Genomic DNA, 61,462 nt, shown 5'->3' on the forward strand with positions numbered 1-61,462 from the left:
GACGTTTAAATTTTAATAGAACATTTTAATTGCTGTATTGTCAAAGGCTTTCATGTCCGGAATCACTGGGTTGTTGTAGGTTTTCGGCCTCTATGGCCATGTTCTAGAAGCATTCTCTCCTAGGAGAGAATGCTTCTAGAACATGGCCATACAGCCCGAAAAACCAACAACACCCCATTTTAATTGCTCTCCCTTATATTAAGTTACCTAAAAGTTAGGAAGAGAATTTCTATTCCATCCTGTGCCATACTGTACTAACAATTCAATAGTGTTTTCGCACTGAAAATAGGTATTCCTCTTTCTGGAACAGTACAGTCTACCGTGACTTTAGAAAGTCCTTCACCTCAGGATCATGTCATTCTAGGCTGTGCCTGGCTTTGGTTTTAACTGGTACAGGATATCCCTTGTGGAAGAACAAAGATGTTCTAACACACTGGGAATTCTTGGGAACTTTCAGTCCTATTTGGTTTCATGTTTAATCACACCTAGAACAGGACAATTTTAATCCACAGGATTTGTTAGTCAGCATAGCTAATTCAAACCTCATTGCTTTCAGAGAGCCTGCTCTAGCAACATAGGTACAACCAGGGGTGGCTCAACCCATTACGCAAAGTAAGCATTTGCAGTATAGTTGATTTTGCCCAGGGGCACTCTTGAGGCACTCTTGGGGGAAAATAGACCTTGACATATGCGAGTTGTAGTTACTGGGATGTATAGTTCACTTACAATCAAAGAGCATTCTGAACTCCACCAATGATGGAATTGAATCAAATATGGCACACAGAACTCCCACGATGAACAGAAAATATATATCAGTGATTGGTTGGCGGGGGGGAAATACTGTTTTGCTTACGGTTGAAAATTACCTAGGGCTGCCTCTGGGTACAACCAAATCAGAATTTATTTACTTTATTTACTTTGCTTATATACCGCTGTTCTCAGCCCAGGGGCGACTCCAAGCCCTTTCTCACTACATTGTTTACTCAACATCTGTGCACCAGTTTGCACTGACAACCTTATTGCATGAGATAGGTGGGCCAAATGAAGCCATTGATGGATTTGGAATTTATCACATAAGCCAGGCAAATTGCAATTACAGCAGGACAATAGTGTCCATGGCTGGAACTTATCACATGACATTGCTACTCTGCTGGTTTCTCTTCGTTTCCAGACTGTCTCCTGGTGGGAGTCAATCTGGAAAGCATTTCTTGCACAAACACAAACAATTGGTTAATAATTTTGTAATAAGAACCACTTTCCAATGACCTCCACACAAACACACTCATTCCCCAAGAACAATAAAAGAGGATGACTCCATGGAACAAGTCCTGCTGTTATGCTGCTGTAATTGTGCTTCGCCTGCCTTGTTTGATAACCTCCAAATGATCTGTCAATAGTCTCCTATCATATGTATAAAAGAAATGCTTTCGAGGCTATTTCTCACTGGGTGAGTGGTGAGAGGTGCAATGTCATGTGATAAGTCTCAACCTGTTGTAGTCTGGCAAGCATCAGATAATTTTTCTGGTGTTCAGGCGATGAGGGAGTCGAAAATGAGGCATCTGTGAGTGTTCTGAGGGAATTGCAGGCAGACAAGGCTATTGTTTTGGATTCTTCAGGTCATTCCCAGGCAACAGCGGAAAATGAAAGTATCAGTTCTCTTGAGAAAAGGCCTTGGGAAGATGAGTTTTCAAGGGAGAATAGATTAGACCTGAGAACACAGGGTGTGAAAAGCCAGCAAACTAGATATTATGAGGATTTGAGATAAGACTATGAGGTCCAGATGTGTTAGGCATAATGTCATGGGCGTCTTGGAGGGCTTAAATTAAGTTTGCTTTCAGGCCTTTCAAAGGAGACAACATTGCTAAAGGAGATCTTGGTTCATGTATTGTTAAGGTTCCTGTTTCATGTTCCTGTTTCATGCTCCTGTTCATGCCTATGTATTTTTGGAAAAGTTCCTATCTTCATGTTTATGGATAAATATTATGCTTTTGGATTCCTGGTTTTGTGTTTTAACCTGGCATTTTTGGATTACTGTTACTGAACTCTGGCTTCTTTTGAGAAGTGCATTTTATATCTCTGAAGAACTCTTTTTTGGCCCTTTTCCTTTTTATATATTTCTTTAATAAACATTCTTCTATTGGAGTACTGGGGAGCTGGAGCTGACAGAGGGAGCTCATTCATGCTCTCACCGGGATCTAACCTCTGACCTGTCAGCCAATCCTGCCGGCACAAGGGTTTAACCCATTGTGCCGCCAGGGGCTCCTGGTCAAGATAACGAAGATAACAAAGGGACACATTAACAAATACATGGGATACCTGAACAAATTCAAGTCAGCAGGCTAGATGGCACACATCCAAAGGATCCCAAAGGAGACAGCTGGGTAAACCTTAGTGGTATTAACTATTATATTTGAGAACTCATGGAGAACTGGCAAGGGACCACAAAGAGAGAGGGGAGGGAGGGAGCAGAAGCAGGCATAGTTGTGGATGTACAACTTGGGAGAGGAAAATGTTTTCAAATAAATAGCTATATAGCATAAAGGTTTTGAGAAAGATGCATTGGTTTCTTGCAATGTCACACCTGCAATGTTTTGGGGACCTAAAACCGTGAATGTAAGCCCCGAGCCCAATAGCAGCCACTGCAAGTTGCCTACAGCCATGCCGGTCTGTAGACGATTCTCCAAAACAGGCAGAGATATCAGCAGGAGGGATGAACTCTGCGGGTGAAAACATAACATGGTTATGGAACAGGTGTGAGAAGATGATGAATAGGACAGTGCGATGATCCTGAATGATGTACGGAAGCTGGAGCGATATCAAAGGGGTTAAAGTGGACTGGAAGGCGGAAGCAACGCCACTTTCCTCTCTCCAGGACACCGTAGCCCCTGCCCCACGGCATCCCACCCCTCAGCTGGCTGCCCCTGCATGAACTCCTGATGATGATTTCCTGTGGATATTTCTGGCCTTCGGTTTTGGGGAAAGCCCATGGGCGGGGTGGCGCTTCTGTTTTGCTAGATATGTTACACCTGCCAGAACTGTTGTGAATGAGTGTCTGGTAGGAAATCACTTTTGTTTAACTAGAACGTGCATGCCTTCCAATGCTGCACAGATGAGAACCAGGATGCATGTGGCCAAACAACATCAGAAAGTGGTTAAGATGGAGATATATATATATATAGATATAGATTTATTTATTTATATTTAATATATATTATATATAGATATAATTAGATATAGATATATAGATAAAATATATGGGTAATAACACACAAGCCAGGAGTGGCTGCAGCAGTTTGCTTTTGCTTGAGCCTACAGGGAAGGGTAAGACTCTACATCCTTCTCTCTTCTCCCTTTTTTTGCTGAATTAACTAGTTCTAAACTACTTTTGCACTTTTAACTCAGTTTGTTAAAACTGAAGTAAGCTGAGCAAAAGCATGAAAACTTAGGGTACTGTTCCATTATCTGGGTGGAGGCCAGAAGGCGGCGCTAGAGAGAGAGAAGGATAGTCCATTTTATGGGGGGAGGGGTAATAATGATGATAATAATAATGCTTTATTTATATCCCACCCCCTGTTTTCCTGTAATTCCCTCCACTCGTGTTGCCATCGTCGAAGCAACCATCGTTTATGATATCTAGGAGGTTAAGATTGTCCAAGGAAGCCCTGCTCTCGGTCCCACCTCCTTTGCAGGTGCGACTGGTGGGGACGAGAGACAGGACCTTCTCAGTGGTGGCCCCTCATCTGTGGAACTCCCTCCCTAATGAAATTAGATCAGCGCCCTCCTTCTTTGTCTTCAGAAAGAAAGTAAAGACATAGATGTGGGACCCAGCCTTTGGGCAGTAAGCAGTGCAAGAATCGAACAGGAAGGCCTCGGACTATGGTCTCTGGATTATATGATTTTACTGTTTATATTAATATGTTTTTAATTCCATGTTTTAAATGTCAAAACGTTGTTTGTTGTTTTTCTGTTTAATATGGTTTAATAGTTTAATTTATAGTTATATGTTACTATTGCTTTTATGCTAGGTTTTTATATGTATGCTAGGCATTAAATTTTGCCCTGAATATGTTGGAAATTGTTTTGAGTCCCTCCCTGTCCCCCTGTCCCCCCACGGTGAGAAAAGTAAAGTAAATAAATAAAATAAATAAATATGGGAAAAGGTTGGAGGGAATAACCAGTGAAAATGGGGGAAATGGTTTTCCTCCTTCAACACCCCCTCCTCTTAAAATGGACTATCCTCTGTGTAGACCCCCTTTTGGGGTCTGCTTGGATAATGGAACAGTACTAGACTGAGTTTCTTTTTCCAATTAAGGCTCCATCCACATTGCCGAATTGTATCAGTCTGACACCACAAAATCCCAATATGTGCCCAGTATGTCATATGATGGCCATTCTTCTAAGGATGAGCATTTCCATACAAAGCTAAGATGGTAGAAATTCAACTTAACTATCAAGGTTTTTGAGGAGGCTGATTCCCACATGGGATTTTTTAAAAAGAAACTGCAAGCCGCTTCTGGTGTGAGAGAATTGGCCGTCTGCAAGGATGTTGCCCAGAGGATGCCCGGATGCTTTGATCTTTTTACCATCCTTGTGGGAGGCTTTTCTCATGTCCCCGCATGAGGAGCTGGAGATGATAGAGGGAGCTCATCCACGGTCTCGCCGGATTCAAACCCGCGACCTGTCAGTCTTCAGTCTTGCCGGCACAGGGGTTTAACCCACATGGATGGTGCCACCAAATGAGTATACCCGGTTTTGCCCAGTTCTTATTCACAGGCAGTAACGTGTAAAACAAAATGGCACATGAATCTATATGTTGTTGAAGGCTTTCAAGACCGGAATCATTGGGTTGTTGTGTGTTTTCTGGCCTATATGGCCATGTTCCAGAAGCATTCCCTCCTGACGTTTCGTCTGCATCTATGGCAGGCATCCTCAGAGGTTGTAAGGTCTGTTGGAAACACCCTGAACATTCCACAGATATACCATTTTCCTCGTTTCCCACAGACCGCACAACCCCTGAGGATGCCTGCCATAGATGTAGGCAAAATGTCAGGAGAGAATGCTTTTGGAACATGAAACACACAACAACCCACATGAATCTGGTTACATATCATTCCTTCTGCCACATTCATGACAATTGCATGTGTGTATGTGTGTGTATATACCCAATCAACACAGATAATAGCAGGAAAATGAGATAGGGCAGGATGGTGAAATCACTACTAGATTAACAGTGATACTAGTTATTCAAGAGTGCAGATCACCAGTCACATGAGTCTGTAGTTTGTCTTGTGTTTTCTAATGAGGCAATGTCCTGGCTAGCTCTTGGTAGACAGTTTCTTGGAAGATCTTTACCATTCAGAATAGTGTTTATTATTATGGGAAGGTGGAAATGCAGTCATCAGGTTGCCGACTGAATGATATTTGCATGACTGGCACGAAGAGGTAAACATGTTCTGTTTGTGAAGAGAAAAAGCAAGCTATAAATAAACATAACAAGAATTCTGTATTGCCAAATATTAGACAGCATGAAAAAACCCCAATAAAAATGTTTTCTTGGTATCTTGGCTTTTTCGGCCTCTTCTTGGGGTTATCTGTGTGTGTGTGTGTGTGTGTGTGTGTGTGTGTATGATTCAGAAAATTGCATTGAATAGACTGCATTGGCTCTAGTTTCTTAGATATGACTATCTAAGACTTAGACATATCTTAGATATATTGTCGAAGGCTTTCATGGCCGGAATCACTGGGTTGTTGTAGGTCTTTTCGGGCTATATGGCCATGGTTTAGAGGCATTGTCTCCTGACGTTTCGCCTGCATCTTGCCATAGATGCTTGCCATAGATGCAGGCAAAACGTCAGGAGACAATGCCTCTAGACCATGGCCATATAGCCCGAAAAAACCTACAACAAACCATACCTTAGGGCCCTTCCATACAGCCCTATATCCCAGGATGTTAAGGCAGAACATCCCACATTATCTGAGTGTGGACTCAGATAACCCAGTTCAAAACAGATATTGTGAGATTTTCTGCCTTGATATCCTGGGATAAAGGGCTGTGTGGAAGGGCCCTTTATCGAAGACTACCTAGTTTTCTATGGATAAGCAGCTGGTCATTAGTAGATAGTATATGTTCTGTATCTCAAAAACTAGCAAATAGGGGAAATCTGGTGCCATTTTTGGAATCAGTAGGGCAAATATTTCCAGAAATCGGGCTAACATTTGATGCACCAACCTATGTGTTGTGCATTGTTATAAAAATGGAAATATTTTAAAAAATTAAAAAACCCAAATGTTTCTGGCACCAAGCATTTTGGATAAGAGATATTGAACCTATATTGGGTGCCTGCGTAAGGACATGAGATCTGGGGTGTTCAGAGGCAAAGGGCATGGGGAGATCCAGGAGCTGAGCTGACTGCTAGCAGGGCAAGAAGGATGCAGGGAGGGTTCAGCCTCAGGTTAACGCAAAGAATGTCACCGCAGCAGCCGTCAAGTAACCTTATCTTCCTCTCAACTGCCCCGAAACCACCGCACACACAAGGATTTGGTGTCCGTGGGCCAGAGAGGATTTAATGTTCCCATCGGGGAGAGTCCTGAGGAATCACATGTCTTTTTTGGGTGCAGAGGAGGCAGCAGCAAAGACAGGGTGAGGGGGTGAAGGCTGGGGTGGAGCGACAAGAAAGCTTATGATGGGACAAAAACCCACTCGATACAGATGGGGACCTGACAGCCAGAAGGGTCTCCCTCACACCAAGTGCTTTGCAGATACAAGTTCTGTCTGCAACTGTAAGGGTAGATGCCTTCATTGTTAGCCAACCCTCTGGTAAAGTTGTGCATTCGGGGCCCCCCTTGTGTCCTGGCTTTCAATGGGGGCCCCAATACACAAAATCAGGAGGATGGATAACTGTTTTTGCTCTGGGGTGCCGAAAGATCTGTTTTCTATTGGACCATTATAGAGGGCATGCTTCTCAGGCTTTCCTTTCAATCATTTTAGGCATTTAAGCTCTACTCCTCTATGGCCCCCCGACTCTGGAACTCATTGCCCAGTGAGATTAGGAAGCCCCCACCTTAGAAACCTTCAAAAGGGATCTCAAAACCTGGTTTTTCTGTTGCGCTTTTGGAGAGTAATTGCCATACAACCATACATAGTTGCTCCCCCTCATCGTTTTGTCCCCAGAGTATATTTCCCCGTTTGTATAAAGGTCTATTTTTATGATCCCGTTCCTGTATGAGTTCCTCCCTCAAAAACAATCTGTTACAAGCATCCACATTTTCTTCTTGTTTGTTTTTTGTTTATTTGTTTTTTGTTTTGATTTTGTTGGACTTTGTACTTTTTGTTTGTTTGTTTTTCTTTTTTTATCTCTTTCTTTTCTTTCTATATTTTCTCAAATTTAAAACTTCTGATTTTATCATTGTACTTTTGAAAATTTAATAAAACTATTTAAAAGAAAAACAATCTGCTCCATTCCCATCTCATCCTGAATTTTTAGTATTTTATCTGGCACATGTGGCCCGCTCATTGTCACTGTGATAGTGGATTATTCTGTTTTCCATTTTATACAGTAAAGTACATAACATTTTATGTACTTTACTGTGTTGTTGTTGTGTTTTGGTTTTATTTTTTTGTAATATGCTGTTGGGCTTGGCCTCATGTAAGCTGCCCCAAGTCCCTGTTGGGGAGATGGTGGCGGGATATTAAATAAAGATTATTATTATTATTATTATTATTATTATTATTATTATAAAACTCTAGAGGAGAGGCACTTAACTGCAGACAGATGTGCACTTTGAGGAGGCTTCTTACCTGTTTCTTACTCTAGAGGAGGCACTTGGCTGCAGGCAGGCACGCACACTTTCTGGACCTCCATGCCACATGCATTTTCCAAGGCAAGGAGGCAAGTTTACTCCAGAGGAGACACTCGATTGCAGGCAGGCGCACACACTTTCTGGGACTGCATGCCACACACACACTCTTTCCAAGGCAAGGAGGCTGCTCATGAAAAGCAGTTAAGGAGTCAGAATTGGTCCCCACTTGCTTTCGTGTTGAGCTGATTTTCGTACCAGGAGGGGTCTTCCCGTTAAGTGCTCCTGAAAGTAATGAAAGAATGGCTGAAACGAAGGAAAACAGTTCTGCGCACAACCCTACTCTCTGGTGGTCATTGGCTACATTAGTATTGTGTAAATACCATTTTCATATCCCTTAAACAGAGCTTGGATAAATTAGATTGGTGAACAGCAGGCTCTACAACTTGTAAAATCCCCCCGTCATTCTGAGGATTCTGGTAATTGTAGGTCAAAAAATGTAAGTTTTCCAGGCTCTGCCCACAATGTCCCAGAGTGACACGGTGTTGAGAAACCTTGTCCGAAAATTAAATGGCAGCTGCCAGGTGCTGAACAGAATGTGAGATCTAAAGGGCACTCCGGGGCATGCATCGGGGCAGACCCTGCTGATGTGATAGGGTCTGTAGCAGGGCCAGGCTTGGGGAGGGATACAAGTTTTAAAACAAATGTACAGTCCCTGCAATTAAACTAAAATAGCAAATTGAAAAAAGGGATGATTATCAGCCTCTCCCTATTATGTTACTTTTCTGTTTGCAGGAAGATGTCAGTTTTGACTTGTTATCAAGGAAATGTGGGGACATTTGATAATGTGTTCTTCCAAGTTCAGAGAAATAATACACTCCATTGGATCACTTCTGGATTTTGGCAATTCTCATTACAATTTGTGTCTACTATCTGTTTATGTGTTTTAATGACACTGTCATTTGCTGTTTTGTAAGCTGCCCCAAGTTTCTTTTGGGAAATGGTGGCAGAATATAAATAAAGTAGTTATTATAATTATTATTATAATAATTATTATAATTTTACTGACACAAAAACACAGTATGTCACAACAAATGAGATATGTATTTGCTGGATTTTGTATCACAAAATCACAAGTTGAACACTTCCCAAGTTTTATTGAATATTTAATTTAAATTAGTAGGGGTTTTTGTGTACTGCTTTTATGTATATTTGTTTTATGGGAATTGACACTGTTGTTGTTTTATACATGCCTATGTATTTTATTGTACTTGTATGTTTACAGCACTAATACATGTTTTTGTAAGCTGCCCCGAGTCCCTTTCGGGAGATGGTGGCAGGATATTATTATTATTATTATTATTATTATTATTATTATTATTATTTTACTGACACAAAAACACAGTATGTCACAGCAAACGAGATCTATATGCTGGATTTCATATCACAAAATCACAAGTCAAACACTTCCCAAGCGTCTAGGACTGTGTGATGTATTTTCGAATGATGCGCGCCAAATCAAGTAAGGTAGCCTTTTGCAATTGACAGATTGTGATTTTGTCGATGTTTATTGTTTCCAAATGCTGACTGAGATCTTTTGGCATGGCACCCAGTGTGCCGATTACCACTGGGACCACCTCTACTGGTTTATGCCAGAGCTTTTGCAGTTCGATTTTGAGGTCCTGATAATGGCTGAGATGATGATGATGATGATGATGATGATGATGATGATGATTATTATTATTATTACAAAACAGATTTGAAATAATAAATATGATGGCACAAAGCCCTGCTGACAAATCCCATTCTTCTACTTCTGGGTAAAGCGAGGAAGATGTCGGCAAAGGGACTGTAAATGCCAGAATCAATGTAGTAGTAATAGTAATTTTCAACAGCCTTTTAAATACCTCTCACAATTTTGAAAAATGACAATTTGACAGACTCTTTAGATCTCCCATCCAGTAAACATGCTGTCTAGGGAAACTCAAAGTGGAAGACTTTTTTTTAAAAAAAGACTTATTTCATACGGCAATGGGGTGGTGAAGCAACTTTATCTCTGGACGAATGCAAGATCAAATGCTGCCCTTTCCCTAGCACATATTATCCGCTTCATGCTCTTGGCTCCAGGGCTGTCCCAAAGGAAAAGTTTCATTCTTCACTGCTGCACACATGCAACAGCTGCCATGCAAAAATCTAGTCTTATTTGATAGGGAATCCTTTCCCCAGATAGCAACCGGGTTTTTTTTAAAAAAAACCTCACACCATACTGACCTGTGATATGAGATTTCAGCTCCCCCATTTATTCCACTGCCTCGGGAGCCCCTTTCTTGCTCCTCAGTCCCCTCCCCTCCCCACAAGAGGTCCTTAGAAATCTCCGGACGCATTCATCACCTCTTCACTTGATGAGTTAAGGGAGTTCCCACTATCCATCACACTTGTGTCCAGGTATTTCTTGGAAAGAAGCCGATGACTTTCACACAACGGTCGAAGAAAGAGGAGGTGGGAAAAAAATAAAATAAAAATGCTTATAGTTCTCAAGGAATCTACTTCTACCCCTCCATGTACTTTCACGAGCACACAGAAGACTGGGCGACTTGGAAGGCGCTGAACAGACTGCACTCTGACACCACAAGATGCAGAGCCAACCTTAAGAAATGGGGCCACAAAGTGGACTCCATGACATGCAAATATGGAGAAGAGCAAACCACAGACCACCTATTACAATGCAGTCTGAGCCCTGCCACATGCACAATGGAGGATCTCCTTATGGTAACACCAGAGGCACCCCAAGTGGCCAGCTACTGGTCAAAGGACATTTAATATAATGCCAAGTTTTTAAACTTTGTGTTTTTTGAATACATTACAATTGTACCCTTGGTTAGCTTCTGATACAATAAATAAATAAATAAACCTTCATCTATCCCATAGCTTTGCTAGAAATTGGATCACAATTGAGGAATTCATTTTCAGGCTCTTCCCAAAATTGCTTAAGCACTTGCTTCCTCACAAAAAGATATATATGCATCCAAAAAAAAAACAAGGGATGCATTTCTCAAAAGAGGTATGCAGCTGGCCATCAACATTTGTGGGTTTCCCTTTTGCAGATTTGAATATTTATAGATTTGATTATTATATTCTTTCTAGGAATTTCAAGGTTCTTCAGTATGACTGTATGGCCAATTTCTGCCAGAAGATGACTATAAAAATGCACCAGAGAACCTAGAGATTACTAGAGAGAACCCTTCCTTAGGCATTCGTAGGTCCTTCAGTGCGATTGAATGGTCAATGTCCATCAGAAATTGAACAAAGTTGTTTTGGAAGACCTAGAGATCCCTAGAATGGTGTTCTCTCAGGTTAATATTTGTGGTTTTTATTTGAAGTTTTCCACTCTTGGGAGGGCCGTATCTTTCAATCCCAGTGAGTGCAGAAGGCTAATCGTAGATCGCATATGGTAATATATAAATGAACCACCTTGAAGACTAAGATCTTCTGGGGAGGCCCTGCAGTTGGTGGGGACGAGATACAGGGATACAGGGCCTTCTCAGTGGTGGCCCCTCAGTTGCAGACCTTCCTCCCTAGTGAAACAAGATCAGCCCCCTCCATCCCGACCTTCAGAAAAAAAAACGTGGATGTGGGACCATGCTTTCAGATAGTGCAATAAGTGAATAGGGAATTATGCAATGACAACTGGAACAGCCTCGGACTATGATAATGCATTTTGTGGTTTCAATAATTGATTTTAATGTTTGATATGTTTTTAGCAGTTGGTTGTATATATTTATTTGTTGGATGTATGTTTGTATATGCATTGAATTGTTGCCTATATATATGTGAGCAGCTCTGAGTCTCCTTCAGGGTGAGAAGGGCAGGTTACAAATATAGTAAGTAAGTAAGTAAGTAATAAATAAATAAATAAATAAATAAATAAATGCAAATATAGAAATAATTATTACATTCAAACATAAAATGGATGTTTCACCATGGTGCTATCTGATTGATCCCTATTAACTAGTGGCTTAAACTCCCTGCTTCTTCCCTTCTTACAGTTCTTGATCTTTCAGATTGACCTGGTCTGAACTCAAAGAAAGGATGTCTTCAAATTAAAGACTGTCTTCTGAGATGTAAGACAGATAGCCACTTTATCCCACCAGATACACTATCCTTGACATCCAGCTTCACATCAGGCATCTCACCACAGTGCTAAAGATTTCCAGAAAGTTGTTCAACATTGTGTATGGTTCTTGGAAAGTTGGTGCCCACATGACACCCAAAGAAAATCAGACCTTGTTCCCATTTCTTGGTCAGGATTAAATCATGGACATGTGTCTTCTAAAATCTCTAAAAAATACAACAATTTAAAAAATGTTAATTATATTCATTTGGAGTTTTCGATTTGTTTCCAGTTTTTAAATGCCTCATTTAAGATTTCAGTAGTTATCAACACATTATTTGCTATCTTTAACCAGACCAGCAGTTTATTCAGACAACTTGTTATCGACACAAGAAGTGATACTCTCACCACATGGATGGAGCTTTCTTTCAGGTGAAGGTTCATGCTCTTAGGAAATGTATTGATAAACTATTTTAAGCAATGTGTGTGTTAAGCTAACATTTGTTGAAAGCTTCAAACAACTAGTGATCCTTTGACTGATGGGGCAGTCTGGATTCATGCATGGACAAGGAAGGGAAATGGGCCAAATGAACCACACATGGATGAGGAGGCCAAAAACAGTTTAAACCATTTTAGAAAGAAAAACTGGGAAAGGTTGCCATAATCTATAACTCAAGATCAGTGGTTCCCAACCTTCTTTGGACAAGGGACCATTTGACCAGTGACCACTTTGACCAGGGACCACATGAACAGGGACCACTTTGATCAGGGACCACTTGATCAGTGACCACTTTGACCAGGGACCACTTTGATCAGGGACTACATGAACAGGGACCACTTTGACCAGGGACCACTTGACCAGTGACTACTTTGACCAGGGACCACATGAACAGGGACCACTTTGATCAGGGACCACATGACCAGTAACCCCTTTGACCAGGCACCACTTTGATCAGGGACCACTTGACCAGGGATCACTTTGACCAGGGACCACTCTCCAACATTAGTACCAAAAGGGTTATGAATCAGTTTTTTGTCAACTTTAGATTTGGTTTAATTATTTGGGGTGCTGATTCAGAAAATTACATTGTACAGACCACATCAGCTCTAGCTTCTGATACAGAACATATGCCATCCAGTAGTCATCATCTGTTCATCCACAGAAAACCATATTTTATAATCTAGAGCTAATGTGGTAGTAGTAATCTTTTGTAGGTAGTCAGCTTCTCCCCTTGCAACATCCCCGTTACCTCACCGTTGTCGTGTGGTTTTGAAGCCGTGCACCATATTTTCGTTCTTGCGGACCACAGGTTGGGAACCACTGCTCAAGATGATAATGAATCAAGTCAATGCCAGGCAGCTCAATACATTCTATCTAGATTCTTTATAGCCATTGTATAGCAATATATTCCTTAAATGTCATCATCTTTATATTCTGTTACTGACACGGAAAGAGTAACAAAACATAATGCAGTTCTGACTGAAATCTGCTCCAGAGATTTATTTTAATCACAGAAAATTCTTTCAATTGTCAGCTAATGTTATGGTTGTATTCCAACTTTACTCAGAATAAGTTTTATTGAACCCAGGGAAAGTACATGAATAGTCATGTATAGTATTGTATCATGGGCTGGGGAAGAGTAGTGAATCGGACATAGATTTGGCAATCACGACAGTAAATCATTTTAAGCAAATGAAATCTACATATGTTTTAATGCAAAATCCATTAATTTAACTGTATGTGTGCAATTGCTTTCAGGTAACCTTTTGACTTGGATGGATGGATGGTATCCTTGAAGTAACTGGCTTGACTCTGAAGGAGCTGGGGGAGGTGACGGCCGACAGGGAGCTCTGGCATGGGTTGGTCCATGAGGTCACGAAGAATTGGAAGTGACTGAACGAATGAACATCACAACCTTTTGACTTATGGAAATCTTACGAATTTTAATAGGGTTTTCTTGACAAGTTACAAATTGAATCTACTCAAAATGTGACCAATAAGGACTTCATCCTAACATTAACTCTATGTAGGATTTTTGATTATCACTCTTAACAGCCTAAGGTACATTAATCTTGTTCAGATGCCACCTTTCCTCCCAAATCAGAAGTTGACAATAGTAATAGGGCCAATCCAAATTGGGATTATCCTTGGGCCTTCTGAAGTGGTCCCCACGAGAGACTAAGGTAGGTGGAGGGACACAGTACCCATGGCGTATGCATGTTTGAAGTGCTTTGTCAGTCATCACCTACGAACTTGCATCTTGTACTGATAGTAATATAGTATTATATAGTATTTCCCATTTACACAGAATGGCACGCAAAGTGGCATATATGGGAATAAGGGCAACTCTATGCATCTTCGTTATAGACAACAAGTGACAGAAATAAACCCTAAATCTGCTACAGGCAGGAGGCAGAGGCTAGAGTGAGATCTCTTGCAAGGAACAGGCGAGTGTTTGAGTGACACATGGGTCTGTGGACTCCAGGCTTCCTCTCCCCTACTCCCCCCTCCCTCAAGCCAACCATCCTCCTGGCTTCTCCCTCTCAAGTCAGCAAAAATACCTTCTCTCCGCAGAAGGCAATATGCGAGTTGGTGGCTGAGGTGATGTCAGCGCCAGTCACCCAATGGGGACCCACCGACAATGTCCGAGGATCTGGACCCCAGGCTGCCTCATAAGGACGTGTGCCAGCCTCAGAGCTCGGTGAAGGCTTCTGTACGAGGACGGGTCGTGTGGGCTTTCCCTCCATCGTTGGATACTGTGTGCCAAGGACCATGGTCTGCTGAGAAGGAGGAGGAACTCAAAGGGGGCACGAGTGACACTCCGTTGACCATACTGTTGGGGAGCAGCAGAAGCAGGCCAAGGCAAAGAGGGGAGAACATCTTTCAACACAGCAACGGGGCAGCTGTGTTAGGGCAACAATGGAGAACGCCCACGCCAAAACAGGGGAAGAGTGCCTGGCTTACTTTGGAGTGAATGAGCATTCAGGGCTCTCTCCTGAGCAGGTGAAGAAGAACCTGGAAAAATATGGACACAATGGTAAGTGCCCTTCGAAGCCACTGTCCTCTTGGTACCCAAATGGCCAGGTGCCAGGGTGCAGAAAAGGGCAGAGGGAGGTACGGAAGGGAGGGAGGCAGATGGACAGCTGGCAGAAAGGATGGATGGATGTGGAAAGATGGACCCAAAGGAAAGCAGGGATGATCACCCAGGAGCTGATGAACACAAATGCATGGATTATAGACGCAAAAGATGGATGAACAGAAGGAGAGAAGATGGGAGGGAAAGTTCCAATGCATCTCAAAGAATGATCATTACATAGTCACTAGAAGAAATGAAAGAAGGACAGAGAGAAAGAGTTGGACAAGACTTTGGAGTTGACCATAGAAAGTGAACTGGGTTAGAGACAGAAGCAATAGCAAAGAAAGGGCGCACTGAAGATCGCAAGCTTCGGGGAGCAGGGGGGAGGAAGCCGGCCGGGGACAGGGCAGCTGCTGCTTTGCTAAGAATAACCCAGTAATTCCCTTTGGTATGAACTAGATATCAAAATTGCTGATGGGCAACTTATAGGAGCAGCCGGGAGATCGAGGGGAGGGAGAGGGCAATGTTGATAGTCCATAACTACAAGAGAAGCTGTTTCAAGGCAAGGTAGATCCAAGAAAAGGATTTCCTTGGGGAACGTGGGCTTAGTTACAAAGGTCATGGTTGTGGCATATGTAGGGGTCATTATGGGCATGAAAGTCTTCCTTTGAGGTGTATAGCATCCTACCAAAGATGCAAGGAATGGAATATCAAGGGCTGTGTAGATTCTCTATTTTCCCATGTACAACACCTTATTGAAGGAAATGATGGGCCGAAGTGCTGGACACACCAGTAGGAATGTGGTTAGAATATGACGGGATTGTGTGCACCTATGCCCTTGCCATTATACTTCTGTTCTGAGTGTGAGAGACCTGCTTATGTTCTACACCTTGTGGAGTCCTTTCCACAAAACCCTTCTGCCCTAAACTTGATTCTTCAACAGTAGTGTGGGCCCAACTGCATCTTTCAAAATTATGTCCCATAAACGACCCCTCAGCGCTACAGTTCTGTCCCATGCTTCCTTTATAACCAATCCTAGGAACCTAAAATGAGCCCATGCTTTACTTTGAACAGTTCTGCTCAGATCCCAGATATTCACCTTGAGTTCTATATGGGAAGTCGACCGCTTTGTAAACGCATTCATGCAGCTTTTAACTCTAGATCCCTCTGTTTGCAATTTTGCCTGACAAGTAATCATAACAGTCATTATTCTAACCATCTATTCTCTCCTTTTCTTTTCTCTCTCCATATGCTGCCTTCAAAACTCTCAGAACTCCCAGCTGAAGAAGGTGAGTCCCCCCAACACATATGTGGAGAGGGATTGGGAGGTGTTGGGAAACCACTCCGTAGCCTGATCTGCTCCGGGCCAAATTATTTTTGCTGACTTTGTTGAATGACAACTATGACTGCCATGTTTGACCTGAAGCTTTAGGCTTTGAGACTTCTTGGGGTCTCTAAGGCAAGGATTTAGAATCAAGGTTATGTTCTACCAAGCCCTGGAAGTTGTGCTGTTTGGTTTGCTCCCAACCATATAAATAAAGTTTTCTTCAAAGCTAAGGAAGCAATCTGCCATACTCCATCACCTGAATTACCAGGTGACCATTAGTTTCCTAGTGTCCTTATAGCTTTCAAGGCCTTAGCATCAGAACACCAGCCAATCCTACCAATGATCTAGTAGGGCAGTGGTTCTCAACCTGTGGGTCCCCAGGTGTTTTGGTCTACAACTCCCAGAAATCCCAGCCAGTTTACAAGCTGTTAGGATTTCTGGGAGTTGAAGGCCAAAAACATCTGGGGACCCCAGGTTGAGAACCACTGTAGTAGGGCATTGAGGTGTGACCTCATTGAGCACCTCAAGGATCCCAGTCAGTACTTGAGGTGCTGCTGAGCTGCCCATGGAGAATATGGACAAGTTGAATCTGATCTTGCAGATTCAATTGGGATGATTCCTTGGTGAGTCAAAGATCTTTTTGGAACCCTAAAGGGAGAAAAATCAGCTCAGAATTGGCAAATTGGAATTGTGATGCAGGAATGGGGAAAGAATTCAGTACCCGCCATAACCTAAAGGTATCAGATCCTGTCTGATCTTAGAAATTAAGCAGGATCAGCCCTGAGTAGTACTTGGTGGTTGCTTCAGGCTTGGTTTCAGAGGAATGAAATGACAAACCACACCTGAGTATTCCTTGCCTAAGAAAACCCTATGAAATTCATGGGGTCACCATAAGCCAACAGTCAACTTAAAGGGATGTACACACCCACAACTTTCCCCATAAACTTTCCTCCTGAAGTTATGTTATGGGGTTTTCCTAATGTATAAAATTATCAAAGAAACGTCCCAAGGATCAGACATCCCAGCAATACTCAGCTAACCCTTGTCCAAAAAAACTCAAAACGAACCTATCTTTGGGGTCCAGTGTAGGTGACTCTGGGTACAGCATCTCTATTTCCCTAGTTATTCATCCCTTCTACTCCAACTCAGAAACTGAGCAGGGCAGACCACGTTCTTCTCCCTTGTTCTCTGCTTCCTCTACTGAGGCTTTCATTTCACCTTGTTTTGATTTTCAGGCAAAACCATTTGGGAGCTGGTGGTGGAACAATTTGAAGACTTGCTTGTGAGAATCCTACTACTTGCAGCCTGCATCTCCTTCGTAAGTGTCTGCGGTCTTTGAGGCTGAGCAAATCTAGATTAATGGTTGTATACTGAAGAGGGTGAAAATTCTTGGTGCAAAGTGCTGAAGGAAGGCATACAGTTTGGAAGTATGTGGAGAATACAGACATGGTGAGCCTCATTGTAGGCAAGATACTATATAGGGTGCCTATTGGTCATAGTATTAATTGTTGGTGGGAAACACTAGTGTTTTCTGGCCTATATTGGAGACCTCATGAACCTGGGTTGATTTTAGCTGCATAATATGAAGAGTCATGGCCTACAATGGTAAGGCCTCACCTATGTCAAAGAGAGGAAACCATAGTAGCATATATAGACGAGGTTCACATGTATTATTGGAGGAATTAATGAGTGCCTAATTTAACTCAGGGTTTAGGCAAAGTAATTTGACTCAGTGAGTCATCTGACTCAGATTTGGCAAGTGCCCTTCGTACCTATACACTGGACCACATATGTCAAACAAAAGGCCCACGGGCCGAATCTGGCCCACCCCACTATTTTATGTGGTCTGTCAGACTGTCAATGCCAGGGCAACATAGTTAGATTTATACAGTCTTAGAATTATAAACGGATCTTTGAAGGCAACCATAAGGCTGATGTGGCCCTCAGTGAAAATCAGTTTGACACTCCTGCACTAGACTGTATTTTTCCTCCTTGCCTACTATTTAAATTCAAGTGTGCTCAAATTAAAGGTGTATATTCAGAGCAAGAGCTGCATGGAGTTATATGTATTTGTCCCACATTCAAGCTTGGCTTGCTGTTGCCTACACACAGTGGATTTAACAGAACTGCTGACACATGAAATCAGCAGTCTGTCCCTCTGAATTTAAAGACTATCTACCTTCTATTGAAATGTTTTAGAATGTCATATGTTCACTTATTTAATTAGATTATGCTTCTTTCCTTCTTAAAATGGGATAAAATAGTTTTGGTACAGTGGGGGTAATGAAATCCCTTGTAAAAAAACCCTAATTGGTGCAAATTTAGAATTATTTCCTCATTAATTCCAGTAGACCAGTGATTCCCAACATTTTTTTGACAAGGGACCACTTTGACCAAGGACCACTTGACCAGGGACCACTCTCCAACATTAGTACCAAAAGGGTTACAAATCAGATTTTGGTCAACTTTAGATTTGATTTGGTTATTTGAGGTGCTGATTCAGAAAATTCTATTGGATAGACCACATCGGCTCTAGTTTCCAATATAGAACTCATGCCATCCAGTACTTTTCATCTGCTCGCCCACAGAAAACCATATTTAATAAGCCTCGGCACTATAAGAAGGTTTTGTGAGTCCAGTCACTTTCATTGCAATGGTGTAGTAATGATGAGGCTGTGAACCATATTTTAGTTCTTGTGGACCACTGGTGGTCCACGGACCACAGACTGGGAATTATGCTGTAGACTAAGGTTTACTTACGGTGTAGAATTAGTGCAGTTTAACACCACTTTAACTGCCATGGCTCAATACAATAGAATTACAGAAGTTATAGTTATAATCCATAGCACTGAGCCATAACAGTTAAAATGGCCTGAAACTTTATCAATTCTATAGTGTAGGGTCTCCCTTAGTTGCATGTCTAGAGAAGATTGCCTTAACAAAATGTGGGCCATGTGCTCACTGGTCACATTATTGATTTCTGTGTCCACCCTATTCAATACATATAGTAAGGTCAGTTAGGAGACAAGGATATCCCTGACCTTTAGTTCATTGGCAACAGAAGTTGGGGTTTCTTTCCCCAAAGCCTTGATACCTGAGATGCACTCCTCTTGCAGCAAGATACCAAATCCTTCAAGAGCACATGGCCTAGCTCAGCAACAGGAGGTCGCTGTAAAGGTCATCATTAATAGCTTCGTTCTCATGTAGCCTCAGTCCTACATTTCCTTCTCAGAAAACTTAAGAACCTTTGAGTCTTCTCAGCCAAGGGGCAGAAGATTTGTGGCAGGGCTAGCCCTAGATATGTTGAGAGAGAGACAAGACGGTGCCTTGTTCCACATTCCACTTGTAGAAGCTGGCAGGACTGCTGGACAAATTTGATGCTAGTGATGGGATAACATCTTCCACTACGCATGAAGGCAGTAGGCCAATTTAAGGGATAAGGATAACTATGGGGTGTGTATAGCTCCATAATCCAATTAATGACTAGAAGAATCAGGAAGAACACTGTGGGACTACTGCTACTACCCCCCTCAACAGCTGCTTCCTGAAACTATTGCTTTACTCAATGGTAAAGCCAACCTACTTGTGTCGAGGTTTGTTCTGGTCCAGTCACCATCCATTTTTATCGTTCACCTCTTCATGCAAATCTACAAGGAATGAGAGGACAAGATGGAATTGCTAGACATGGAGAAACAGGGATTGACTGAATTGCCCCCTTCACAAGACATTCACATGGGGATGACCAAAGGCAGGGAGAACAAGATGTGGATGATCTAGTGCAATGGTTCTCAACCTGTGGATCTCCAGGTGTTTTGGCCTACAGCTCCCAGAAATCCCAGCCAGTTTACCAGCTGTTAGGATTTCTGGAAGTTGAAGGCCAGTATCTGGGGACTCACAGGTTGAGAACCACTGATCTAGATCCACCATTTACCGGTATTTCTATTTTAATGCCTGGGCTTCAAGCTTTCTCCTTCTACAAGTACAACTAAACAGCAGTCAGCTAAGGAACATTCATACCCTTTCTTGTTGGCTATGTGGACATAATGTTCCCAGTGATTATTTTAAAAGTGACACACAAAACCAGAGACAGGAAATACACAACTTTCCAGGTGTTTTTGGACTGCAGCTTCCATAATCCCTCACCATTGGTTGTACTGGCAAGAACTCATGGATGAGTCAAACACTGGTTGACAGGTTGTCAACTCAACAGAACGGATTTGGGGCACTAATTGAACACCACCCTTTGGCAATGACTCCATAATAAATCCTGGACATAGCAAGAGTAGATGATAAGATTGATGCTGCATCCCACAATATCTCATAAGCACACAAGTTGAATTTCTATAATGCATACCCACATGCATATGCTGTCCCCTTCAGACCCACACACTTAATTTGTGTTGCACATACGCCTTCCGATCACATGTTAAGCTATCTGTATCCAGTTGTTGCACACTTGTGCCTGCCTGCGCTCTTACACAACATCCATATGCTCAGACAAACCGGGGCCCTTTGCATCGGCGCTCTCAGGTTTCGTGGGATCAACTTACATGCTTCATCTTGTACACATGCAAAGCCCAGGCTGGCTTCAGCTGTCTTTAGATTCCAAATGTCAAGAAGAATCAAAAGGCATATGTGACCCCCAGAGGGATAAGAAGAATGGGGGGAAGCAGAGAGGGAAGGCAGAGCCAAGAATCCCAAGTGGGAAATGAGTAAGAGCTATTTCTGAGCAAAATGGAGGTTTAGGATCCATCTTTCCATCTCTCGTCCACTACTTCAGATTTAACCACGCATCTCTTCTCTTGGCAGGTGTTGGCCTGGTTTGAAGAAGGCGAGGAGACTGTCACAGCCTTTGTGGAACCATTTGTCATCTTGCTGATCTTGATTGCCAATGCCATTGTTGGAGTATGGCAGGTAAACAACCTATCCAACAAACACACTAAAAGAAGCATTGATGACATTCTTTGTAATGCTTCCTATACACCATTAGAATCATAGAGTTGGGAGACCATGTGGGCAATCTAGTCCAACCCCCTGCCATGCAGGAAAAGCACAATCAAAGTACCCCTAACGGATGGTCATACAGCCTCTGTTTAATTACTCAGTGTTGTCATTAAGTTGGTGTTATCATCACCATATTGCTATGTCTGAATAGAGACTTGCTTCAAGCAGGAAGGAGATATAAGACATACAAGGACCTAAAATGTAGGATTAGACACCAATGCTTATTTACTTGCTTTTGAGGAAAGGGAGTGGTATGGTTATGAAGAAATGTCCTTTTCTAGGTGGGCAGAGAAGACAAATGACAGTCTTCAAAATGTCTTAGCTATTGTTCTCTTCTACTTTCAGGAAAGGAACGCTGAGAATGCCATTGAGGCTCTAAAGGAGTATGAGCCTGAGATGGGCAAAGTATATCGGTCTGACAGGAAGTCTGTGCAGAGAATAAAGGCCAGGGATATGGTTCCTGGTGACATTGCAGAGGTGGCAGGTAAGTGCCAGATTGAGATGTAGTATTAAAGAAATGAGGAGTGAAGAAAACTGAACAAAGAATGCGTACCAATGCCAAGGAGATGCTGGGGCATCTCAAAGCAATTGTCACAGGTGGCTGGTCCAAGGTGGCCTACTAGCCCACCCTTGCCCTTTGCACCCACAATTGAAGCATTAAGAATGATGTCACTAAAGATGATAAAGGTTAACATTCAAAATAGCTGTCCTCAAATGAACAAACACCATCAACTGTAGATGTTCCCTCTTGAAGGGCCATCCAGGAAAGAAACCCTTACGGTCAATTAAATCAGAAGAAGGTATCACAGTGTTTCCTTCTTCTCTGCTTTCTAGAAAGAATGTAATATTTTTCCCTGTGCTCAAGCAAAAACACTTTGTGCACATATTCCACCATAAAGAGGTGCTGGTAGACTACTGAGATCCCATCCTGTGGAATCCTGGATTTTCCAGTTTAGTGAGGAGGACTTCAAATTCTCAGCTTTAAGCCCTCAGCACCTTCAAATCCCTCAATTCTGGAGGATGTTGTTAAAATCTGTGTAGTGTGAAAGGCCCCCATATCTACATTTATTATGTTGACATAATGGTTGATCTGGATATAGGTCTGGACTGCATAGATGCATGCTTTATCTGCCACTAACAATGAGGGACCGATAAAGGTTGAACGATGGAGGACAGTTGTGTTCACATTACGGATTTGGTATGTTCATCCACCTTAGCATTGAACAAAGGAGTACTCTTTTCTAAGCTATGCTAGGATAACTATAGACTGTGTGGCATGAAATTACTTTCTGTGGTTACAATAAGTAAATGGAGAGAGGAGAAGAAAGAGAAGGAGAAGGCGGCATTCTTTATGTAAGAGGAAGTTGAGAATTGATATTCCATTTGGGGAAACACCAGGTGGTCTTTTTATTGTTTGGAGTTTACACAATTAGTTTGGTGAGTATCGGTCAGACATGATCAGGGCAAGGAAGGGACCAAGATCTGAAATTTGGAAAATATAAAATAATGTATTTTTACAGCATTTGAATTTCTCATTTTTAGAAAATCAGTGTCCACTGAGGTTTCCCCACCCTTTTTGACCTTCTAATGGAGCTAACCCTGGCCAGTGCTGGTCAACAAGAGCTTGCCCAACATTAAGCCCAAAGCTTGTGGGGAGGATTCTAGGCATTGTTGCCCATAAAAGTATATTTCTAAAGCTCTGAGATGGACAGTTTCTCCTTTCAGTTCAGCTGATTTCTCCCTTTAAATGGGATATGTCAGTGTACATGTGTGAAAGGTAGATTATGTGTATGTGTGAAAGGTAGATTATCAGCAAGTCAGGTATCTCCACTCCATAATCATTTTGGAAAAAAGCAATTCCAAAGTCAACTGACTTCAATCTATTTCCAGAAAATTAGAGGTATGGGGGAATTTCCTGGCATCCCTCAATCTTTGCAATCCTTAAGAATGTTCCAGCAGAAAAACCTTCATTCCTAAACCGTGTAGTTGCGCTCCTTGGCACTGTAAAAACCAACCAAATGCATGACATTAGACTGAAGTGTCAGTTACCAGAGATCTGTGGGGAGTTCCATATGTGCTCGGACGGTGGCCTGCTTCAACCCTGAACTCACAGGGGGCAATGAGATGCTGCTTCAGCAAAATGTTTACGGCTCACCCATCCCTCCTCCTCCTCCTCCTGCCTAGCCCTGCCTGTCCCTCCATCAAGTAGCTTGTTTACTCCTTGGGCTTGGCCTGTCTTGACCCAAGAGCGGAGGCAGAGAAGGAGAGTGAAGGGGGATGTTTTGGGAACAGACCGTCCCCTTGGAGGTTGTGGGCTGGAGGTGGAGCAGTGAAAACAGAGCCCTGAGGAATCCCCTTCAGCTGCACTTACGGGGAACAGCTGTCCTCCAGGCTAGGCTGGCAGCCAATTTGTTCCCTCCCTCCGCTCTGAATTAATTTAATTCAAAGATCATTTGCTCCCAGGGCAAGTTGCACAGGTGTTTCCAAAATATAAAGGGCACTCAGCCACCCACTATCCTGCTGCAGTCCCTCGTGGGATGGGACAGCCTCCCACAAAGGACTCACAATTTCCTTTCTCTCTATCTCTCTCTATATATATATTTATGGGTTTCGTGTGCATTTGTGAGAGAGATGATCCCTGGCTCACTTAGCAAAAAAGGAGAAAATAAATTCCCCAAATAGAGGACTCACATTTGCCTAACATTTGTGCATAAGCTCATTTGCTATATATAGATGCACATTTAGTGATAATTCAGTAATAAATAATGGAACCCCCGGTGGCGCAGTGGGTTGAACCACTGAGCTGCTGAACTTGCTGATCGAAAGGCCACAGATTCGAATCCAGGGAGCAGCATGAGCTCCCACTGTTAGCCCCAGCTTTTGCCAAACTAGGAGTTTGAAAACATGTGTAACGTAAGTAGATCAATAGGTACTGCTCTGGCGGGAAGGTAATGGTGCTCCATTCAGTCATTCTGGTCAGATGTCCTTGGAGGTGTCTATGGAGAAAGCTGGTTAATTGGCTTAGAAAGGAGATGAACACCAATCCCCAGAGTTGGACACGACCGCACAATGTCAGGGGAAACCTTTACCTTATCTTGGTAATAATTGCTGTACAGTAATTCTCACCATACAAAGAAAAAACTTTGACTAGATAAAGATTTGTGGATCTGCTCAGGCTGCTGTTCAGGTGCTAACCTTGAGTCAACGTGTTCAATGCTTTGACCTCTTTTCAGTTTTATGGTTGCCTTGGACTCAACAACCCTTCCGAAATAGGATAAGTGGAAATCTGACCCCGCAGCAGGCCTGCTTGCTTCTTATTTAGGATTTCACCAAGTCCCTGCTTTTATCCTCATCGAAATGGGAAAGTCTTTCTTAAATAGAAATATAAACATCTCATTAAAGATGCTTTTGCATTAGTTTGCGTGCATATGCATACACATACACACTTTTTAAAACTGAACTAAACTTAGGAATATTTTAAAGACAAGTTCCAGAAAGTTTTAAGGACTCCTTCTTTCTGGGACACTGAAGTAGGAAGTATGTTGCTCCCTCTGGTTCCTATTAATTTGATCACATTTCTCAATTTTACTTCTCACCTGCTTAGTTTAATACTTTTCTACCATACTGTTGAGTAAAAATTTGGGTAGTTGAGAAATGTTGGATTTAGAAAACGATAGCAATAAGGAAATCTTATTTAACTGTCTTGCCACAGCAGTGAGGATTATGTACGCAAGGAACTGGAGGAGTAAAGAAATGCCCACAACGGAGGACTGGCAAAACAAAATATTGGAAATAATGGCAGACTTACATATTGGATAACACCAAATCAGGGCATACCAAAACGACAAATGGATTGGGACCTAGTAAAAGACTATTTTAGAAGACTCAAAATGGAACTTATAATCTAAAGGTAGAAAGTGAGAATAGAATATAAAAGAAAAAAAGCTTGCGAGATAAGGACGGTAAGAAAGGGAAAGCAGAAGAGTTAGAAAAAGGATAGATTAAATACCTAGAATAATAATAATAATAATAATAATAATAATAATAATAATAACTTTAGAAGTAGGATAGGGTAAATACCTAGATTAATAATAATAATAATAATAATAATAATAATAATAAAAAAACTTTATGTATATATTGCTCCATCTCCCTGAGGGGACTCAGAGCGGTTCCCAAGTAACATCACAAAACATACAGAGTAAAAACAACATAACCATAAGATTAACAATCAAAATATAAGCATAAAAATTGTGGTCATAACACACATATATTAACAGTAATCCTGCCTGTTCAAAGCAATTAAAAATTTAAAAGGCCGGGCCAAGATTATATAACCACACAAGGAAGATGGAAAACACCTACTGAGGAGTGGATGGAAGTCAACCCACTTTATTCTTCTTCTTTCTCTCTATTTTTTTTTAGATGGACTTCTAAAATATTTTTAGATGTCATTTTCTCTCTCCTTTTTTCTTCTTTTCTTCTTCTCTTTTCTCTATGTCTTTTCAACTTTTATCAAACTGTAAAACTTTGCTATATTGCATCAATAAAAATTATAATAAAAAAGAAAGAAATGGCACTTTAGAAAAATGTTAGAATGTAAACCAGTAGCCCTCTTAATCTAACATTAAGGCCAGAGAGTTTTCCTCTTCCTCCTGCCTAAACTAGAATAATAGAATCATAGAATTGGAAGAGACCTCGTGGGCCATCCAGTCCAACCCCCTGCCAAGAAGCAGGAAAATCGCATTCAAAGCATCCCCGACAGATGGCCACCCAGCCACTATTTACTACTCATAGTATAGAGGCTAAATTTCCAATTATGGCAAATAACAAACTCCCTTACCAACATCTCTTTTCTATGGCCCATTATTTTATTTTCTCCCTTTTAACAGCTGACAAAATGCAAAAGGAAGGAGATATGGCTTCCGTGAGTTGCATAAAAGTCTGACTTTTCTCATGGCAAAAAATTATCTCTTCCAAACGCAGCCCTTCTGCCCTCATTTGTAATTGGTCTCCTGCTAGCAGATACCACAATATTCATTTGGGAGGGAATTTCACAGGTTAATAATACACATTGTGGAGAAGTCAAGGGCCATGTGCTCCCAGGGTGGATAAATTGAGAAAGAGATAATTCTGAGAAGGGATCCATGCAGCTTGGGTGCCAACTATGTGCAACCATCTGATAATAATGACAATATTGTTATCATTGTTGTTATCTGATGATGATGACAATGATTTTAAATGCGCTGGCCAAGCAGTTTTAGCATCTCCTTTGGAGATGGAAGACCATAGGTTTTACCACTTCTCTCCCAGTCTGACCTGGCCTCAAGTTTGCCTCCCTGCAAAGGGACCCATGACCTCTCCATCTCCTTGAAGGAGAGAAGGCAACCCGGTGGCCGATGGTCCCCAACGACCGGCTTCGCCTTGTATGGACACTGGCAGGCAGCTGGTGATGCCTCGGGAATGTGATGAGGCAGGCAAGGAGGGAGCGAGAGAGACACTTAATGCGCTGGTGGAAAAGCGAGCTGGGGTGCACGGGGACATCTAGGGTTTCTGTGCCCTGTGACATGGAAGAGGGACAGGCCAAGGCCAGGCACATAGGTCGCGGGCAGCACCTCCACAGCATTGCCAGAAGTTAAGAAACAGGGCAAAACACTTCAACTTTCACCCTCTTTGGCCTTTTTTCATTGATCTTATAGGTATATCTCCCCTACACAATGTCTCATAAACAAGACATTTCTCAGGATACTGTTTGTCCAGTCCCCCCCCCCCCCCATGTCAAGAGTGACTTGAGAAACTGCAAGTTGCTTCTGGTGTGAGAGAATTGGCCGTCTGCAAGGATATTGTCCAGGGGATGCCCAGATGTTTTGATGTTTCGCCATCCTTGTGGGTGGCTTCTTTCATGTCCCTGCACAGGGAGCTGGAGCTTACAGAGGGAGCTCAATCTGCTCTTCCTAGATTTGAACTGCTGGCCTGTTGGTCAGCAGTTCTGCCGGCACAAGAGTTTAACTCATTTCACCACCAAGGGCTCCAGTAGCTCCAACCAACAGTCCCTTTCGTGGGATTCTTGTAGGCAGCGTTCTGCCCCATAATCTATTCCAACATAACATTACTGCCAAAATAAATTACTCATCATGGGAAAGCTCTGAGAGCGCAGTGTTGGAAAAGAAAGATGTGATGTGGGCAGGAGCTCATTGGTTTCTTCTATTTGGAAAGTGAGGCATGATTTAGTCTACAATAAAAAGATGGAAGGCTTAGTTTCATGATGTTTGATACATACTGAGAAGAATTTTCCTTGGGGTTCAGCTGGGAGAATTGGAAGAAAGTGACCCAGGTATATAAAAAAACACCACTACTATCCCAGATGAACAGAGTAGTTTAATAATAATAATAATAATAATAATAATCATAATAATGGAGCTCCTGGTGGTGCAACTGGTTAAACCCTCATGCCAGCAGGACTGAAGACCGACAGGCCAGAGGTTCGAATCTGGGGAGAGTGTGGATGAGCTCCCTCTATCAGCTCCAGCTCCCGATAGAGGGACAAGAGAGAAACCTCCCACAAGGATGGTAAAACATCAAAACATCCAGGAGTCCCCTGGGCAACATCCTTGCAGACGGCCAATTCTTTCATACCAGAAGCGACTTGCAGTTTCTCAAGTCGCTCCTGACATGAATAATAATAATAATAATAATAATAATAATAATAATAATAAATAATCTTTATTTTTATCCTGCCACCATCTCACTGAAAAGACTCGGGGCAGCTCACAAAAGCACTCAATACTGCAAACATATAAAATATAGCAAAGTACACAAGCAAAATGACACAATAACAATAAAGTCCACCTAACAAATTACATAAAACTTTGTATAAAACCCCTACCAATTTAAAAGATTCAATGAAATGCAGCATAAAATGATAGGAAGTATTAAACCTCAAACACAAATTTGAATTGCTTGTTTGCTTAGTAAAGTTTTGCACAAATGTGAGTGCCCTTTGAAAAAAGTATATTTGCTTTTGCATTGAACAAAACATGGCATACCAGACTTAATAAGTATTTAGAGAAAAGTAATCTCGAGAAGCCACATTTCTACACATCCTTAATAGTATATGCAGTGAGCTGACACTGATTTTGATTTTAATTTATTCTAATTAATTTAATTCACTTCTAGAATGTTACAGTGTATCTATAAGAGCTGCAGTGACACAATGGGTTAAGCCCTTGTGCCGGCTGAACTGCTGACCTGAAGGTTGGTGGTTTGAATCTGCAAGATGGGGTGAGCTCCCATCTGTCAGCTCCAGCTTCCCATGCAGGGAAATGAGAGAAGCCTCCGACAGGATGGCAACACATCTGGCTGTCCCTTGGGCAATGTCCCCACAGATGGCCAATTCCCTCACGCCAGAAGCGACTTGCACTTTCTCAAGTTGCTTCTGACACGATAAAAATAGGGTATCTATTGAATCTGGGGATTGGTAGTTTCTTGAAGTATTTAGAAGTCCTTTTGAACAGGCTCTGGTGCCTTACCAAACTATAAATCGCAGGAATCTGTAGGATGCAACAACAGCCATTACAGGGGTCTCAATTTGCTAAAATTATGCAGTGTGACAGGTTCGAATTAGTCCTGTCTTTCAATGTCCACTGAGTGACCTGGATTTAACAAGTGCAAAGGACATGGTTTGCATCTTGCTGGATCCTATTACATTTTATCCCGCTCCCACAGCTGCATAAATATGCTTATCTCTAAGGTCAAATTATAACTTTCTATTGTGCTTTCCTACATACAAAAGTGGATTTATGTGTATGTGGAACTCTCTGCTCCGGAATGTAGTGGAGGCTCCTTCTTTGGAGGCTTTTAAGTAGAGGCTGGATGCCCATCTGTCAGGGGTGCTTTGAATGTGATTTTCCTGCTTCTTGGCAGGGGGTTGGACTGGATGGCCCACGAGGTTTCTTCCAACTCTGTTATTCTATGATTCTATGAAAGCTCATGCTAGCACAAAAACATGATGTTATACCATCATAGTGATGTATTTAGTCCAGTTGGTGCTTCAGCCTTATTGCTTGATGTTGTTCTCCATACATTGAAGTATTGTGAGTAGTTGGGAAAATAATCCATCCTGGAAATAATCTGTTAATGACCTCTTTCCATGTAATAATTCAGTAATTAATTCAGATATCGATATCTGATAGCATTATGTTAACATTTTATTTTGCACATTTGCCCCCCCCCCCCCGTTGTGTTTGATTTTATTATGTTATTTTGCACTGTCTGTTTTAGTTTGTTACATTATGTATTTTGTTGTGTTTAATTTTCTGCTGTTTTTATCTTATTTTGTTGTATTATTTTTGGGCTTGGACTCATGTTAGCCGCCCCAGGTCCCCTTTGGGGAGATGGTGGTGGGGTATAAATAAAGATGATGATGATGATGATTATTATTATTATTATTATCCTCCATTCATTAGTGGGTGCAGTTTGGATGTGATCAGGTTATCCCTTCCTCAAGGATTCTCAAGGAAATCTCTGGCTGAGAGGCCCCAAACAACAGAGAAAATGACTTTTCTAATATGTTTAAACCCTCTTAAACCCCATCTTCTGATTTTTAAAAAAATGTTATTGTATCCTCATAACATTATAGCATGTCCCACGATTGCACCATTTTGTCATTGTAGCGTTGTTATGGAAACTATAGAAAAAAATTAGATAAATCAATTCTGAAATGAGGAGTTTGGCACAAGAGTTGATTATAATACCACTAATGTGGACAAAGGCATATGCAAAATATGATCTTAAAGCCGACAGGGATGCAACAAGAGAGCAGCAACAATCAGCTACTCTCACAAGACTGGCTGGGACAGATTTCAAATGGAATAACATAATGTAAAGAGTAAATTGATAAGGAACCATGTTTTAAATGTGCTACCAATTGTTTTCTTCTTCCACTACTTTCTTATTATGCTGGATTTGATACTGACCTCTGCTGCCCTCTAGTGGCCATCTAAACCAGGTTTTGTCTGGCTCTGATGGTTCTAAATATGGAATACCCTTACAACTGCAAGTTGGTTTTATGGGGTGGAGGGTATGTGCATGTTTAGTCCAAAGTGTGGGAGAGAGACATCATTGGCCCAAGACTCAGGGTTACATTAAGGAGAGCATGGAGCTGCTGATAGGAAGTCATATATGAAGTGACACCTGAACCCTAACCCTAATTTCACAGGGAAGGGAAGCCATATGTGTTGTCGAAGACTTTCATGGACAGAATCACTGGGTTGCTGTGAGTTTTCCAGGCTGTATGGCCATGTTGCAGAAGCATTCTCTCCTGGAGGTCAGAATGCTTCTGAAACATGGCCATACAGCCCAGAAAACTCACAGCAACCCAGAAAGTCATATGCTTTGACAAACAGATGTTGTGTACAACCTGATATTTATTATTTATTTATTTCATGCATTTCTACCCCGCCCTTCCCCCCCCCCCCAAGGGAGACTCAGGGTGGCCTCACACAAGCATCATATGATGCTATCAGCATATAAACAATCAAAAATTATATTTAATATATATATATATAAACATTAAAAACATATACAATTTATTAAACAATAAATTAAACATGCCAATTAAAACCAAATCCAAGTCAGGGTAAATCCAATGTCGCAGATATCCTAAGTTTTCTTTCCAATTGCCGCTGTCCACTAATCAAATGCCAGGTCCCAAAGCCAAGTCTTTAATTGTCTTCTAAAGGACAGGAGGGAGGTGGCCAACCTGATGTCCTTAGCGAGATAATTCCACAGGCAGGGGGCCACTGCCAAGAAGGCCCTGTCTCTCGTCCCCACCAATCGCGTTTGCGAAATTGGTGGGATCGAGAGCAGGGCCTCTCCTGACAATCTTAAGTTTCATGATGGTTCGTAACAGGAGATACGTTCGGACAGATAATCTGGGTCAGAACCGTTTAGGGCTTAAAAGGTTAAAACCAGCACTTTGAATTGTGCTTAGAAGCCAATCGGCAGCCAGTGGAGCTGGTGTAACAGAGGAGTTGTACGCTCCCTGGCTGCCAATCGTTGGACTAATTGAAGCTTCCGAGAGGTCTTCAAAGGCAGCCCCACATAGAGGGCATTGTAGTAGTCTATTTGGGATGTAACAAGATAGAACAATGGTTAAAAATGCGAAAAGCAATGTCCTCTTAGATCTTTATTGTTGTTGTGTGCTTTCAAGCTATTTCCAAGCTATCACAGGATTTTCTTGGTAAGATTTGTTCAAAAGAGTTTTGCCATTGTGTGTTGTTTTTGTGATGTGTGCTGGGGAAAGCATTTGATTTGATTGTACAATGTGCAATGTACAATGTACAATGTGACCGAGTGAAAAAACATAGTGACTAAGATGAACACTTACTTTGGTCTCATAGGTGCCATTCATGGTACAATTGGAGCCCCCGGTGGTGCAATGGGTTAAACCCTTGTGCCAGCAGGACTGCTGACCAAAAGGTCAGCAGTTCAAATCCGGGGAACAGGCTGAGCTCCTGTCTGTCAGCCCCAGCTTCCCATGCAGGAACATAAGAAGCCTCCCACAGGATGCTTGGGCAACTTCCTTGCAGACAGCTAATTCTCTCACACCAGAAATGACATGAAGTTTCTCAAGTCACTCCTGACATGGATTTTTTTTTTTGCTAACAGTTGTCTCTTGCAGTTGCACAGTAATCTGCCCGGCTTCATATCTTAGAATTGATTTGTCTATAATGCAATGTAAACACATTTCATTTTTCCCTTCATTTCTACTCCAACAGAGATTTTAAATATAGTTGACACAAGTTTAAAATATTAAGGATTCATTAATATCCTTTTCCTTTCTTTCTCCGTAGTTGGTGACAAAGTACCAGCTGACATCCGTATTATTTCCATCAAATCCACCACTCTGCGTGTGGACCAGTCCATCCTGACAGGTACAGTATACTGACTTGTAATTTTTGAAAAAACACATGAATTGTAAAATTAACAAATATAAAATCCTAACCATGGGCTAGTAATTCTCATAAATAGATATAATTGAAATCTCAACAGATTAGAGATGACTTCTGAAATTAAATACAGGTTGGGTATGCCTTATCTGGAACTGTGAATACTCGAAAATCTGAAATTGTCCACATGGGTAGTTGAGATAGTGACACATTGACTTTATGATGGCTCAGTGAACACAAACATTATTTATTTACAGTATTTCTACCCCACCTTTCTCAGCCTGAAGGCAACTCAAGGTGGCTTACACAGCAGACAAGATCACTCTGCTGTCTGTTGTATTGGATCACACTTACCAAGTGTCTAAGACTGCGTGATGTATTGGCAAATGATGTGTGCAGATCCCAGTAAGGTGGCCTTTTGCAGCTGGCAGATGGTAATTTTGTCAGCACCGATTGTGTTTAAGTGCAGACCAAGGTCTTTAGGCACTGCACCCAGTGTACCTATTATTATTATTATTATTATTATTATTATTATTATTAAAAGCAGGTGAATATTTTTTGAAATGAAAAATTAGATGTAATAACCATAACTATGTACATTGCCTTTTTTCCCCTACTTCCGCACCCCTTCCCTGCAAAATGTTATTGGCCAAGACTTAATTTACTAACAATAACTCCATTGTCCCCACCTCCCCCTTTCCCCCCCCCCCCAACTTTCTCCCTTGTTTGTGTGTAAAAAATTGGAAATATCTAATAAACACACACACACACACAAAGCTGGTGTATATGTGGATGCATCCATCCCATCTGTGAGCACTCACGACATTGTTAGGTGACCCTTTTCTGAATGGATTGACGATTTAACTCTTTATTGTTCCACCAGGTGAATCTGTCTCTGTCATCAAACACACTGATCCTGTCCCAGATCCTCGTGCTGTGAACCAGGACAAGAAGAACATGTTGTTCTCTGTAAGTGTGACTAATAGAGCTGATGATCTAAGTCCTGCATTCAAGTGGCACTGTTAGTGGGACAGTCACAGCATCTCCCTAATAATGTGCAATTGGTGGTGTGGTGGGACGGAAGAAGGAATATAACGTCACCAAGTTGGCATTTCCCTGCCCTCTCAAGCAGCAGACGGGAACAGAAAACACCAATGCAATGTTGATCTTTCATAACACTTTCCCCATAGCTACAGTTTACCAGGGAGAGTAAGGAAGCCAGAAAGGAACAATAGACCTGAGCTTCTCATGTGTCACTGTAGTCGTGCATACCGAAAAGAATACATGACATGCTTCCTCAGGTCTCATTGATTCCATTCAGTAAAACTGAATGACAAGATATTAAAAGGCAGACAAAATGATAGATTCCCAAATGCTTTTTACAGACATCATACTTTATTATGAGAGCCAGGGAGCCCCCAGTGCGCAGTGGGTTAAACCCTTGTGCTGGCAGGACTGATGACTGACAGGTCAGCGGTTCGAATCTGGGGATAGCAGGTTGAACTCCCTCTGTCAGCTCCAGCTCCCCATGCGGGGACATGGGATAAACCTCCCATAAGGATGGTAAAACATCAAATATCTGGGTAGCCCCTGGACAGCGTCTTTGCAGATGGCCAATTCTCTCACAACAGAAGCGACTTGCAGTTTCTCAAGTCACTCCTGACATGAAAAAAAAATTATGAGAGCCAGAGTAGTGGAATGGTTGGAACACTGAATAATGACTTAAAATTTGTAGATCTAGATTAGTTTGTTACACTGCATTTGCAAATGCTTGCTGAAAGTGCCAGGTTTTAACTCTTTTTTTAAATGTTAGGAGGGAGGGTGCCGATCTGATATCCCTAGGGAGGGCGTTCCATAGCCGAGGGGCCACTGCTGAGAAGGCCCTGTCTCTTGCTCCCACCAATCGCATCTGCGAAGGAGGTGGACCAAGAGCAGGACCTCCCCAGACGATCTTAAGCTCCTGGCTGGTTCGTAGGGAGAGATACGTTCAGACAGGTAAGCTGGGTTTAGGGCTTTAAAGGCTAAAGCCAGCACTTTGAATGGTGCAAAGTAAATGCGCACATATCTGTCCACTTTGAATAAATTAATTGTGCTTTTTCTCCTCATGAGGAATTTTCAGGACACTAAAGCTGTCCTGAGATTTATAGGATAGAGTGGGATGGTAGGAACATGACAGGCAGCGGTCCCTACATGTTTGCAGTACTTTATGAAGCTCCAGTTCCATTGCTACTTTGGACTAAATTCGCACCAATTGAACATGGAGGGAGTGGGGAGTATAAGCTTCCAGAATAGCTTTGCCTTTCACAGCTTTGGGCTTTTGATAAATACAACTGAGTAGGATGGTGATTAGGAGTAGGATCCCCCGGTGGTGCAGTGGGTTAAACAGCTGAGCTGCTGAACTTGCTGACCAAAAGGTTGGCAGTTCGAATCCAGGAAGCAGGGTGAGCTCCTGCTGTTAGCCCCAGCTTCTGCTGACCTAGCAGTTTGAAAACATGCAAATATGAGTTGTCCAAAAATCGGTAGAGAAGGAAGAAAGGAGAGAACGAGGAGGGGAAAGAAAAGGGGGGAAGGAAGGGAAGAGGAAGAGAAGGAAGGAAGGAAGGAAGGAAGGAAGGAAGGAAAGAGGGAGGGAAGGAGGGAGAGAAAGAAAGGAGAGAAAGAGGGAGGGAAGGTTGGCCACAGCAACACGTGGCGGGTACAGCTAGTAATATAATACGTATAATATAATGTAATATAATATATTGTATAGATATATAATATTTATAATATTATAATATAATGCAATATAATAATAAGATATTATAATTATATATTTATATTACATGTAATTTTACTAATAATATTACAATATAATAGTATAACACAATATAGTAATAATCAATACTGATATTATACTATGCTAATAAAATAATATATATTGTGTGTGTGTGTGGGTGTGTGTATGTGTGTATATATGTGTGTGTGTGTGTGTTGTAAGCCACTCTGAGTCCCCTTCGGGGTGAAAAGAATGGCATATAAATGTCGTAAATAAATAAATAAATAAATAAAATACTGCTTCTGCAGGAAGATAACAATGCTCCATGCAGTCATGCTGGTCACATGACTTTGGAGGCACGTATGGGCAACTCTGGCTCTTCTGCTTAGAAATGGAGATGGGCACCACTCCCCAGAGTCAGACACAACTAGACTTAATGTCAAGGGGAAGCCTTTATCTTTTAGGACGGAGATTGCTTGAGCAAAACCACATAATTGCGCTTCCTTGAATGTACTTAGCTCCATTTCCCTTCATGATATTGTTTCTTCAAGATGTTTGGAGAGGGTTCCTCATCCCCTTACGCTCTCATTTCTTTTGCTTCCCGACTCTGCACCTTTCAGGGTACCAACATTGGCGCAGGCAAAGCTGTTGGCATTGTCATCGCCACAGGTGTGAGCACTGAGATTGGCAAGATCCGAGATGAGATGGCGGCCACCGAGCAAGAGAAGACGCCCCTGCAGCAGAAACTGGACGAGTTTGGCGAGCAGCTGTCCAAGGTCATTTCACTCATCTGTGTGGCTGTCTGGCTCATCAACATCGGCCATTTCAACGACCCCGTCCATGGCGGCTCTTGGATCCGTGGCGCCATCTACTACTTCAAGATTGCTGTCGCCCTCGCAGTGGCTGCCATCCCAGAAGGTCAGCTGAGGCCATTCCGGGTTCCCACGTCCACCTGTCCTGGGATTAATGAGTGGCAGTTGATTACATTTTTTAAAATAGCTATAGCAGTCCTCATTTTCTACCTATTTTTCCTATGTCTGAAGTTTTTTGAAAAGTTATTTTGCTCTGGTGACTGAGCAGCAGAAAGAATATACCATTGTTTTCCATAACATCAATGAATAGGCAATGATATAAAATCACAACCATTATTTTAAGAAGTCATGTATATATTGGACATTAAAAAAAGTAGTGTGATGCACACACACACACATACACACAAAATAAACCTCAGACATTATTTATTCCTGCTTGCCCTAAAAATTATGTTGTTTCTCAGTTTGAAAGAGTAGTGACTTTTTTTGCCAAGCAAACGTTGAGTGACAGTTCCCATCATACTACATTTGCAAACCATCAGTTCATGTAAAGGATGAGGTAAAGGTTTTTCCCTGATATTAAGTCCAGCCGTGTCAGACTCTGGTGGGTGGTACTCATCTCCATTTCTAAGCCCAAGAACCGGTGTTGTCCATAGACACCTCCAAGGTCATGTGGCCGGCATGACTGCATGGAGTACGGTTACCTTCCCACCGAAGCAATTGATCAACTTTTAAATGTTTTCAAACTGCTAGGTTGGCAGAAGCTGGGGCTAGCAGCGGGAGCTCCTCCTGCCCCTAGATTCGAACCTGCGACCTTTCGGTCAGCAAGTTCTGCAGCTCAGCGCATTAACCCACTGCACTACCAGGGACTCCTCAGTTCATGTAGCTACCTCCATATGCAGAAAAGGACAGAAAGAACTACCATACACAGCAGTGGTGGGCAGATGTTAGCTTGGGATCTGGCAGCAGAACTCTATGAGTGATTTTTTAAAACTCCAATAACAGTGACAAAATGATTTGCCTAAATTCAAAGTTTAGAAAAATCATGTTTGGGCTGTGAGCAGTTGAGACGTTCTGGGGATTTTAGTTCCGAAACTAGGTCTTCTAATGTGATTCTATGGTATACTTGCAGCAGAAGTTACCATAGCCATGTTGGAAGATCTAGTAAATAGCTACAGACGTGCTCTTTCTAGAAATCTTTGTGTCCTCCAATGCCTTGGACAGAAGGCATTCATTTCAATAGCGTTCATATTATCCATGCTTTCTGGCATGTGTGATATGCTTGGGAATGTATTCCCTGTGGATATGTGGGTCATACTGAATTGTGCAATTAACTTTTCCCACCCTCTTTCTCCCCGTCCTCTTTCTCAGGACTTCCTGCTGTCATCACCACTTGCCTTGCCCTGGGTACTCGCCGTATGGCCAAAAAGAACGCCATCGTCAGAAGCCTGCCCTCCGTAGAGACCTTGGGTTGCACATCTGTCATCTGCTCCGACAAGACCGGCACCCTCACCACCAACCAGATGTCTGTATGCAAGGTGAGCTGAAACCTGATGCCAACATTGCCTGTTGTGTGCCCACTCTCCACACCAGTCATTGTGACATTGTCTCATCTCTTCTTCCTCATTCCTCCCTTCCTTTGTCGCTCTCTTTCTGTGCAGATGTTTGTCATTGACAAAGTTGATGGAGATGTCTGCTCTCTGAATGAGTTCTCAATCACTGGATCCACCTATGCCCCTGAAGGAGAAGTGTAAGTAATTCCAAACAATGCCACAAACCCTGAGCTGTTTATTTATCGTATCAGGAGCAAACCAAGGGTACAGTTGTGATGTATTTGAGAAAACACAAAGTTTCAAAACTTGGCATTATATTAAATGTCCTTTGATGAGTAGCTGGCCACTTGGAGTGCCTCTGGTGTTGCTACAAGAAGGTCCTCCTTTGTGCATGTGGCAGGGCTCAGGCTGCATTGTAATAGGTGGTCTGTGGTTTGCTCTTCTCTACACTTGTATGTCGTGGACTCCACTTTGTGGCCCCATTTTGGTGCTGCATCTCGTGGTGCTGGAGCACAGTCTGTTCAGTGCCTTCCAAGTTGCCCAGTCTTCTGTGTACCCAGGGGGGAGTCTCTCATTTGAGGTGCTGAGTTTTAGCCTGCCACTTTTGGACTCTCGCTTGCTGAGGTGTTCCTACAAGTATTTCTGTAGATCTTAGAAAACAATTTCTTGATTTAAGGCATTGGCATGCTGGCTGATATCCAAACAGAGGATGGGCCAGGGATGTCACTGCCTTGATCCTTTCATTATGGGCTGCTATTTCCCGGCAGATGTCAGGTGGTGCAATACTGGCTAAACACTGTAATTTCTCCAGTGGTGTAGGGCGCTTACAGCCGGTGACAATGCAGTATGTCTCATTAAGAGCCACATCCACTGTTTTAACGTGGTGAGATGTGTTCCACAGTAGGCATGTTTACTCTGCACCAGAGCAGCAAAGTGCAAAGGCAGATGTCTTCATTGTGTTATTTATTTATTTGCCGCATTTGTAAATAAATTGTTGTTGTTGTTGTTGTTTATGTTTTTGGTTTTATTCTGCTGTAATATGTTGTACAGGCTTGGCCCCATGTAAGCTGCTTCGAGATCCCACTGGGAGATGGTGGCGGGGTATAAATAAAGATGATGATGATGATTATGATTATTGTATACCGCCTTTCTCAGCCAGAGGCAACTCAAGGCGGTTCATAGTCGGCAGCAATTTGACGCCATAACAAATTATAAAGATACAGTTAAAACAATTATAAAAGCAATTAAAACATTTAAAATGTGACATAAAATCAATACAGCCTGTAAAAGCAAAATCCTCGGCATCTCCTTACTACAATCATTGTCCAATTGCATCGTTGTTCATTCCATATATTCATATTTGTCTAATTATGCTCCAGCAATAAAAGCTTGTTCGAAGAGCCAGGTATTAACCTTTTTGCGGAATATTAGAAGGGAGGGAGCTGATCTTATATCCCTGGGAAGGGCATTCTGGTATCTAGTTATGATCCCCAGTTTGTGCCAGTCAGCTTTCATATGATATTATTTCTAGCGCCCACTTTTTGCTTGATATTCAAGCAGTGCTTCCTGTAGGTCAGAGAACAGTCCAGGGTAACTCCCAGGTATTTGGGTGCGCTGCAATGCTCCAGTGGGATTCCTTCCCAGGTAATCCTCAGAGCTCGGGATGCTTGTCTGTTCTTAAGGTGAAAAGCACATGTTTGTGTTTTAGATGGATTAGGAATCAGCTGGTTTTCCCTGTAATAGGCAGTTAGAGCACCTAAAGCTTTAGCCCTGAGCTTATCCTATTATGCTAATCCTATACTCTGAGGAAGAAATAAGCCTTGGTTAATTGTGTCTCCTGTCTACAGTTTGAAGAATGATAAACCTGTCAAAGCTGGACAATATGATGGTCTTGTTGAACTGGCTACTATTTGTGCCCTCTGCAATGATTCCTCTCTGGATTATAATGAGGTCAGTCCTTCTCTATGGCTCCATATCTTACCTAGCAGTAGTAATCTTCAGCGAGGTTAGTCCTACTAGTTCCCCCTTTATTTATTAGCTGTCATGATTTCCTGCAAAGAATCTTGATAACAGTTCTGGATTGAGCAACAAGAACATTATTAATAGATTTGTGTATTTAGTCATTTATTACAAGAGTGAATCAACTGTTTAGTCTGGAATTACATTTCTTTACAAATCATGATAGTAAGAAAATGAGTAGCAACACAATGTTAATAAGACAGGAAAACAAAATACAATTTCCATTCTTCGGTGGAATGTGGGAAAGCTGAATGGCTGCCAATGGCAGCTCCTCCGAACAGAGCTGGCCATACTTTTAGGATTTCCAAGGAGAGATCTCAGTAAATTGTTAATTACTGAGTATTAGCAATAACAACAATACATTTTCTGTCAGAGATAGGGGAATGCAGTTGCATGAGTCAGTACCAGTTGCGGTTTTACATTAGGAAAAAAATTTATGGAGAACACCCCTAGAATAAATTAGTAAAAATAAACCTCTCGGCAGCTCTTCATCCTACCTGATGCAGCTTGTTTAACACATTTTTCCCCTTTTCCATTTTTCCTTTCTCCAGTCTAAAGGTGTATTTGAGAAGGTGGGTGAGGCGACAGAAACTGCCCTGACCTGCTTAGTTGAGAAGATGAATGTATTCAACACAGATGTGCGTAGCCTTAGCAAGGTGGAGCGTGCCAACGCTTGCAATGCTGTAAGTAGCAACTTCTGGGAACGACCCCTTTTTAGAGTCCTGTCTTGCTCCAGTCTATCATCTGTCCCACAATCATGATAAGACTAGGCTAAGGACTTCATCACATCGAGGACCTTCATCTGGGAGAAAGGGGGGCAGCAAGGCAAATCTGGTGGGTAACATCGGAACCCATCGCCCTGTGCCCCTCATTGTCTGCATCGCCCCCTTCCCCTTCATATGGAAAGGGGGAAGCATAGCTGCCCGGATTCCTGTTCTATCAAATAAGACCGCAGGAAGCCTTCCATGTACTCAGGGCTTTGTTGTAAAATGCTTCCAGCACAGTTCATGGACGCAGCCCTGCCGGAAGTAGCTATGCGTCATCTGATGGGATCTGTCAGACTCCATCCAGGAACTATGCTTGAAGCATCCTACAATGGGTAAAAAAGCCCATGTGATGAAGTCGTAAAAGGACCTTACTCATAGCAGTATGGAATGTATATATTAGGAATGGAAAAACCTTACAATTCTCTCATTTTCCTAGCCTAATGCTTGTGATATATAGAATCATAGAGTTGGAACAGATTCCAAGGGCCACCCAGTCCACCGACACAGGAACATCCAATCAGAGCAATTCTGGCAGATAGGAACCCCCAGTGGTGCAGTGGGTTAAACCCTTGTGCCAGCAGGACTGCTGACCGAAAGGTCAGTGGTTCGAATCCAGGGAGAGCGGGTTGAGCCCCCTCTGTCAGCTCCAGCTCCCCATGTGGGGACATGAGGGAAGCCTCCCACAAGGATGGTACAACATCAAACATCCGTACGTCATCCCACTGCCAAACAGCCCTTACTGTCAGGAAGTTCTTAATATTTAGCTGGAATCTCTTTTCCAGCAATCCGAACCTATTGCTTCCTGTTCTATTCTCTAGAGAAGGAGAAGCAAGCTTTCTCCCTCCTCAATATGACATCATTTCAAATATTTAAACATGGCTAGCATTTCACCTCTTCTCTTCTCCAAGCCTCAATGCAAGATTTCGTCCCATAGCAAAAGTAAATTTCTTCCTTGCATTCTCTATTTAGATCAGTGAATGTGTAGATGATAGCGTGTCATATTTGTTGTTGTTGTTGTTATTGATTTGATGCGTTTCTAACTCCCTGTTGTGCTGTTCTCCCTTCCTTCCCCATTTCCCCAGGTGATCAAGCAACTCATGAAGAAGGAATTCACCCTGGAGTTCTCCCGTGACAGGAAGTCCATGTCTGTCTACTGCTCCCCAGCAAAAGCATCCCGGGCCGCTGTCGGGAACAAGATGTTCGTCAAGGTTAGCAAAGCCTCCTCTCACTGTGTCCAAGCAATGACAGTGTTCCATCTTAACTCCCAGCTCACATTTAATTCCTTGCATTCGCATCTTGCCTTTTAAGAAACATAGAAAAGCATCTGTCGTTTTTAAATGGCACGTTTTGTCAGAGGTTGGAGAAGTCACTTTTGTTCTTAAGCTGAATTTGTATGTAAGACAGACAGGTACATTTTTAAGTATCACTCCATAGATAGATAGATAGATAGATAGATAGATAGATAGATAGATAGATAGATCGATCAATGGTTCTCAACCTGTTGGTCCCCAGGTGTTTTGGCATGCAACTCACAGAAATCCCAGCCTGTTTACCAGCTGTTGGGATTTCTGGGAGTTGAAGACCAAAACATCTGGAGACCCACAGGTTGAGAACCACTGCGATAGTTAGATAGATAACATAGATAAATAGATAGATAGATAGATAGATAGATAGGGAACTCCCAGTGGCGCAATGGATTAAACCGGCAGGACTGAAGACCAAAAGGTCGCAGGAGAGCACGGATGAGCTCCCTCTGTCAGCTCCAGCTCTCCATGCGGGGACATGAGAGAAGCCTCCCACAAGGATGGTAAAACATCAAAACATCTGGGTGTCCCTGGGCAACATCCTTGCAGATGGCTAATTCTTTCACATCAGAAGAGACTTGCAATTTTTCAAGTCACTCCTGACACACAAAAAAAGATAGATAGATAGATAGATAGATAGATAGATAGATAGATAGATAGCTAGCTATTGGATAGCATAGGGAAGGTTTAACATTTCTGTGACATTTGTTTTGTTGTCAGTGCCCCAGTTTAGAAGATTTCACCTCGCTTTCTGTCCGTGTGATAATTGGAGTTTTTTAAAAAATGGCTTGTTATGGAAACAAGGATTGGTGATAAGGCTTCAGTGGAGACACCTTTTCTCCCATGATAACTCTTCCAGGAGTGAATTTCCCTTTCCGAGGGGTAGATTTCTCTCATTTTCTGTTGTCTCACCCCTGTTCTTAACTATGAGTTGTATGTAAGTCAGATGTATGTAACTTGGGAACTGTACAAACCAAAGCTTCAAAATTTTCCTTTTTTGGACCACACTGCCCATAATCACACAGTCAACATGATCCGCTATCCATGCCAATTGTGTGATTTTGGGAATGGTGGTCCTAAAAAGTAACAATACCAAGCTTGATACATATGCATAGCTTGCCACCTTTTTATCTTCAAGTCACACACTTATTGGCTTCTTGCTCTTCCTCCTTTCCAGGGTGCCCCTGAAGGTGTGATTGACCGCTGCAACTATGTCCGTGTGGGCACCACACGCGTCCCCCTCACCCCCAATGTCAAGGACCACATCATGGGTGTCATCAAGGAGTGGGGCACAGGACAGTACACCCTCCGTTGCCTGGCATTGGCTACCCGGGACACCCCTCCAAAGAGAGAAGACATGGTTCTTGAGGACTCTACTAAGTTTGTGGACTATGAGGTAAATCCGAGCTCAAATCTCATGGAGATCGAGAGAGAGAGAGAGAGTGGATGATGACATAGAGATTGGAAAAACAATTTCTTTGGACTATAGAGCTCAGCACCCCATAATCAGTGTGGTTTCTGCAGTTCAAAAAGTTTGCATTTCCTAACTTTAGATGAGAAGCATAGCACATGGAGTAAAAAAATCAGAATGGCAACTATTTGGAAAGGATATTATCAAGCAATTTTTCTTTCTTGCAAAATATTAATGAAAATCCTCTTGGGACCTCATCACATTATCTTCGGGACACTTCCTCGAAAGAGCCCAACAGAGCCCATCATATGACACAAGGCTACTTTTGGTGGGACTCCATACAGGAAGTGTCCTGGCAGTGTATTAGGATGCTTCCCATGTTCTCATTAGATCAGTGGTTCTCAACCTGTGGGTCCCCAGGTGTTTTGGCCTACAACTCCCAGAAATCCCAACCAGTTTACTAGCCTGGACTTTCCACAGGTATATAAACAGGTAAGCTGGTTCCGGCCCAGCTTACCTGTCCAAACGTATCTCTCCTTACAAACCATCCAGGCATTTAAGATTGCCTGGGGAGGCCCTGCTCTCGATCCCGCCTTCTTCGCAGGCGTGCTTGGCGGGGACAAGAGACAGGACCTTCTCAGTGGTAGCCCCTTGGCTGTAGAACTCCCTCCCTAGGGGTATTAGATCAGCCCCCTCCCTCCTGACCTTTCGGAAAAGAGTAAAACTTGGTCCTTCGAGCAAGCTGTCGGAAACACGGCGTAATTGGATAAACACAGTATGATGAAATTAATAACACGGAACAGCTTAGATGATGTAACTGGATAAGGAGTTGAACTGTAAGACATTGATTACTTTAGTTTTAATTGGTTTTATATGGATTTTTATTACATGATATTAAATGTTTTTAATTGATATGTGTGTTGTGGCATCTAATTGTTGCCAATTTATATGCCGCTCTGAGTCTCCTTCGGGCTGAAAAGAGCGGGATAAAAATGCTGTAAATAAATAATTAAATAATTTTCCTAGTTTCCAACAGACCTCACAACCTCTGAGGATGCCTGTCATAGATGCAGGCGAAACGTCAGGAGAGAATGCTTCTAGCACATGGCCATGCAGCCCAAAAAACGTACAAGAACCTAGTTTATCAGCTGTTAGGATCTCTGGGAGTTGAAGTCCAAAACATCTGGGGATCCATGGGTTGAGAACGACTGCATTAGATAGAATGGGGAGAAGCTGGATGGTGACACTTTCCCTGTGTGATGGGGAAAGTGACACAGTGGGAGATGCAGTTGCCTCACTGCCCCGCGGATTCGCCACACTGCGTGGTGAATCCCACTGCTATTGCCCAGCTTTAGGACCTTAATGATGAGGTCTTTCATTTCATTTTGTCAGTTTTTACAACAGTCCCAGTTGTGGATGCTGTTACACTGCAGGCAGAAGATTGGCACCGTCTATAGGCCAGCAGCTTTTGCACACTGATTTTGAACCCTCTTCTGATTTGTCTCCCCACCACAGATGGACCTGACCTTTGTGGGCTGCGTGGGCATGTTGGATCCACCCCGCAAAGAGGTGATGGGCTCCATCCAACTGTGTCGTGAAGCCGGCATCCGTGTCATCATGATCACAGGTGACAACAAGGGCACAGCCATTGCCATCTGCAGGCGCATTGGCATCTTCTCTGAGACCGAGGATGTGACCGGCAGGGCCTACACTGGCCGCGAATTTGATGACCTGCCCTCAGGAGAGCAGCGGGAAGCCTGCAAAAGGGCCTGCTGCTTCGCTCGTGTCGAGCCAACGCACAAGTCCAAGATTGTGGAGTTCTTGCAAGGTTTCGATGAGATCACAGCTATGGTGAATACATGGATGGCAAGCGAAGGGTGGGAGGAGGGTCGACAGGCTCAGAAGCCACCCAATTCTTCTGGCAGTGAAGGATGAAGTCCTTTGCCCCTGAAGTATCCATTATGTCCCATCATTACGTGAAGAAGGGCATATTTTATTTTTTATGTCCTGAATATACAATATTTTTCTATTTTCTCCAAATGATGAATAATTATTTAAGCTTTGGTTATACCTCTCCAAAACATACAGTGCATCTACACTGCAGAATTAATGTGGTTTGACATCATTTTAACAGCCATGGCTTTATACTATAGAATCAAGGGAGATGTAGTTTTCAAAGTCTTTAGACTTCTTTGTCCAAGACTGATAGGCCTTATCAAATTACAAATCCATAGCACTGAGCTATAGCAATTAAAGTGGTGTCCAATTCTACAATATTGATACATCCATAATCATTTCAATTAACAGAATAACATAGCATTCTAGAATAAATGTTATACATCCATTTCTTTATATGTAAACTTTATATTGTTGTTGTCCTAGGATCATTGTTGTCATCATCCTTATATTTGCATCCTCTCCACCCCTAACGAAATTGGGACTCTAAGGCCGCTTATACACTGACATATAACCCATATGATCAAAAAGGATAATCCGCATTATCTGCTTTGAGGTGGATTATCTGAGTCTACACTGCTATATAATCCAGTTTAAAGCAGATAATTTGGATTTTACATTACAATGTAAAATGGGCCTTAGAGGAAGCCAGGCTGATAGTGATTGTAGAAGCATTAAATACAAGTTACAGAATTATTGATAACCTCTCATTCAAACTTCAGTGTTGTGTTATCCGTTTAGGTTCTTTTAACCCCAAATTAACATTCTGAAAACTGAATTCAAATGTTCTCGATCTCAAGTGAACTTGGAAAAATGGGAATCACAGTTCCCAGAATTCTGCTGTCAACATGATCAGTAAAAGGACATACTGGCTGGAGGGACCTTGGGAATTGTAGAGCAAAACAGTAGTTTTACCAGACTCTGGTTATCAGAGCAAATAATCCGCTTTAACTGCTTTGAGCTGGATTATCTGAGTCTACATTGCCATATAATCCAGTTCAAAGTAGATAATCTGAATTTTGTATGGCAATGTAGAAGGGACCTAAGAGGCACACAATGTAAAAGAACAATACAATTAAAAAACATACAAAAAGTGAGCATTTCATACTATTAAAACATACCAGACATCAAGTTAAAAGAATAAAATACAATGTTTAAAAGACAGAAAACTATTAACAAGTGTTTTGTTTTTAAAAAATACCTTACCCTCTAGCCCAGTGGTTCCCAACCTGTGGGCTGCAAGACCTAAAATAAGGTCTGCAGCTCTAGTTATTAAATATGATTTTCTGTGGGCAAGCAGATGGCAATTACTAGATGACATATGTTCTGTATCAGAAACTAGAGCTGATGTGGTCTATCCAATGCAATTTTCTGAATCGGCACCCCAAATAACCAAACCGAATCTAAAGTTGACTAAAAACTGATTCGTAACTCTTGGTACTAATGTTGGAGAGTGGTCCCTGGCCAAAGTGGTCCCTGCTCAAGTGGTCCCTGGTTAAAAAAAAGGTCGGGAACCACTGATCTATCCTGTTCTTAAATACTTTATTTTAAAATTCTGTTGGAATAAAAAGAAAGGAGTCATTCTAACCTGCCTTAGATGGAAATTACAATCTTTAGAAGCAGCTGCCGAAAAAGTCCCATAACCTAAATTCTTGAGGCAGTAAGATGCCACCAAAGATGGCATCATAACATCACAAATCACCTGAGACAAGACAGGAGAGTAATGCTTTAGGAATGGGTTTTGGCTGTGGAGTTACACATGGCCATATCCTTCTGTTTTCACTCTTAACCCTCTCCCTCCCTCATTTTCTCCTGATAGACTGGTGATGGTGTAAATGATGCCCCAGCTCTGAAGAAAGCTGAGATTGGTATTGCCATGGGCTCTGGCACTGCTGTGGCCAAGACTGCTTCAGAGATGGTGTTGGCAGATGACAACTTCTCCACCATTGTGTCCGCTGTAGAGGAGGGCCGAGCCATCTACAACAACATGAAACAATTCATCCGCTACCTCATCTCCTCCAACGTGGGTGAGGTCGTCTGGTAAGGGACCTCATCCTCACTCCAGTTATCTGCTATCCCAGTTTCATTTGACAGGTCCAATTCCTATGTTCAGCAGACCTGGCCAAAAAAAAAAATTGAGTGTATGTGTGTATGTGCCTTCAGGTTGCTCGTTGACTTATGGTGACCCCATGAATTTCATAGGGTTTTCTTAAGTGAGAACAGTGAAAATTGAATGGCAATTTGGGGGAGACCTGGCCTTTCAGGGTTGCTATATTACTGCTTCACAAAATCCATGCATGTATGTGCCTCCAAGTGGCCTGTCAACCTAAGGTTTTCTTAGGTGGTCTTGCCAGTTCCTTCCTCTGAAACATAACCCACAGCACCTTCTGGTATTCATTGGGGATCTCCCATATCTAAATACTAATGAGGGCCAATCCTATTTTGCTTCCAGGATCAGACGGGATCTGGTGCTTGATTTAGGACTCACTGTTTTGTTTTTCTCTCTCCCCCCCCCCCCCCCCCCCCCGCTTCCTTTGCAGTATCTTCCTCACAGCTGCTCTGGGTCTCCCTGAAGCCTTGATCCCTGTACAACTGCTGTGGGTGAACTTGGTGACTGATGGTCTCCCAGCCACCGCCTTGGGCTTTAACCCCCCTGACTTGGACATCATGAACAAGCCTCCTCGCAGCCCCAAGGAGCCCCTGATCAGTGGCTGGCTGTTCTTCCGCTACCTGGCCATCGGAGGTACCTGCTTCTCTCCCTCCCCATTTAGCGTATCTTTCCACTTAACTCAGATCATGCCCTGAACACACATTTTGGGTACTGTTCCTATATTTGAATTCTGGTTTCGAATTCTATAACACAGCCCAACCAAAACAAAAAAGACTCTTGGTATCTTAATTTTTAGGCCTATTCCTGGGGTTATTTGGAGTTCTGATTCAGAAGTTTGCACTGAATTAGGAAGAACTTTAGGAAGAACTTCCTAACTGTGAGAGCTGTTCAGCAGTGGAACTCTCTATCCCAAAGTGTGGTGGAAGCTCCTTCTATGGAGACTTTTAAACAGAGGCTGGATGGCCATCTGTTGGGGGTGCTTTGAACGCTATTGCCCTACTTCTTGGCAGGGGGTTGGACTGGAGGGCCCACAAAGTCTCTTCCAACTCTATGATTCTATGAATAGCATCAGCTCTAGTTTCTTAGATATTGTTATCATTTTATTTTTTTCGTGTCAGGAGCGACTTGAGAAACTGCAAGTTGCTTCTTGGTGTGAGAGAATTGGATGTCTGCAAGGACGTTGCCCAGGGGATGCCCGATTGTTTTTGATGTTTTACCATCCTTGTGGGATGTTTTACCATCTTTCTCTCATGTCCCCACATGGGGAGCTGGAACTGTCAGAGGGAACTTATCCGCGCTCTCTTCCCAGATTCGAACCTCTGACTTGTCAGTCTTCAGTCCTGCTGGCACAAGGGTTTAACCCATTGTGCCACTGGGGGCTCCTATGGATTATCATGATTTTCTAGGAGTGCATCTTGAGCACTAGAGCTGAGAGGGGACCATGGGTGCCATTTTTGGAAACAGCAGGTCAAACATACCCAGAAACAGGGCTAACATTTCAGGTCCCAAATGTGTGTTGGCTAGTGTAATCTTACATGACTGAATTGCAGTCAACTCAGAATTCCACATCATTTCCAGAATCCCTTTGTTGTGATAGTTGGGGGATTCCGAAAGCTGTGGTCCAAAACAATTTCCCAAGCTTTAAACTTTCAATGTTGAGGACAACAACTTTGACAGATTCTCCAGCGATCTTTTGCTTGGGCCAATGTGATACAAAGTGGACACTTTTAAAAAATTCATCTTGCTAAACCAGACCATCTAGCTTCAACAAGAATCTTTATTTATTGGACTCAAGAATCCAAAACAGTTCAGAAAGGAATTTACGTCCATTATTTACAACCTGCATTCAGCTCAGTTCCATTCATTCCATTTTCTCCAGGCGTTATTCTCTTGGGGACATTCTTTTTGTTTGTCTTCCTCTCTCACAGTAGGAATTTTCCCCTTTGTTTTGTTCTTAGGATACGTCGGAGCTGCCACTGTTGGTGCAGCCGCTTGGTGGTTCATATATGCTGAAGATGGACCTGCCGTGTCCTACCACCAGCTGGTGAGCACATTTCTTTGTAGAGGAGTAATGGAATAAGAGGAGAGGAGTAGCCATCTTTGGGTCTTTGTTGAATTCAGCCATGCTCTCTTTAAGATCAGTGTTCTCACATTCTCCTTTTCTGTTTCCCAGTCCCATTTCATGCAGTGCACAGAAGACAACCCTGACTTTGAAGGCTTGGAATGTGAAATCTTTGAGTCTCCTGTCCCAATGACCATGGCTTTGTCAGTCTTGGTCACCATTGAGATGTGCAATGCTCTTAACAGGTAAGGGTCAACAATGAGGCTCAGTTTCAGCATCGCACAAATTACTTTCAATATTACACTTTTTCCAAATCCATACCTTTTTATTTTGACTGGAGAATGGCAATGAAAATTTGGGGAAAAGGCTGATTATATTATTATCATATTTTGAACACAAAGACATTATTTTTTTGGGCTACAGGCTATTTAATTTCTCAGCCAGCACAGAGAGTTTGAAATTCGCAGTCCAAAAACTTTCTAAGCTGTGTTTCTTCTGCAAGTCCAGCCTCTCTATCCCCACACATGGAGCCCTCAGTGGTGCAGTGGGTTAAACCCCTGTGCCAGCAGGACTGAAGACCGACAGGTCGCAGGTTCAAATCTGGGGAGAGCGTGGATGAGCTCCCTCTCAGCTCCAGCTCCTCATGCAGGGACATGAGAGAAGCCTCCCACAAGGATGATAAAAACATCAAAACATCTGGGTGTCCCCTGGGCAACATCCTTGCAGACGGCCAATTCTCTCACACCAGAAGCGACTTGCAGTTTCTCAAGTCGCTCCTGGCACAACCAAATAAATAAATAAATCCCCACACATGGCTTTCAAGCTGATTTGAGATGCATCCCATTAATCTCTTGAATAGCCTTCTTCATATAACTGATAGTTGCTAAATGGCTCAAGTCTAAGGAGCCATTGTCTATTGAGTTATACTGACCATTTGCTTACATCTAGGGATCCTTTGCATAGTAACTTCCCCCAACTTCCCCCTTTTCTTTTGTGCACAGCCTTTCAGAAAACCAATCTTTGGTGAGGATGCCCCCCTGGGTGAATATTTGGCTTCTGGGATCCATCTGCCTCTCCATGTCCTTGCACTTTGTCATCCTCTACGTTGACCCCATGCCTGTAAGTGTTGTTCCAATCTGGCCTCTATTCCAGGCACCCTTTGGGGACTGGTTCACAGCATGTCTCTCTTGAATTCTCTTCACCTGATTGTGTACATGACTTTAAATCACTTGCTGACTTTTAGAGTGACCCATTAATGTGGAAAAATACCCACTGAAGCATACTGGGCCTCATGGCCCATCCAGATAGTACCTTTATCCCAGGAACTTCCACATGAAACAGGAGGGTGGCCAGACACCGTTCCCTGTAAATGCAGAAGCAGTCGCTACAAAAAACAAAAAACGCGAGATTTCCAGGTGCGGGAATATTGTGGTTTTGATATGCGGATCTTCACATGTCTATATGTCCCTGCAATTGGAAATCATGGGATTTTTTATCTGGGTTTGTTCCCAGGTTTTAGATGTTTGTTCCTGATTGGTCAGTTCCTAAAAAAAGGTGACATTTGAGTAGAAGGAAAACACTTTGTTTGTGTGCCAGAAACTTCATGAAACATGTGGAGGGCACATTTTCTCTGGCCAGGACAAAGAACAGAACTTTTGCAGTAAGTCGTGGCAGTGATTCTCTGCATATCGGCATCTTGCGGCATCAAGTCTGGACAACAGAGGCAGAAATCCCGGGACCAACAGGTCTGTATGTGGACCTCTTCTGAAGTCCCAGGATTTTTTGCCTCTGTTTAAAACCCGTGATTTAGTGCTGTCTGGAAGCGCCCTCAGTTTCACCAGTCCAGGGATACAGGATATGCAACCTCCAGATATTGTTAGACTATAACATCTACCAAGACCTATTCAATGTAGTTAATGGTGATGAATGATGGGAGTTGTAGTTAAAGAACTTCCAAAAGGCCAAACATACCCCACCACTGCCCTATGATCTGTGGATAATACAGAACTCCGAATTTACATGCAACAATATTTTTGTATTGCCTAGTGGCTGTATGTCTTTCATGCTTAATGAAATGAAATATTGTGCCCTTTGACAGTCCAAGTTATGGGCCAATAAAACCTAGATCATGCAGCTTCTATAAGCTGCGCTAATGAAGGGAACTTTCCACTTTTTCCCTAATTTAGCACAATTAATTAATTTAGCATTCACTGTTTTGCAAAACTCGGGTTGGATCTTCACTGCCATATAATCCAGTTTCAGAATGCAGATAACTGCATTGAACTGGATTATACTGTAGTGTAGGTTCATATAATCCACTTAATCAACTGCATTGAACTGGATTATACTGTAGTGTAGGTTCATATAATCCTCTGCATTCTGAAACTGGATAACATGGCAGAGTAATTTGAGCCCCATTCTGCTGTAAGTATCTCAAGGAAAAGTAGAAAATGCTATTCAAGACATTGAAGTCCCACTGCCACCAGTTGAAAAGTTTTCACCATCACTTCTATGTTGCCAAACACTGATTGCTTCCTTTTCTTCTTGCTCTTCCCAGATGATCTTCAAACTGACACATCTGGATATGCACCACTGGATGGTGGTGCTGAAGATATCCTTGCCTGTCATCCTCCTGGATGAAGTTCTCAAATTCGTTGCCCGGAACTATCTGGAGCGTAAGCTTTTCCGAACCTAATCCTACCCTCTCTACCTCAGTTTCATCCCAGGTCTTGCCCACTTCCATGGCTTCTCTTCTGGCCCTTTCACGGGGTTCAGGAACACCAGATGGGGTTCATGAGAAGAACCTTCCCAGTGAAGAAGAGAAGGCATTGAGTGTCCCTCTCCTCTGACCTTTTCTCTTGTAGTTTTTTCCTCTCTCTCACCCTTTCCCATTACTCATATAACCCTCCATCATCTCCATCTGCACCCATCCAGGGCAGTTCTATTAGATAAGAAGATGAGAAAATACCTGGACACTGGGATTACTTTGCATGCAACTGGGTGCATGAGGATATGACTTCAATCCGTAGCAATTTGAGATCTGAATTAAAGCAATGACTGACACATGGGCCTTAGAGAGTACAGTGCGCTCATTGTGGGTGCTGCTATAATTTTATGTGTTACAGTAGAGTCTCGCTTATCTGACATAAATGGACTGGCAGAACGTCGGATAAAGGAAAATGTCAGATAATACGGACTCTCCTACTGTTACCTGTCCAACGTGGAACTAGATACCTAGAATACTAACAACAGGATCTCAAAGGGTTAAGGCAAGGCAATGCCTTGGGGCTAGAGCAGGCCATCAGAAAGTGCCGGAATGTGGGAGAGAAGCATGGAAATCACAGAGGGAAAGAGGGGGGACGCTTCCGTTTCCAGTCCTGCCCCTTTTCCTCCTTCTTCTCCTTCTTGTTTTGCCTTTTTCACTTATTGGGAATGGAGAGAGTTGGGGAGCGCTCCTTTAATTGAAGGGGAAATGCTGGAGGAAAAGGAGGGAATCGGATAAGAGAGTCGGATAAGACATAAGCGAAGGCCGGATAAGCGAGACTCTACTGTACTGTTTTATGTTTATGTATTGTTTATTTTATATGCAGCACTCTGGAGTGCTTTTGTGAGCCACCTCGAGTCCCTTTCAGGAGATGGTGGCGGGGTACAAGTTTATTATTGTACTGTCGAAAGCATTCATGGCTGGAATCCCTGGGTTGTTGAAGGTTTTTTGGGCTGTATGGCCATGTTCTAGAAGCATTCTCTCCTGACGTTTCACCTGCATCTGTGGCAAGCATCCTCAGTGAGGATGCTTGCCACAGATGCAGGCGAAACATCAGGAGATAATGCTTCTGGAACATGGCCATACAGCCCGAAAAACCTACAACAACCCAAAGTTGTTTATTATTATTATTATTATTATTATTATTATTATTATTAATTACAGTTATTATTTTTGATTCCATATTTTCTTTCTTTTATTTGGGCTGTTAAGGCCATTTACATTATTTGAGTATATTTTAATTCTCTGTGCCATCTTCTTTTCCAATTTCTTCCTCACAATCTAAATTAGTCGTCGTAATTACAGTTATTTAGATGTTCCTAGAGACTGGGGTTCCCTTTTAAGTTCTTTGCATAGCTATAGTAGTTGTAAGGAGGTAGATAGGAACCATCTACCACAGGCATGGACAAACTTCGACCCTCCAGGTGTTTTGGACTTCAACTCCCACAGTTCCTAACAGTTGGTGGGCTGTTAGGAATTGTGGGAGTTGAAGTCCAAAACACCTGGAGGGCTGAAGTTTGTCCATGGCTGATCTAGGAGTCTAGGATTCCCAGTTTTGTGAAAGTAAATGAGTTAACGGGAGAGCTGGAGAAGAATCATGGTTCCTCTTCCATTGCCAATGACCCTACATTGATCTTCATTCCTTGATGGGTTGCCGATTTTCTGTCCTTTCCGTCTACCATATTACCACTCCATTCCACCTATCCATCCCATCCATTCCATTCCATCTATTCACCAAGACTAATCACTTTCTTTCCTCCTCATCTGCCCTCCTCTCAATGTCTATTAACTCTGATTTCTTTTATCCTTTTCCCTCCTGTAGCATAAACTCCTTCCCCCTCTATTCTCCTGTGTCCTGCATCCCAGGTATCTTACAACCCTCGACCTGCATGCCTTGCTTATTCACCTGGCTATATCATCATATTTGTTTGTTTGTCCATTTGGAAAGAGCTGCAACCTTTGTGGGAACTTGGGGAGGGAAATGTCTCTTTCTCGCTTGAAGTGTCTCTCTGCTGCATTTGGAAAGTCCAGGAAACTGGGGCCCAACCACAGTGGCTGGTGGGACAGGAGAGAAAACAAATCCTTGTAACTGGACAATTCTGAGAAATATCCATCCCTTCAAATAAGAAAAAAAATCGCATTGTTCATTTTCCCCCCAGTTATAATTAGCATAAAACAGGATTAATAATAATTAGTTGATGTTTAATGTAGTCCTGAATTTGCATGATTTGCAGCAACTCAAATCCCTAATGCAACTCAGGCTTTTCAGTGGGTCAGTCTCATGGTGGCACAATGGGTTAAACCCTTGTGCCGGCAGAACTGAAGACCAACAGGTCAGAGGTTTGAATCTGGGGAGAGCGTGGATGAGCTCCCACTGTCAGCTTCAGCTCCCCATGCGGGGACATGAGAGAAGCCTCCCACAAGAAGGGAAGACTGTTAAATAATTGTTTCTGCAGTGATACTTTACCTTATGCTATATCAACTTAGCGTATATACTTGAGCATAGGCCAACATTTTCTGCCCTTTTTTTAGGCTGAAAAAGCCCCCCTAGGCTTATCCCCGAGTCAAGGTTATTTAATATTTAGCTCTGTTATTATTAATATTTTATTACAGTTATTATTTAACTCTATTTATCATTATTGTCATTACATTTATTCTTTTGCTTTAATATTATTATTAAATTTATTATTTTACTCTTATTTTATTACATTTATTATTTTACTCTATTATTATTGGAAGGATATGTAAACAGGAATATCTCTGCTGCCCAACCTGCTTATCAGTATCTCTCTGGCTGTGCCCCAGCTGCCTCCACTGCCTTTTGCTGGTTGCCCCATGCCATGCTTGGCCACTCATATGAGCAGTTGCTTGGCTCCACATTGGAGTTGTGGGCAGGATAAATTGGGTTCCTTCACCGGGACTTGCTGTTCTTGCTATTGCTCGTTTCTATTATGATCTGGGAGCTGAGGATGGTTGGGTGAGGAGCAAAGCTGCCATGTGGGGAGAGCTTTTCTGCATTGGATTTCCTCACAGTGTAGCATGCATGGAATCAGGTAAGTGATTCAGGTGTTGCTCACTTATGTTTCACCCTGACATCTCTTCTAAGGCTAAATTTCTAAGTGTGCATCTCAGGAAAGAGGATTTTTGTCTGAATTTAAATATTTAGGGGTAGGGTTTTATCAGGCCAAACTAGTCTTAGTCAGGTACCTAATATTAATAGAGTATTGGTTGAACTGTGAGTAGGACAGTTTTTGGGGGGGGGGGGTGTAGAGCTTCCCAGGTTATTCATTAACCGCAGAAACATCATACATTGTCCAATATTTATTCCCAACTGAACTCTAGGGAAATGTGAGCACAGCATACAAGAGGAATTTGCACAGGGGACCTCTGACAATGTCTAGATGCCTACTGACCTCACTAAAAACCATACTGAAGCTCATATATAGTTGACCCTTGGTATCTACTGAGGTTTGGTTCCAGAATCACCAATTGATATCAGAATCCATGGATGCTCAGACCCCATTGTATACAATGGTGTGGTAAATTACAGCCCTTTATATAAAATGGCAAAATGCTTTTTGGAATTAAAAAAATACTTTCAAGCCATGTATGATTGAATCTGTAGTTACAGAGGGCCAACTGAACCTGGACTCGGGCATGGGGACATCTCCTCTTAGAAAAGAATCAACTGCTGTTGTTGAAGGCTTTCATGGCCGGAATTACTGGGTTGCTATGAGCTTTCTGGGCTGTATGGCCATGTTCCAGAAGCATTCTCTCCTAACATTTCACCCACATCTATGGCAGGCATCCTGAGAGGTTGTGAGGTATATTGGAAACTAAGCAAGGGAGGTTTATATATCTGTGGAAAGTCGGGGGTGGGAGAAAGAACTCTTGTCTGTTGGAGGCAAATGTGAATGTTGCAATTAATCACCTCGATTAGCATTGCAAAGCCTTGCACCTTCAAAGCCTGGCTGACTCCTGCCTGGGGGAATCCTTTGTTGGGAGGTGTTAGATGCCCCTGATTGTTTCCTGTCTGGGATTCACTGTTTTCAGAGTGTTGTTCTTTATTTACTATCCCAATTTTTGAGTGTTTTTAAACACTGGTAGCCAGATTTTGTTCATTTTCATGGTTTTTTCTTTTCTGTTGAAACTGTCCACATGCTTGTGGATTTCAATGGCTTCTCTGTGTAGTCTTTTTTTTTTTTAATCAATTTTTTTATTAAATTTTATACAATTACAACAAAAGAGGGGGAATAATATAAGAGAATAGAAAAGTAGGAAAAAAATAGATAAAGGAGGAAAAAGGAAAATAATAATAATAATAATAATAAAAAATAAAAACAAAACAAAATAAAAAAAAATAGGGATGTTGACTCCCTTCTGATTCAGCTCGCATAATAATTTCTTTTACTGTATCCATTTATATGAGAAAAAAAAAGAAAAAAGCCCCAAAAAAGGGGGAAAATTCCTCAGTTCATATAATAGTGTTCTATATTGTTTTCATATAGTCTTCGACTGCTGACCAATTAGTCTCTTTAATTGGATTGCCTGTATTCTTTTTTAATAAAAATGTTAGTTTGTCCATGTCCTTTACTTCATTTATCTTATTAATCCAGTGGGATTTTTCTGGTATTTCTTTTTGTTTCCAAACTTTGGCATAAACAATTCTGGCTGCCGTTGTCAAATATATAAACAAGATGTCTTCATTAGGATCCAGTTCAATATCTCCATCAACAATTCCCAATAAATAATATTCAGCCTTTTTTGGAAATTTCTTCTTAAATAGTTTCTGCATTTCTTCGTGGATGCTTTTCCAATATTTTTGAGACTCTCTACAGCTCCACCATTGATGAAAAAAGGTCCCGTCATGTTCGTTACACTTCCAACAGGCTTTCGATACATTTTCATACATGCGATTCAAACTTACTGGTGTCAAGTACCACCTATGAAACATTTTCATCCAGTTTTCTTTTAAATCCATCGCATAGGTGTACTTAAGTTTTTTCTTCCACATTAGTTCCCAATCGCACATTGCTATTGGTCTTTTAAAATTTTCCGCCCATTTTACCATACAGCCTTTTATTAATTCAGTCTCAGTTGACCATTCTAATAGTTTTTCATATAGTTTAGTTATGCATTTCGTATCAGTTTTTAAAAAATTAGCTTCTCTGTGTAGTCTGACATGGTGGTTGTTAGCGTGGCCCAACACTTCTGTGTTCTCAAATAATATGCTGTGTCCAGGTTGGTTCATCGCGTGCTCTGCTATGGCTGACTTCTCTGGTTGAGTTAATCTACAGTGCCTTTCATATTCCTTGATTTTTATTTGGTGGTCCCTATGTAGACTTGTCCACAGCTACATAGTATACAGTATCAGGGCCTGCTAACACCTCCCAACAAATGATTCCTACAGGCATGAATCATCCAGGCCTTAAAGCTGCAAGGCTTTGCCATGCTAATCAAGGTGATTAATTGCAGCGTTCACGCTTTCCTCCAACAGACAAGAGTTCTTTCTCCCATCCTGGACCTTCCATATATAAACCTCCCTTGTTTCATTTCCAACAGACCTCACAACCTCTGAGTATGCCTGTTGGTGAAATGTCAGGAGCGAATGCTTCTGGAACATGGCCACACGGCCCAGAAAACTCACAGCAACCCAATCAACTGCTGTCTTGTGATGACTTGTACAAGGAAAAGTTCAGGCACAGTCTCTGGCTCAAAGCAGGTAGACAGTCAACTATGTGGCTTTCCCAGCTCTAGTTAACAATTTTTCTGCCTGGCTGAAATCATAGCTAAAAGTAACTGCAAGGGCCATTTGGACTAATTCCTTGATATGCAGAAATATATAGCTAAAGTCCTCTGAAGAGTTGGAAGTGTCATCCAACTCTGTTGAAATGCACAAGTGCTGTATGTATTAGAGAAGGAGCTACTGCTAAGGAGCCACAGAGTCATTATGCTTCTGAGCAAGAAGTATATATTCATCTTCTCACTAAACTATTTTGTGCCTGATCTGAGTCAGAAAGTAAAGGGAAAGGTAGAGCTGTCTCCATCATTTCCCAGTCTACATCCCAGCTATGTAATCTGTTTTTGGCAAGGATTTGCTCCAGATTGCCCACTTGAAGCACTGTGCAATCTTATATTCTGCACTGCTATCTGTTCCTCACGGTCTTTTCTCTTCGTTCTCCCCCATCCCCTTTACAGATAATGTAGAAGAGAAGAAGAAGTGAACCTTTGAATCACCATGGAAATAACCTCTTCATCCCCAACCATGATGATCTCCCCTTACGCCTCTGCCATGTCTGCTGTTCCCACCTATGCTTCTGCGCCCCTTCCTTATTTAATAGCCACTTTTCTCTCCCCACACGCCTTCTGGACCTCCTTCATTGGAGACTTACCAGTGTGGGCCCACGAGGGTGGCGTCTGCCCTGCCCTGCCCCCTGCCCGCTGCTTCACCGTCCCAGAACCCACTAGCTACTTGGCTTCTGTACATTTTGAGCCAGCTGCCCTTCCTTGTCCTTGCGCGCATGCGCATACACACATACGTTCCCAGTGCTTTCTGCAGAAACAACCACATTAATTACGTTCTCGTCCCCGTCCCCCGACCCCTTCCTATGACTAGAACCCACCTCAAGACAGGGGTTGGATTTTTTAATGCACACATAAAACAGAAAGAAACATTTTGTTAGGGAAAACAAACAAGTGAGACTCCTCAACTTGGAGGAAATGAAGAGATTCTTCTAGCTGCTTATTTATTGATATTAAAGAATAAACTCTTAACTGGATCAAGTGGTTCCTTGACTTTTCTTTCACCACATTGGGCAAATGGAAGTGATGGGGAGGTTGGAGCTATTTTTACAAGGCATTCCTTGTCTGGATGCAAGGTGTATGTATGTACCGTATTTGTTCCTTTTCCCATATTCTATTACTTATGCCTTGGGTTGCATGACATGAATAATAGCAACCAATGCTGTCTAAGAACCCATTCATACAGTACCTTTATCTCAGGAGTTTCTGCAGCAAACGCTACAAAAGGAAAAAAAGCACGAGATTTCCAGGTGTGGGAATATCGTGGTTTTAAGACGAATATTTATTTATTTATTTATTTATTTACAACATTTCTACCCCGCCCTTCTCAAGGGGAGTGGGGTGGGACTCAGGCTTACACTAGCAACAATTCGATGCTGCAACAAATATAATAACTATAACAGCAATATAAAACAAGAAATAAACAATAGATTAAAACAATTAAAACATTATTATCACAATCGTATAGCCATTTCCATCATTATCACAGTCATGAAATCCAGTTCGACATCCAAGGTGCTGTCATGCCTGCTGGCCAAAAGCATGGTTCCAAAACCATGATTTTAATTTCTTCCTAAAGGAAAGGAGAGATGAAGCCAACCTGATCTTGCTGGGGAGCGAATTCCACAGGCAGGAGGTCACCACCGAGAAGGCCCTGTCCCTCGTCCCCACCAGACACGTTTGTGAAGCTGGTGAGACCGAGAGCAGGGCCTTCCCGAATGATCTTAAACAACAGGGTGAAATGTAGAGGGAGATACGTTCGGACAAGTAAGCTGGGCCGAAGCCATATAGGGTTTTATAGGCCAAGATCAGCACTTTGAATTGTGCTTGGAAATGGACCGGTAGCGAGTGGAGTTGACATAACGAGGGTGGTATACTCCCTGTGTGGCACTCCAGTGAGTAATCGCGCTGCTGCCCGTTGGACTAGTTGGAGTTTCCAAACAGTCTTCAAAGGCAACTCCACGTAGAGTGCGTTGCAGTAATTTATTCGGGATGTAACCAGGGCATGGACCACTGTGGCCAGATCAAACTTCCCAAGGTACGGGCACAGCTGGCACACAAGCTTTAACTGTGCAAATGCTCCCATGGCCACCACCAAAACCTGGGGTTCCAGGCTCAGTGATGAATCCAGGATCACTCCCAAGCTGCGAACCTACCTCTTCAGGGGGGAGTGTAACCTGACCCAACACAGGCTGTAAGCCTATTCCCTGTTTGGCCTTTCGACTGACCAGGAGGACCTCTGTCTTGTCTGGATTCAATTTCAATTTGTTAGCCCTCATCCAGATCGTCACAGCAGCCAAGCACCGGTTCAAGGTCTGAACAGCTGAAAATGTGGATCTTCGCATGTCTGTATGTCACTGCAATCGGAAATCATGGCATTTTTTAAATGTGGGTTTGTTCCCGGGTTTCAGATGTTTGTTCCTGATTGGTCAGTTCCTAAAAAGAAGGTGTTTGTGTGCCAGAGACTTTATGAAATGTGTGGAGGACACATTTTTCTCTGGCCGGGGCAGAGTTGTGCCCTCCTAGTCAATGACTGATTTTGACATTTGGGAGTTTCTGGAATTTATAGTTAACTTACAATCAAAGAGTAGCAGCACTTTAATTTATCCATGTTCAATGAAATATGTCCTGTGATGGGGAGATATTGGAAATATAGATATTTATACATATATTGTATATACATTACAAGCACTGAAATATGGAAAAATCAGGTTCTCTCTGTATTAGAAAACCAAGCTGACAGGACAAAGGGAAGCTGAAGCATCTGTGTCCAAGGCACAGCAAGAGGGAAGTGAACCTTCTAGTGGAGGGGGGGGGGGGGATAAGAAAGTCCTGATACCAACAGATATAAGTAAAAGTAAGGAGCCTATCCCCCTCCCTCCTGACAGGCCAAAAGTAAGCCTCTTGATGGATCTAAGCTGAATCCTAGTTATCTCTAACTTGCTGTAAGCTGCTCTTTAGAAAAAACACTGAGACATGCCCCTTGCATGTAGGAAGATATAATTTGACATTTCTATGATGCTTAAGGTGATGTAGTGATTATGTTAACGTATGTAGAAGCATGTTTCTTTGCCTGCCTGCATTTGTAGATGTATAAAAGGAAAGTCAACACCTTTATCCTCACTCTCGTTTGCTTTTGGATGAGATTCCACACCAGAGTCTCAGTTGAAAATACACCCGTACTTTTCTGCCTCCAAACAAAGGATCACTCTTGGTATTATCTCTCCTATCTGCTGCTACACTCTTATCTGTGTGAAGTCAGGGAATCTATCCCTCATGGATACTGGGATCATATTGTACCAACAGTATCTGGTAGGTGCCAAAGCTCCTAAATCTTACTCTGTTCTCCATCATAGCCTCACAAACACATCAATTCAGATCGTTGGCAAGCTGGATGTGGCAATCAACTGGCATATTTCCTGACCAAAGACTTCTCAACACTATAAATCAGAAGTATTGATCCCATACCATGAGATGGTATGAAAAAGATTGACGGAAGGGTTGAAAACCCGACTTGAAAGATTCTAGAAGTGGACAAAGAACTGAGGAGGCCTACAGGAGGCAGCAAAGAGCCAATATATGAGTGACTTGAGTATTTCCACTATTGTTCACCAATGTACTGTCTCCAACTGTGATGAAAACTGATTTCTTCAGAGATGATTGCAGGTCCTCTTTGTCTCTCCTCTACCACCTATTTTGACAACAGACAGCCTATCAAAGTGTTCTAAGTAATAACTGCATTCTTACACACAGTTTCTCTATTAAAATCTGTTTATTTTGTTTCTCTTTGCTCATAAAGCAAACCTTTAGAATAAGCAATGGGAATGTTTGATCCTTTTGGATTTCCCAGACTGGCCTTTTATTTTCTCTCCCCAAAAGGTG

At 42.3% G+C, this 61,462-nt stretch overlaps 1 protein-coding gene across 1 annotated transcript; it reads left to right on the forward strand.

Annotated features, from left to right (window-relative positions):
- The first annotated feature begins 14,584 nt into the window (after positions 1-14,584).
- On the forward strand, positions 14,585-58,557 carry ATP2A1 (ATPase sarcoplasmic/endoplasmic reticulum Ca2+ transporting 1). Its single transcript, XM_060780538.2, has 23 exons — positions 14,585-14,946; positions 16,257-16,274; positions 17,548-17,630; positions 21,122-21,226; positions 21,662-21,800; positions 32,170-32,250; positions 33,149-33,234; positions 35,641-35,938; positions 37,204-37,370; positions 37,494-37,582; positions 39,233-39,335; positions 39,956-40,087; positions 41,254-41,379; positions 42,653-42,871; positions 44,402-44,737; positions 46,662-46,882; positions 47,383-47,585; positions 48,911-48,996; positions 49,126-49,259; positions 50,016-50,133; positions 51,572-51,689; positions 53,601-53,644; positions 57,977-58,557. The coding sequence occupies exons 1-22, from the start codon at positions 14,829-14,831 to the stop codon at positions 53,603-53,605; spliced, it is 2,985 nt and encodes a 994-aa protein (XP_060636521.2). The 5' UTR covers positions 14,585-14,828; the 3' UTR covers positions 53,606-53,644; positions 57,977-58,557.
- Positions 58,558-61,462: the final 2,905 nt, after the last annotated feature.

The sequence above is a fragment of the Anolis sagrei genome, chromosome 6 (genome assembly GCF_037176765.1).
Source record: "Anolis sagrei isolate rAnoSag1 chromosome 6, rAnoSag1.mat, whole genome shotgun sequence".
NCBI classification, from domain to species: domain Eukaryota; kingdom Metazoa; phylum Chordata; class Lepidosauria; order Squamata; family Dactyloidae; genus Anolis; species Anolis sagrei.

What these genes read in the sequence shown, in the direction of transcription:
- ATP2A1 (XM_060780538.2), top strand. Translation starts at nt 14,829, where the DNA reads ATGGAGAACGCCCACGCCAAAACAGGGGAAGAGTGCCTGGCTTACTTT. An exon ending in TGACATTGCAGAGGTGGCAG is followed by an intron (nt 21,801 to 32,169) that starts GTAAGTGCCAGA and finishes CTTTCTCCGTAG; the next exon opens with TTGGTGACAAAGTACCAGCT. An exon ending in AGTGGCTGCCATCCCAGAAG is followed by an intron (nt 35,939 to 37,203) that starts GTCAGCTGAGGC and finishes CCTCTTTCTCAG; the next exon opens with GACTTCCTGCTGTCATCACC.